Raw genomic sequence first — 72,089 nt, forward strand, 5'->3', positions numbered from 1 at the left:
AAGAAGAATATCAAAACTGTTACTGGGAAAGCCGAGGCTGCAACCGAGGTTATATCAGACCTCCGAGATTACTAAGCCAAAACAGATTCTCCATTCTTGGATCTATATACCGGAAAGAAGGACGTACACCTTTGGATTGACACTTTTGATTTTACCAACTGTTGGCAAGTTTATCACTGCCGTCCATAACAAATAATGCTCCGGAAAAATATATCAATTTCACTTTGGGCATCTATTACATTTCTGGAAACATTGGCTGAAATTCTCCACCTAGACTGCTGTTCAAGCAAATGCTTCCACTTCTGGGAGCAACTAAAGTACACCATGCTGTATTGACACCTTGAAGACTCAATTTAAGTATTAAACTGTTCTAAAATGGTTTAACAATTGAAGGTAGAAACTCCACTCCGAGCACCATAATAATTTAATTTACTTGAAGTAGTTTTGGTGCCCAAGATGTTTCTTTTGATTCGTTGCCTAATTAGGCTGGTAGATGTGTGGATTATCATGTGAATTAGTGCACCTAATTAGTTTTGTTTGAAAGTACCTAGATGTGCATAAATGGATGTGACTAGTTTTGGTACGAGCATCTTCAGTAAAGCTATACGTTTAATCAAATTCAGTATATTTATTATTCCAGGGTTAACCACCAGAGTGAGAACTCAAAGTGAACTACAATTTGAAGGACTATATAGCCCATTTAAAACTATTCTTTATCAGATGTGCTTCCAGATCAGCTACTTTGACCTAAAATTTGAAATGCACTTTGAATTCTCACTTTGGTGGATAACCCTCTATGACTTATATCAAGCATTTGTCAGGATCCTTCTAAATGTGTTCACAACTATTGTCTCGGTGAATTTAAAATGAGTAAAGTCTTTGAAAGCAATGTACATCTGTCGATACTGTGTCATTAATTATATTTTTATTTATTTTACTAGAGATTTGTTTTGGGTGCCCAGGTAAACTGGGCAGAAGACACACATTTAACTAATTTGTTGATGAAGATTAAAGAATGTTCTACATCCTACTAAGACAAGTGAATGTCCACCAACAAACGATGGTTTTGGTTTTTTAAAAAACAATCAAAGACTGATGGAATTTCAGAAAATGCCTTAGCTTGTTGATTGCTAATGCATATATATGTAATATTTATATTCTATTGATGTACAATAAAGAATTTGGTAACTAGTTTCCTATTTTTCTTTTAAAACACTCTTTAAATAAGCAGCTCTTGGGAGGAACCGTAGCACTATAACAATTTCACCTCACTGAATGGTTGTAGTTCCCTGATTCCCCAAACACTGTCCTTCCATTCAGTGTTAAACCATCCTCAATGATGTCCTTGGAGATGGAGAGGTGAGTAGCACTGAGGGAAAAGGGTGCGGGGAAAATGGTTGGTAAAACTTTATTTTATTAGTTTTTGTTATAAATAGGGGGAAGCGGGTATCTAGGGACGGGGCACTAAAGAGTGACAAGGGAGGGGGGGAGAAATTCCAAAGAACTTTCCCACACTGTGTAAAATGACACAGAGCACTCTAATTGGTTGGATTTCAAACCAACCAATCAGAATGCTGTAACAGGTAAATGTAGAGACTTACCTGTCAGTCTCTTCATTAACCTGTCAGAGCACTCTGATTGGTTGACTTAAACCAACCAATCAGAGCAAACTGAACCTAATTGCAGGGTGTGTGAAGGCTTTATATGGATTTAAACAATATGGATAGCTTCCCCTGGTCCTAAAACATGAAATACAAATACATACAATTGGTGGAACACTTTAGGCGGATCTTTGGTAGCTTCTGTACCAGTGTCAGCACTGGTACAGAAGCTACCAAAGATCCGCCTAAAGTGTTCCACCAATTGTATGTATTTGTATTTTGATATTTAGAGTGGTATAAGGGGTTCCTTATTGTATTGTTTCCTTTTCTCACTAAAACATGAAATGTCTAAAGAAAAAATTGGGAAACTGCCAATTCTATCAGAAACACAGACCTATAATTGTGTAGTACCCTCTGACACCACTAGATGTATATGGGTAAATATTGCATTTACAAAACGCTTTATTAAATGGAGCCAAATATTAACAGTCCCCAATGTGTTTCCTTGCTGGCTGCGACTTCCTCAGGGACTCTGTGATGTGTATCCAAAAACGCAATAAAAAACAAGCATTAATAATGCCCTTGTTTTTACAGGTTTTATGGAATACACATTACATATCCCCTGATAGAGTTGCATCCAGTAACGAAACGCGTTGGGCGGACACTTGGTACTGGTGATATTTGTTACATGCTTATATACATCGTTTTAAATTATGTAGAAATAAAGGTGTAATTGCTGTTAACATTTTTGGTGTCCTTGTGGCGAAAGCTATGAAAGTTATGAATATTTTCCTGCCTGTGATAATTACGCTAGCCCATTGTGTTCAGTAATTATATCACAGGCAGAGGGGAGGATTTTTCTGTAATGACTGGGTGTGTCAGACATTGTTGTATTGTTTTTTTTTATTCTTTATTTTTTATTTTGTTGTGCATATGGGTATACATACAGTCCCGCAGTGCCACAATAGCAATAGCGGGCGAATCGAGGCATGCAGTTTCATGACATAGGATCAAATTGCACAGTTTTGTGAGGTAAACAGAATCGTATTAGGCTTGTTATAGTATAGGTAAGGTTAAGTAGTGATGTACGGCTACAAATGGTAGTGTAACTGGCGTATACGTTCTTCAGATTAGGTTAGAGATATCTTACGATAATATGATATTATAGTAAAACAATACGATAAAATTGGTATGTTTCTCAAGTAGAGCCGGTTTCTGGTGAGCTTGTAAGCTGGCATAGGGTTGTAAATAAACCGGTAACCTGTCAGGCAACAAGAGCACCTATCGGTTGTTATGTGTGGTGCGTGTTAGGTAAATATAACTATCAGTGTAAGGCTTCAACAGGCTTAGCTGCTGGTCAAGGTTACTCCCTGCATGAGCAGGTAAGGCTAGAGATGAAATCCGCATTCCTTCATGCTCCAGAGTAGGGGGTCAAGGCCTTGAAATTAAAGGGAGTTAATACCCTTGGTTATGGCTGTGTGCAAAAAGGCAGGGTCAGCCTGTGTCTCAGCAACCGCTGGACCGCAGTGTTTAAGTTTTGTTTGCATTTATTGTGTGCGTCGTCCGCATGTGTTGTGCGCCCTTGGTTCTTTGTTCATGGTATGTTCAGTATTGCATATATTCTCTGTACCTCTATAGGTCATGGGGAAGTCCCCTCTACCTAGCCCTGCGCTTCCTGTATCTGACGGCTATCTTTGTATCCATCCTCTCGGCACTTATCGTATCATATTGAAGTGGTTATTCAGTTCGTGCCATCTGTCGTCTCCGGTCAGCTCGCTCTTTGTGATTGGTAAGGGGGAGGGTAAGGGAACTGGTTAAGGTCAGGTTGTTGTATTGTTTTGATTGGTTTGTGTCCTTTGTGTGCCAGTGTTCCATCTGGTCCAGGGAGTGTGCCTCTGGCCTGAGGAAATGTATAAATTGTGAGTGCTTGCTTCCATTAAACAGTTCTACTTCACCCTCAATTTGGAGTGCCGTCTCTTATTGGCGGAATCTGCTTGTAAGAGCTTGTTCCTGTTCTGCTACCTGAAGGAGTCTACGGTGGTTATGGTGTCTGCTGGAGTGCTTGGAGTCCTCAGGAAGCGCAAGGAGCATCCTTCAACGGAGGTACCCAGTCGGGGTGCCAGGTGATCCGTTACAGTCCTGTACAATTAACTTTCCTTTATTTCACAGAAGTATTCTCTCTACAGTCTGGGATAACTATTCCAAGATTGTGGGGAGAGTTCATATTTTATTCAAGACCCATTTTATAAGGTGATAGAAGGTCTTTGTGTTTCTCCTAGATTTACCTGTTTACCTGTTTCCCTAATTTGTCTTTAGGGATTGTCCTGTGCTTTAAGGGGATATAAACGTTGCATACTGGCTGTCAATAACTGTTATCGTTGGTGACGTAGAAGGTATGGTGTCTTTTGCAAAGGGATCAATAGAAAAGATTTAGAATTGTTATTATTGTACTAAAAAAAGTGTTAATATTTAGTATTATTGATTTCTCTGCTGCATTGCAGCTATTATCATATACACAGTTATATTTATGGTTTTAGACAATATTTGGCATGTATTTGTTCCATTACACAAACAATACCTATATGGAGAGGCTGCAAAATATAGAAGAGGAAAATAAGCAAAGAGAGAAAGTATAAAGTCATAGCGTGGCTAGTGTGGCGGTCTGTTCGCTAAACGCTCTGCTCAGATTTGGATGTGAATTTCAAATTTTAGGCCAGAATTGCCCAACTGAACTTTTACAACTTTTAAATTCACTTTGAATTCCTGATAAATAAGCACTTTATAAAATGAGAAAATTGCTTACAGCACCCCTACAGGTTCGAGCACCCCTGCAGGGGATAAAGAATGCAATACACATGTTTAAATTAACTTTCCCCGGAGAACAGGCCAAAACATGAAATCTGGAATTCTAGACAACCAACTTGATAACTGCTTTGAAAGCCTCTCTTCCCCTACCTTAGATTCAGCTGCTGTCCTGTTCCAGCCCGGTTCTTCTCAGCTCAAGCAGGCCACACGCTCCTCTTCCACTGCGAGCAGGAGGGAAAGGGGAGTGGCTGGCCTGTGGGAGCACGCGATTGGCCTTGGGAGGGAAGACAAGAATCAGACAGGAAATATATTTCCTGTCTTGCGGCTGGTCGCAGCCACAACACAAAGTGTAAGCTCCTTTTACCATGCTACCCTCACCCTGGAATTACTGTTCAAATGAATCTGCTCTTTGATCTCCATAGGAAAGTTAATATGTAAACACTATATAAGTGATAATAATGAAGAAGAAGAAAATTGAAGGTGGAAAATAAAAAGGGAGGTTTAATAAATCTAAGGAACATGACACCCATCTTTTTTTTTTTTAATTCTTTATTTTTGCAGTGCAGATCAAGAATAACATACAAGCGTGAGGTGCCCCAACGGCAATCCTCAAGAAAATGTGTAACATTTAGAACAATGGGGTGAACCTTAACGCATGCACAATTTTATATTTTTAGTCAATACTGTGAAAGCTAGAAGTGGAAGCCAAGTAATGATGTTTCAGTAGATAAGCATAAATATGGCACTTTTTCTGTAGTTTACGAGACAGATAAATAGGTAGGGTAGTGTCCTGAGTTTTATAAAAACATAAGGGAATCTTTGTTTTGTTCACCGGTAGAATGTTATCTAGTGGGCGTTGAAAGGTAACAAACTGGGCAGGTTATACTGGCCGAGATGGAACTTAGAGAAATGAATGAGCGCAATGTAAGTTTGAGGTGCCATATGCATAAACTGCCCGCTTGATAGTGTTAGGCTACCCTCTTGAGTGTGATATGCCGTGGGGCTTTAGTTTGCCACTGTAAGGCATTGCAGCCCCGTCAGATAGTACGGAGGGCTGTCTGGGTCCTGGCAGGATTTAGTGGCTTGCAATTAAGAGACATAGGGGACATGGACTGTGTGTGAGAGCCCGGCCCTACTGGCAGCATTTATATGTCTGGCAGGCCGATGAGAGATGAATGGGTAATAAGAGGTGGAATCAACCCTATTTTAATAGGGAGCATATCGAAGCGTGTCCCTTCGGCGCTGTTGTGCCTTGTCGCTACTCTATGCTTTTGCTGATATGCATGACACCCATCTTTACCCCCACCCCCCTAGATACATGAAGCCATTCACCCAGAGGCACCCCAGATGCGAGGATCACAACATAGTTAAGTAAGGTTACTGTGCTGGAAAGCACCTTCCGAAATGGAAAATTTGGAAGGTCTACAGAGCGAAATCCTCAAACCAATCGAACCATGTGTAGTTAGCGGATGTGATCTTTTTTTTAATAAGTGAAACTGTGGATCGGGCTAAAGAAAGGCATATTGCATTATCCCTTGCTGGACATTTATGGGATAGAGATGGAACCCCATGAAACAGAATGAGACCCCTTATCAGTGCAGCTTCTTCCAGTCTATGGATTATCTACACAATGTATTAAAATAGGAGTCTCATTTCAGGATAAAAGGACAACTAGCTTATGGTTTTGTATCGTTCATTCAGCAACAGAAATGTTTGGCACTATATAAACAGATCAGAAAGTATTTGTGCATTGAAGACTGAAGTTTATTGAGTTTATCCAGACTCTTAATCTGTGAACAGTAAATGCAAGATTAACTGTAAACATGTCCGTGTCTGAAAAATATCAGTGTCTTTGGCTTTGTCTAAGATAGTAACACATTATGGCACATCAAGATTCTGTAAAAATAAATAAATAGTCCTCTGAGTTCTATGACTATTTATGGAGTGAGTATGCACAATAATAATGTGGCGAAACCAACCTCGCCACTGGGCATTGGAGAAGCCTGTTTGCCTGCCTCCTGCCTGCTGACTATGGCCCCTGGGAGATTTGGCCCTTTAAATACAGTATTTGGGCATATTGAATTTTATTATGCTGCTGCTGGCCCTTTAAGAACCATCTGGGGACATACTGTGGAGTTACTGGGTGGCCACCATTTCATGTTATCAGAGGCACATGCAGGTGCGTATTAGCCGCGAGGCCAACAAGGCATTTGCCTTGGGCGGCATTTTCCAGGGGGCAGCAAAAAAAGCCGCCCCCAAATGCCCAAGGCAAATGTCTTGTTACCCTTGCGGCTAACAGACATGCTGGGCTGCCGGCGGGCTGCTGGGCGGTCGGGCGGCGCTGGTGGGCGGCTGGCGAGGGAGCACTTCCTCTGAGCTGTCTGCTCAGCTCCCTCGCGCGCCTCGGAGTGAGGCTGGGAGGCGGAGCCGGAATATGACATCATATTCCGGCTCCCAGCCTCACTCTGAGGCGCGCGAGGGAGCTGAGCAGACAGCTCAGAGGAAGTGCTCCCTCGCCAGCCGCCCGCCCGCCCACCAGTGCCGCTTGCCCAGCAGCTGCTGGACCACCAGGGAGCAAGAGACCCCCCCCAGCATTCCCAGATGTAAGGAGGCTGGGGGGGTGGGGGGGGGTGTTTAAATAAATTTAAAAAAATGTGTTAATGTGGGTGGGTGTGTGTGTCTGTTAGTGTGTGTGTCTGTTAGTGTGTGTGTGTTAGTGTGTGTGTCTGTTAGTGTGTGTCTGTCTGTTAGTGTGTGTCTGTTAGTGTGTGTCTGTTAGTGTGTGTGTGTCTGTTAGTGTGTGTCTGTTAGTGTGTGTGTTTCTGTTAGTGTGTTTGCCTGTGAGTGTGTGTGTGTGTCTGACTGTGTGTGTCTGCTAGTGTGTGTCTGTTAGTGTGTGTGTTTGCCTGTGAGTGTGTGTGTATGTTAGTGAGTGTGTGTCTGCTAGTTTGTGTCTGCTAGTGAGTGAGTGTCTGTTAGTGAGTGTGTTTGTCTGTTACTGAGTGTGAGTGTTTCTGTTAGCGAGTGTGTGTTTCTGTTAGCTAGTGTATGCGTATCTGTCAGTGAATGTGTGTGTGTGTATTTAGAATGCGGGGCGGGGGGAAAGGTTTGGGTGTTGGGGGGGGGGGGGGGGGCGCCTGAGTTTTGTCCTGCCTAGGGCAGCACAAAACCAGGATACACCACTGGGCACAAGGTGAAAACAATGGATGAAGCACATGGTGAGAACAATGGATGGTGGCCATTTTAACTCACAGACACTGTTTGGACTTTTCTACACGGTGCCATCTCGACGGTATTTGGTGCACAAAGACATCGTGCAGTAGTTTTAAACTATACAACAGGGGACACTTTATATAGTAATTATTTTTCATATAGCCTGTATATGTTCTGGGGAATCTGCATTAAACTGTATCTTCCAAACTACTAAACGGATCTGGGTGAATTTGGGATATGTGGTTCACCCAGATCCCCCGATTTTTTTCTGCAACCCCAAGTCACTGTTTAGACAACCTGGGGCCACTTTTTTGCAGCGGTTACTATCAGACTTAGTTCTTACTTTGGCATTTTTTATTGTCTCAGTCTGAAACTAAGACATAGGCATTTAAAACAGGCAATCTCTCTTTTTCTTTTCTCCCCTTTGGCTAATTAGACACTATGTTTAAATGATTAATGTCTCTACCACGGAGACTTTGTTTCACCTTTTACTGAACAGCATATAACATTGTAGCACATAGGAAATTTGACATTGCCACTTTTTCTCTCACTCATCAGACTTACTTATTACAGAGACAATATTTAAGATTTTTCTATTATTCTTTTTTCCTTTCTATACCCTCCCTGTTTTCCCTTATTTCTCTGATTTGGGTCTATTTAGTGCCCTATATATGTATGTATGTGTCCCTAGCTAGGCATTTATTTAGCTTCTTAAATTTTCAATTTAATAAATTTAATAATAATAAATTTAATAAAAGTAAATTTTTAATCACATTTTGGTCACTGGACAGCTTAGATTCTGTTTGTATGTCATTTTGTTCTATGCGTTAACCCCTAATATCCCTGTCCAGATACTTTATATACCGCTTCATCAATCTTTCTTTAACTAGCATTTCTAGGGTTTCAATACCCATTGTTCTTTGAAGCTTTACCTTACTATTATTTATCTAAATAGTGCCATCTCCGAATGACTGATCTTTTAGATAAATTATCAGATCCAAACTTGGGTCTGGAAGAAATTACCAATGTGTTTTCTATTAATCCACTGTCCCAAACCAGCGGTCTTAATAATGATATTAATCAAGCATTCTTTAATATCTAGTAATCGTACCAACAACAGATTCGGTGTTTCTGGGAATTAACTAGTTTAAAACAATACATTGAACAAAAATTGGTGCCTAGGGGATTACGTCCTGAAATACTCTTGCCTGATAAGGTACAAACTGAGGATCAACTAAATGAGTGGAATTCAATCCTACTTGACTGTTCTTTCCGCCTGATGAGATTTCTCATCAATTTGGAAACCTCCAACTTTGAAGATATTAATCAAAAGTTAACTAGTGAAATAAGCCAAATCAAAGAGTTTAAAACTGAGAATCTGTACCCACAAATGGAAACCAAATTACAACAAAATATCGATAATTTTAAACACCATCTGAAGGTGAAAAAACACACTAAATTTCAACGAGACTTCCATGATTTTAAAGAGGGACAGATTTTCAGACGAAAACAAAAAAAAACCGTAGACGTTATAATACCAATCATACCAATTCCTCAGGTGAAACCTCCTGGTCTGACACTGATACTGCCTCTAACAAACAGAGAAGCAGGTCTAGAAATATAAGCATTGACAGAAATAGAGCACCCTCTGCCAAACCAACAGCTCAAAGAAGTATTCTTAAGGAGTCGGATAAGACAGTATCCTTTCTGACTCCGGGACAGGGACAGATGGGGATACAAACAACAGAACCGTACGAGGAATTAAATCCAAATAAGATTATAAATCTTTCAGACTTCACACTACTATCTAGACACATATCCTTACTCAATAAGGGACTTTCATTTGTACCAACACCACAATGTAACACTTTTGAGTGGACAAAAGATATTAATCTATTTGGTAGAAAAATGGCTTTAAATTTGATTCACACCAAGAAAGACACCCAAACTGCAAATGACCTAGGACTGACCCTTGAGGACTTTTATCTGGCACAAAATCTAACAGACCTCTTGGAAGAACAAAATCCCAATAGGCCATTAACCGACTTGAAGCCAGAAAGTTGGTTTACTCCTAATTTACCCCTAAATACACTTTTTCAGCTAGCCCAGGACAGATTAGTAATCTTCTCTGACAGGGTAAATTGATTACTATTTAGACCTTAGCTGTCTGTACTACCCTGGGCTAATTTGTATATTGTTTGATCTCTAGGTCTGTGCAACCGATTTTTTCTGCAACCCCAAGTCACTGTTTAGACAACCTGGGGCCACTTTTTTTGCAGCGGTTACTATCAGACTTAGTTCTTACTTTGGCATTTTTTACTGTCTCAGTCTGAAACTAAGACATAGGCATTTAAAACAGGCAATCTGTCTTTTTCTTTTCTCCCCTTTGGCTAATTAGACACTATGTTTATTTTTTATTTTTTCAACTCTTTATTTAAATGTCGACTGGCACATTGCATCATATTTCTTTTGGCCTACGCAGAGGCCCAATCATTAGAATCATCTTAATAGTTGCAATACAGAAAGGAAGGGTATGTTAGTACATAGAAAATACTTCTCAATTGGCTTGCGCAGAAGCCTTTCAGACATATCTTTGTGTTGTGCCGAGTCCACATGTATTTAGATTTCGTCTCAATTCGTAGGTACATACATTCATTGAAGACTATTGTACAGTGAGACATATACAAGTAAAAAAATATCTATCAAAATAACATATAATAAAATAAGGTAATATATGTACAGTATATGACAAGAACTGTAAAACCAGTAACATTGGGTATGTCATGCTGTATATTGTATCTTCACGACTGTCGGTTATGGGGTTATGCTGGTATGTTATATGTCATATTGTTCCCAGAGTGCCCAAGTTTTTTGGAAGGAGGCAGTGGAATCGCGAACCTGTGCAGTTAGCTTGTCCATCAGGTAATTATCCCTGATTTTGGAGAGGACTAGGGAGATCGGGGGTACTTCTTGTTTTATCCAATATTGTGCTAATGCTCTACGAGCTGCCAGGTTAAGCATATTTAACAGCTTTTGGTCGTGTTTATTTAGCCCCTCCGTTGGCCGTGATAGTAGGCATGCCCACGGGTCAAGTGTTATCCTGCGTTGCATAATGCTCGAGGTTAGGTCTGTAACTTTTCCCCAGTACTCTTTAACCTTGACACAGTGCCACCACATGTGGATGTATGTGCCCTTCTCTCTACAGAGCCTCCAGCAGGTGTCTGTGGGACTTAGTTGCATATGGCATTGTTTAACAGGGGTCGTATACCACCGGAGTAGTATTTTGTAAGATTGCTCCTGGAGGGCCGTGCATACGGAAACTTTTGCATTGGCCTCCCAGATATCCTGCCAGTCCGTCCCGTGTAATGTCTCCCCTAAGTCCGTCTCCCATTTGTCTGTGTATGTCTGATTGCCCCAGGTCCCTGATTCTAGGCATATATGATTGTATAATAGCGAGATTAGTTTGGTTGGCATACGCTCTTGCAAGCAAAATTTCTCATAGAAGGTGAGCGGCTTGGCTATTGCCGTTCTGACTTCTCTGGTCTGTGCGAAGTCCCGTACCTGGAGATATCTGAAGAAGTCACTTGTTTTTAGTGGGGCCAGGGATTGTAGATGTTGGTAAGTAACTAATTGGTTGTTTGAATACAGGTGTGTGTAGCGTTGTAGACCTGTGGCCTCTATGCCCTGAAACTCTCGTGCCCTCAGTCCGGGTGGGAATGCTCTGTTGCGCAAGACCGGAGTCATTGGGGACGGTTAGTCTGTGAGTTTAAGTTTCTTTGCGACTCTGTCCCATAAGCTTAGGGAGTTAAGGATCGCCGGGCATTCTGTCCGTAGGAGTACTCTGTGTTCTCTGGGCACCCATATTAGGAATTGCGGTAGGTCTGCTCCTGTCATGAGGGATTCTATGTCCACCCACCTACGTTGATTAGTCGGGCAGTGCCAGTGAGCTATTTGAGCCAATTGTGCGGCCTTGTAGTAATGGTGCAGGTGTGGCATACCTAAACCTCCCCTCCATTTAGGGTTATACAGAGTTGCCTTGGCTATCCTGGGTCTTTTTCTTTGCCATATGAAGGCGTCTATTGCCTTTTGTGTGTCTGCTAGGTAATTTTTGGTGACCCGGATTGGGAGTGCTTGGAAGAGGAATAGTAGTCTTGGCAGTATATTCATTTTTACTGAGTGTAACCGGCCAAGCCATGTAATCGGTTTGTCTGTCCAGTTGTCTAGGTCTGTCTTAAGTCTGTTGAGCAGCGGTGTATAGTTGTGTTGGTAAAGTGCTTTGTGGTCTGCGGTTAGCCTGACGCCTAGGTATGTGAGTATGGTCGTAGACGTTTTGATGTGGTGCGTACGTCTAATGTATTGTAACTCTTGTTCGGGAATGTGAAATGGTAGTGCTATTGATTTGGTGAGATTGACTTTGTACCCGGATAACTCCCCGTAAATTTGAAGTAGTTTTTCCAGATTCGCCATTGAGGGAATCGGATCTGTCAGTGTGAGGAGGATATCGTTAGACACTATGTTTAAATGATTAATGTCTCTACCACGGAGACTTTGTTTCACCCTTTACTGAACAGCATATAACATTGTAGCACATAGGGAATTTGACATTGCCACTTTTTCTCTCACTCATCAGACTTACTTATAACAGAGACAATATTTAAGATTTTTCTATTATTCTTTTTTCCTTTCTATACCCTCCCTGTTTTCCCTTATTTCTCTGATTTGGGTCATTTAGTGCCCTATATATGTATGTGTCCCTAGCTAGGCATTTATCTAGCTTCTTACATTTTCAATTTAATAAAAGTTAATTTTTGATCACATTTTGGTCACTGGACAGCTTAGTTTCTGTTTGTATGTCATTTTGTTCTATGGGTTAACCCCTAATATCCCTGTCCAGATACTTTATATACCGCTTCATCAATCTTTCTTTAACTACTTTTATAATCCGTTACATTGGTGGCAAGCTGTGGGATGGCGTCCTAGTGCCCATTGTGTTCAGTAATCATATCACAGGCAGAGGGGAGGATTTTGTGTGGGAGTGTCTTTGTGTATTGTACGGTTTGATTGGTTGCATTTCAAAACCCTGTGGGCAGTACTATGTTTGTGGATTGTGAATAAAAGAGGCTGTATGTGCCAGTACAGTCAGTTCTGTTTGACCTGAAAACAAAGTGTCGTCTCGTTATTGGGGGAATTGGATTGTATGCTGATTGCCAGGAGTGTAAGCTGATTGTGTGCTTTTCCTGTTCAGCTGTTTACAGCATTCATATGCCTGAGAGCATTCGTATGCTTCTCCGGTTCGGTGGTTGTGGTGTTTGCTGCAGTGCTTGGAGTCCTCAGGAAGCGCTAGGAGCATCCTTCAAGGGAGGTATCCAGTCGGGGTGCCAGGTGATCCGTTACATTGGTGGTAAGCTGTGGGATGGCGTCCTAGTGCGAGGAGAAGCAGCTCAGAGACACTGGTAACGCTTGGAGTTACAAATTGAGGGCAATGCTAGTATCCGTACAGCGCCCCTGGCTACAGCAGGATGGAATTGGCTAGTTTTCGGACAGCGTTCCTTGATGAGGAGGAGGAGGCGGCCGCGGACTACAGGGATGCAGACAGAAAGGAACTCTGGTATGATGCCCTGGAAGATGCCTAGTGGCGGCGAGGTGAGAGTCTCCCCAGTGATGAGCACCGGCTGCAGAACCGTGTGGCGATGCGGATGTATCTATTGGGAGAGCAGCCCCTGGATGAGTGGGTGACAAGACTAGAGACCCTGGTATGGCGAGAGATCTGGCTAGATAACGCATACCAGGCCCTCTGGTGGCATACCGTTCGACTCACCCCCTGGACGGCCGAGCACGACTTACCAGAGGGGGATGATTTATTATGGGATGCCTTGGAGGACGACATTGATCTTGGCAGCACGGAGGGGTCTAGGTTTTGGGACATCTACGACTACCGGATGGGCATGTATGTCTGGGCTGAGGAATGCGAGGTGAGCAAAGACATGACCCACCTGGTAATAAGGGAGTGGGACCTGGAGCAGGACTACCAACACCTGCTCAGCTTCGTGCAGCCCCAACCTACCCAACAAGCAGAACCAGACCTCCTAGACTGGTCCTGGGAAGACCTGCAGGTGGAGATGGGACGGCGGTCTCTCTACCGGCCCTACAGGGATGCTGGGCAGTCGGCCCAGATCCCCAGTGGCAGTGTGAAGTGCAGGGAGTGGAGAGCATCATCTCCCCTCCCCAGCGGCAGTGTACCTTGCAGGGAGAGGAGAGTAGCGTCCTCCCTCCCCAGCGGCAGGGTGAGCTACAGGGATGCTGGGCGGTCAGCCCAGATCCCCAGTGGCAGATTGACTTGACGGAAATAGAGAGCCGTGTCTCCTTTCCCCAGCGGCAGTGTGAAGTGCAGGGAGTGGAGAGCATCGTCTCCCCTCCCCAGCGGCAGTGTACCTTGCAGGGAGAGGAGAGCAGCATCCTGAGCCGTCCTCCCTCCCAAGCGGCAGGGTGAGCTACAGGGATGCTGGGCGGTCGGCTCAGATCCCCAGTGGCAGTGTGATTTGCAGGGAATAGAGAGCAGTAACTCCTTTCCACAGCGGCAGAGTACATTACAGGGAGGAGAGACCACTGGTTTCACTCCCCAGCGGCAGAGCGCACTATTGGAAGGGGAGACAGTTGGCCCCCCTCTCTACCAGCTGAGAGAGTGTCAGGGAGAGGAGCCTGTTACCCCCTCTCCCCAGTGGCAGGAAGTGTGTAAGGGAGAGGAGTTTGTTACCCCTCTCCCCAGCGGCAGCGTAGTCCACCAAGGGGAGACACTAAGCCCCCTACCAGTGCAGATGGGACCGTGTTCTCTGCGCCCTAGCTTTTGGGAGTGGAGAGCAGCGTCCTCCCTCCCCAGCGGAAGAGTATCCTACAGGGAGCAGAGACAGTTGGTTTCTCACCCTAGTGACAGGAAAACTTATGGAAAGGGGAGACAGTCGGTCTCCCTCTTCAACAGCAGAGAGAGTGTCAGGGAGAGGAGCCTGTTAACCCCTCTTCCCAGAGGCAGTGTCCTATACTAAAAGGGGAGACAGCCTGGCTTCCCCTCCAGCAGCAGCCTCAGGGCCTGAGTGAGGAGCCTACTACGCCGTTCCCTCACCTGGGCTCCAACCAGGCTACTCCCGTGGTAGCGCTGGCACCAGGGCAGAGTACCGCTGGTCTCTGCCCAACCAGCAACCCACCGATCTAGAGTGCTAGTACTTCCCAGAGCTGAGGTGGAGCTCCTGGACCTGGACAAGCGACCCACCAATTTTTGTGGGTGGGCTGCACTACTGACTATGTTTTGTGGGTGGGTTGCTGGACTAACCAAGGCACTGACCGACAGGAGGCCAGATACCTTGTTAGTCTTTTTGGGAAAGGGGAGAAATGTGGCGAAACCAACCTCGCCACTGGGCATTGGAGAAGCCTGTTTGCCCGCCTCCTGCCTGCTGACTATGGCCCCTGGGAGATTTGGCCCTTTAAATACAGTATTTGGGCATATTGTATTTTATTATGCTGCTGCTGGCCCTTTAAGAACCATCTGGGGACATACTGTGGAGTTACTGGGTGGCCACCATTTCATGTATCAGAGGCACATGGTGAGAACAATGGATGAAGCACATGGTGAGAACAATGGATGGCGGCCATTTTAACTCACAGACACTGTTCTACACGGTGCCATCTCGCCGGTATTTGGTGCACAAAGACATCGTGCAGTAGTTTTAAACTACACAACAGGGGATACATTATACAGTAATTATTTTTCATATAGCCTGTATATGTTCTGCGGAATCTGCATTAAACTGTATCTTCCAAACTACTAAACGGATCTGGGTGAATTTTGGATATGTGGTTCACCCAGATCCCCCGGTTCCTTTTTATGGGGTTATTGCATGTTTTGGGGTCCCTGTGATATGTTTTATAATACTCAGGGCCGGCCTTAGGGGTGTGCGAGCTGTGCGGCCGCACAGGGCGCCATGTAGCAGGGGGCGCCGTGCGGCCGCAAAGCCGGCTGGGATTTAAAAAAAAATAATAATAAATTTTTTAAATTTGCAGCGGGGCGGAGCTTACCGTGCGGCGGGGCGGAGCTAAAAGCGCCGGAAAACTGCTGCAGGGGAAGCAGGAAGGAGTCCCTGCTTCCCCACCAAACAGTCACCAGGAGCTGCACTGCCTCCACAATGAACTCCACAGGTAACTGTGGGATTGTCAGGTGAGTGTGACTCTCTGCCTGTGTGTATTACTGTCTGTGTGTGTGTGTGTGTATGACTGTCTGCCTCTGTGTGTCTGTGTGTATGACTGTCTGCCTGTGTGTGTGTATGACTGTCTGCCTGTGTGTGTCTGTGTGTGTGTGTATGACTGTCTGCCTCTGTGTGTGACTGTGTGTGTCTGTGTGTATTACTGTCTGCCTCTGTGTGTGTCTGTGTGTATTACTGTCTGTGTCTGTGTGTATGACTGACTGTCTGCCTGTCTGTGTCTGTGTGTATTACTGACTGTCTGCCTGTGTGTGTCTGTGTGTGTGAGACTGTCTGCCTGTGTGTGTGTGTGTGTGTGTGTGTATATGACTGTCTGCCACTGTGTGTCTGTGTGTATTACTGACTGCCTCTGTGTGTGTGTCTGTGTGTATGACTGTCTGCCTCTGTGTGTATGACTGTCTGCCTCTGTGTGTATGACTGTCTGCCTCTGTGTGTCTGTGTGTATGACTATCTGCATGTGTGTGTGTGTGTGTGTGTATGACTGTCTGCCACTGTGTGTCTGTGTGTATTACTGTCTGCCTCTGTGTGTGTGTGTGTCTGTGTGTATGACTGCTTCTGTGTGTATGACTGCCTCTGTGTGTATGGCTGTCTGCCTCTGTGTGTATGGCTGTCTGCGTGTATGACTGTCTGCCTCTGTGTGTGTCTGTGTGTATGACTGTGTGTGTCTGTGTGTATTACTGTCTGCCTCTGTGTGTGTCTGTGTGTATTACTGTCTGTGTCTGTGTGTATGACTGACTGTCTGCCTGTGTGTGTCTGTGAGACTGTCTGCCTTTGTGTGTCTGTGTGTGTGTGTATGACTATCTGCCTGTGTGTGTGTGTGTGGATGTCTTCCTGTGTGTGTGTATGGCCGTCTGACTCTGTGTGTGTGTGTGTGTGTGTCACATACAACCAATACACGCATATCACACACTGTTAATACACCCATTACAAATATCACACATAGCATACATATCACACACAGTCATCACACCTACTATCACATACACAGACAACACAAACATTACAGCATACATGGATGACGGGGGGGGGGGGGGGGGCGCTGTGAAGATTTTTCGCACAGGGCGTCTAAATGCCTAAGGCCGGCCCTGATAATACTGTATTTCTCTGCCTGTGATAATTATATTACCCATTGTGTTCAGTAATCATATCACAGGCAGAGGGGAGGATTTTGTGTGTGAGTGTCTGTGTGTATTGTACGGATTGATTGGTTGTATTTCAAAACCCTGTGGGCAGTACTATGTTTGTGGATTGTGAATAAAAGAGGCTGTATGTGCCAGTACAGTCAGTTCTGCTTGACCTCACAACGAAGTATCGTCTCGTTATTGGGGGAATTGGATTGTATGCTGATTGCCAGGAGTGTAAGCTGATTGTATGCTTTTCCTGTTCAGCTGTTTACAGCATTCATATGCTTGAGAACATTCGTATGCTTCTCCGGTTCGGTGGTTGTGGTGTCTGCTGCAGTGCTCGGAGTCCTCAGGAAGCGCTAGGAGCATCCTTCAACGGAGGTATCCAGTTGGGGTGCCAGGTGATCCGTTACAAATAATAATATACTATTCCTTCTCATTAGTCTCCAATTGCAGAAAGGTTTGTGAAAAATCCTCAAATTTGAACAAAAAGACGAAAGAACACACCCTATTAACCTTTTCTAAAATGGGTTGACTTCTTACAATGGGGGATACTCCTGCCACCATAACCACTACAGTGTGCTGTAGTGGTTACGGTGCTTGGAGTGTTTCTTAAATGAATGACCCTTGTAAGCAGCCTAGAGAGTAGCCTGAGACCTCAAAGACAATTTTCTGTGATATAATGGGAGGGGTCTGTGAATACTTATGCAACAATATAAAGGTTACTAAATAAATTGTGTTTCTGTGTGTAGAGATCACATGATCTATTAACTGTTTTGATCCATTAAAAACTTTGTTTTTGAAAAAGAATCATGATGAATGGAATGAATGATGTAAATCAAGCAGAGATGGGCGCTAAAAACACACCAGATATTCAGGAACTTGCAACTCCAAACTAAGCAGTGGTAGACGGAAAAAATAGTAGGTTCAATGCTTAGAGTATATCAGCGTTTCCCAACTGGGGTTCCGCCCAAAAAATAGAAAATAAAATGGCCGCGGGCGGCAAGGGAGCAGTGATCTCCTTGCTCAGCTCCCTCGCGCGCACAGCAGTGATACCGGAGCCGGAATATGACGTCACTCCGGCATCACTAAGAGGTGCGCGATGGAGCTGAGCAGGGAGATCAGAGCTCCCTTACCGCCCGCCTCCACCGCTCACCTGTCAGCCAGACCTCCCGACTGCCCGCCAAGCTGCAGCCAGCCCCACTGGACCCCAGGGACTTCATGCCAGCACTCATAAACGTAGGGGGGCTGCGTGGAGTAAAATGTTAAAAAAAAATTGTATGTGCGTCTCTTAGGGAGTTTGTATGTGTTTGTCAGTGAGAGTGAATGTGTGCTGGTCAGTGAGTGTGTGAGTGTATCTGTTTGTCAGTGAGAATGCATCTGTTCTTGTCAATGAGAGTGTATATGTGTTTGTATGTGTGTCTGTAAAAGAGTATGCCTGTCTGTGAAAGAATGTGTATTTGTCAGTGAGAGTGTATGTAGTGTGTGTGTTTGTCAGTGAGAGTGTATGTGTGTCTGTCAAATAGTGTGTGTCAGTGTGTGTGTATGTGCCAGTATGTATCAATGTGTTTATATGTGCCTGTGTGTGTGTATCGGAGTGTGTCCGGGTGTATCTGTGGGTGCAAGTGTGTGTATGTCACTGTGTGTATTTCAGTGTGTGTGTGTGTATTTGTGAGTCAAGATGTGTGTGTCAGTGTGTATCTGAATGTGTGTATCTGTAGTGTATATCTGTGTGCCAGTGTGTGTTTATCTGTGTGTCAGATACATATACACACTGACACAGAGATACACACACACTGGCGCATACAAACACAGATATACACACCTTGACACACACCGGCACATACAAACACAGATACACACACCTTGACACACAGATACATACATAAACACACACACAGATACACACTGTGTGCCAAGGTGTGTGTATCTGTGTGTCAGATTCATACACACGGGCACATACAAACACAAATACACACACCTTGACACACAGATAGATAGATACATACATACATACACACACACACACAGAGATACACGCTGTGTGTTAAGGTGTGTGTATCTATCAGTGTGTGTATCTGTGTGTCAGAGTCATACACCCTGGCACATACAAACACAGACACACACACCTTGATACACAGACACATACAAACACAGATACATACACCTTGACACACAGATACACACACACAGATACACACTGTGTGCCAAGGTATATGTATCGGTGTGCCACTGCCAGTGTTTGTATCTGTGTGTCAGATTCATACACACTGGCACATACAAACACAAATACACACAGCTTGACAGATAGATAGATACATACATACACACACACACACACTGTGTGTCAAGGTGTGTGTATTGGTCAGTGTGTGTATCTGTGTGCCACTATCTGCCAGTGTGTGTATCTGTGTGTCAGAGTCATACACACTGGCACATACAAACACACCTTGATACACACCTTGATACACAGACACAATCAAACACAGATACACACTGTGTGTGTATCTTTGTGTCAGATATACAACTGGCACATACAAGCGCAGATATATACATCCTGACACACACCGGCACATAAAAAAACAACAACAAAAAACGGTGCAATTGTAAGAAACAAATTCCTGGGGGGGAAGAGGGGTGGGTTCTACGATGTTTAGACACTATGTCAAAGGGTTCCATGGGAAAAATTAATTGGGAACACCTGGAGTATAATGTAGTTTAGATAGGCTGCACAGTAATCCAATCCGGGATCTCTCTTCTCTAGTTTAGAGGAATATAGTGGAGGGGGAGGTGGGTGAAGCACCTTAAATGTCCTAAGTTGTAATATATCAAATTACAGGAATTGTAGAAGGCAGAAATCTGATAGTGTACTATGTTTTAAGCACTGGTAAATAAAGAGTAAAGGGTGCACTTACAATTTGTGGAGCTATAATGTAGCTCCTTCTTATGCACTTGAGTGGTATAGTCCCAACATGTGGATCTTACTCCAGAAACAGTTAATTGATACAATATGCAGCAGAGGGGTGCATGAAAAGGGAAGGAAAACACACACAACCATATAGTGTAGTATATTTGGCTATAGAGTACTGGCCAAATGAATTGAGAAGTATACACTCACATTTATTGGAGTCCTAAAGTGCATCCTGAAATAAAACATAGTGGTATGATCCCCACTCTGGGATACGTAGGTGGTTATTTTCCCAGTGACTAAAACATGGGGGGGAGCATTTGACTCTTGGGCTGGTCCTGCTGCTAAAGGTGGACTTCTCGGAAACTGCTATGTTTTACATTACAGAGTTAAACAGACAGGAGCACTGCAGTAAGTCCACTTCAATGAGATTATGAAGATAGTGTTCTTTAGCATGCATCTACTATTGAAGTCAGTGTCACAACTATCAGTTAGTATTTTGTGATTTTCTTTTCTCAGTGTGATTAATATTACAACCCTATTCTTTTTGTAAAGTGCACTGGAAAAAAATTGCAGATCAAAGGCCAGTAAGGTGAACTCTTTCCTTACTTAGGGTCAGATTTGGGGGGAGGGGTTGAGGTGCAAAAGCTTGGGGTAAACTAGACCAAAACTCCACACATGAATCAATTACAACAAAACAGGAAAAAAAAAATCTATTATAAAACATGACACAGCATAACCGCTTTAAGAAAAAAGGATATAGCCAATGGGGCCCCGGTGCGAATATTGATGGAGAAAGGTAAGTGCTGAAGACACATACACACACTCACGAACAGACGCATACACACTAGCTAACGGACACACACATTTACTGACAGAGACACACTCAGCGACATACATACATACTCACTGACAGACAGACACACATACACACTCACAAAACATACACTCTCACTGACAAACACACACTCACTAACAGACACACACAAACACTCAGTAACACACTCACTGACACTCACTAGCAGACACACACTCAATAACACACACGAACACACTCACTGACACTCCGTAGCAGACACACACACTTATTATTTTTCTTTATTTAATCCCCCAGCCTCCCTACCTTTGGGAGTGCTGAGGGGATTCCCTGGGGTCCAGTTGTGTTGCTGGGCGGCTGGTCACCGGGCAGGCTGATGGGCGCGTGAGGGAGCACTCTCCCCTGAGTGCTCCCTGTTCAGCTCCCTCGCGCGCCGTGTACTGATGCCGGTGGCCGGCCGCCCGGTGACACCAGGGCCAGCCTCGGGGGGCCCTGAGGTAGCCGGCTCCTGTGCCCCCCAGGGCCCCCCAGGAGAAGAGGCTGGCCACACTGGGGTGCACACCGGGTCGCAGGGCGGCTGGGCCCGGTCGCAGCTGCGACCCCTGCATGTATGCCACTGGATATAGCCGTGATGCTGTTCCAATGGAACTCCATGTCCGGCTCTGTTAGTCTTTCACCCAGTCTCCATCCTCCAAAAAAAAATCATTGATAACTTCACTTCTTCAGGTATGCATATCAATTAAACTGTTAATAGCCTCCCCCCACCCCGCTTCTGCAACTGTCATCAAAAAACACAAAAACTCTAAGCCCTCAGTGAATACTATTTTAGCAACCTACTTTTCTACCCTACTCTTACCTTTTGTGTCATACCCAACTCCTTCTAGAATGTAAGTTTATTTGAGCAGGGCCCTCAACCCAATCTGTTACTGTGCATCCAACTCGTCTGGTTACAAATACTTATGTTAGTCAATCCATTGTGCAGCGCCGTGGAATTTGTTGGCGCTTTATAAATAATAATGCCAACAAGTAAGCTGCCCTCAGTCTTTCAAATTGTAGTTATCATCTCGAAAGGAAAACAGCAGCAGTGTAACCGAGTGAACTTACAGAAGCCAAACACAGAGAGATGGATGCAGGTCTTCAGGAAGTAAGAAGTCTTTATTAACATACCGATCGGGCCTCAGATGAACTATCGTTCCAAAACAGATCTGAGAGCCAAATACATGGAGTACATTCCTTTTATAGTACTATAATTCCTCCCATTAATAGCTACGCCCACATATACCTTTAACCAATCAATGAGCAGAGTATAGACTTGTTCATCTGGTCAGACCACATGGCTCATCCCAGACAAAGGAGAAAGAAGTGTAATTTCAGTTCCTGCATTCCTGCACATGCTCAGTACATTGATGACAGTATCCTAGCTACGTGTAGCTAACTAACTGGCACAACATACACATATGCCACGTGGAAATCTCGGCCTACTAAATTTACATTTCACTGAAATCCACCACAGCAGGTCAGGAGTATCCTTAGAGTGTGTAACTACAGAAGGGAAAATTATGCGGTCAGATGTCAGTACCTACAGGATCTTGTCACGGAGAATAAGAACTTCTCGTGTGTACTGGATAACTTACTTCTTACCACAGTAGGACCATTTCCATTTTCTAAAACGGAAAGCTCCAGTCTATTTCAGATTGCTGGTGCACTGCAAATCTGGTAAAGGAGTTGGAGATGCACATGTAACTCTTTTTATTGGCGGCGGCAGGGGGGGGGGGGGGAGGAGGGGGAAAGAGGAGTTTTGTTTATCTTTTTGGGATGATGGATACTATACCCATTGTGATTATTCCAGAGTAGTGAGAGATTGAGTGCAGATTTCTGTGTATTCTTAAATCTCAACAAGGTTTGAAGTCCCTACATCTGTAAGGTTCCAGGGTACAAAGTTTTGATACATCGGTTGCTTTGAACCCTTGGAATCTAGGTGACATAGGTTGGAATGTAAGTAACATAGGTTGGCATCCTTTGTTACAATGTAATGCATGCATTCAAGTTCACTTTCACTTTTCTACACCAATGGTAGCACTAGTTGTTTGATTTACTTTTCGAAAGCACTGTTTTATTTACTTTGAAGGGAGTTCAGCTGCAGACCGTCCGCTTTTTTCTCCGTTCTCCCATGTAGGGACAGCACAGAACACCCTCGAAGGTGTCTTCTTTAGGAGCTACAGGGATATCAGCTCTCTTTATTTACAGGCTGTCTTGCTTTATTGGGGTTTTTTTTCTCCCACTATATAGCAATAAGGACAGCTCAGTACACCCTGGAAGGTGTCTTATACAGGAGTCATAGGGTTACCTCCTTAGGCTCTCTATTTAGGAGTAATTAGGTGGAGCTGCTTTTGTAAATCTCTTCTCCGTTCTCCCATATAGGGACAGAACACCCTCGAAGGTGTTTTTCTTAGGAGTTACAGGGATATTTGCTCTCTATATTTACTCTCTTTTGTGACTGGCTGTCTTGCTTCATTGGGGGTCTCTCTCTCCCACTATATAGCAATAAGGACAGCTCAGTGCACCCTGGAAGGTGTCTTATACAGGAGCCATAGGGTTACCTCCTTAGGCTCTCTATTCAGGAGTAAGTAGGTGGAGCTGCTTTTGTAATCTCTGGGGACTTACTTATTACTGCTTCTCTTTAACCCCTTAAGGACACATGACGTGTGACATGTCATGATTGCCTTTTATTCCAGACGTTTGGTCCTTAAGGGGTTAAAGCTGCAATTTACCCCCTTGTTTTTGGTCAGTGGTATTTAGCTTCTATAGTTTGATATATTGTATTTAGTCCTATTTATTACATTCCATTTTAAGTGTCCTCTCTCCTTTTTATTTACTAATAAAGTTAGTGTTATTTATATTGAGCCACTTTTTGTTGTTATTTAATTCCTTATATCATTTGATGTATTTCTAGGTCCAAAACGTACAGTGCTTTCTGGTGTTGTCACTACATATATTATTGTCCTATTAATTGTATTTAAAACCAGCTTAGAATCTCTTTCTTGTTATTGAGACTATTTCTCTTTAATACTTTAACCCGGGTACAAGCCCTCCACTGGTGGATCTGGAACCACCACTCTGACCTTTGGGTGTTCCAACACTCTCACTTCAGTGTGAGTGGTTGACACACTCTTACGCTCTCTTTTTAAATTTTTTGTTACAATGTAATGCATGCAGAGTAGGACATTACATGGAGACTGAACATTAGATTTCTTTGCTTATAGGACCAATGAAATCTATTGATTCAAAGGTGTACCAACTGTGGAGCAGTTCACAAATGCAACTTGCTCAGCCAACAGCCAATCCAAGCCCAGGGGAAAGCTCTATAAACTGCTTCACTTAGCAGCTCACATTTATGCACATAACCTGTGCTGTACAATTCTTCAATTTTTGCAGCCATTGTGAACGTATTTACCTTTTAAACATGACATACGGTATAGCAAACCACAAATAAATAGGCATCTGCACATTTAAAACATGTGTATTTATTTCTTATCTCATCATAGAATTCCACATTTCTTCTTGTTGTCCAAGCTCCCACAAAGAATGTTACAAATTGTACAATAAAAGAACAGGCTGTTTGTTTAAAATCATATCTTGAGAAAACAGATCATGCTTAACAAATAGAAATCTACTACAATAATAAAAAATAAATAAAAGGATGGTTGAATGAGAATTCATATATGGTCCTTAACATTTTGAATGTTGCAAATTGAAGTGCTAAGAAAAGTGATTTAATGGGGAAAAAATGGATAAATACCGGAGCAATACTAACTTTGATCAATCTGGTTTAATTTTAGGAAAAACCATTTTGTGTCACCATCGTCCTGGTACTGTTACTGTGGTGATCATTTTACATGTATACTCACACCATTTTCTATATCATCCCCATTGGTTGGAATGTTTGCTTTAGAACATTTTTAGAATATGGAAATGGCACATTTAAAAGTTACATTACATAAAATAAAAGTTTCTGCCTGTGCAGATATTATTCACATTGACTGAGATTTTTTTAAAGAGAAAACAAAAAGCAAAAAAAGCTTGGCTCAGATCATGTCAGTACAAGTTTTATCCTTATTTACTACAGTTGGCACCATCTAAATTTCAAAAACAAAAAGACAAAAAAAAATTAAAAAAAAGTATTCAGCATATGGAATGTTTGTTATTGTTTAATTACGGAATGGGCATGCATTAAATCTGCAAAACAAGCCCTGCAGCAGAGATATTATCTCCTCCACCTGCAGTCTGGAAGACCTCCGTACAGACCAAGACAGGTGCCAAGCATATTTCATAATGGTCTTCTTCCCAGCAAGACACTGGCCGTTTTTCACTAAAAGGTATCCTTTGGCTTCCCACTTCACGACTGACTGAGAAAGAATCATCCATGATAAGTTTAGCTTTCCGGATGTCAATCTGAGACGAGCCGCATACATGGCGGTTGGCAGTTAAAGAAGCTTTTGCAGTGGCAGACATTGTGTTTTTCCACATGGAACCCTTGGCTACCATCATGGCTTGAAATGCCAAGGTGTGAACATGCAATCGAGTTAGGGGACGCTGGCCCTCTTTTAGTTTCTGGGATCTAAGAAGTTGATACAGCTCACGCATTTGGTCAAGAATGGAGGCCACTCGAGGGTAAGGATCTGAAAGGACTGTAATGTTTCCACCTTTGATAAGACTAAGCAGGTTAGGAAGCTCTTGTTCATTCATGCCCAGGGAATCAGAATATGGGATGACATATTCAAGCAGATCCTTCATTAGACTCTGCTCAACAAACGAGGCCATCTCAAAGTGGGAGCCTACATTTTGGTCCATAGATAGTAGGAGTTCTTGAAGAGCCTTCAGTCTCGACTCTCTCTGACCTGCTCAACAAATAAAAAATATATATATTTAAATATGGTACATACATGCAATGGATATGCAAATATAACAAGAGGATGGCGTTTAGAAACAAACAAAAAAAAAATACTTGCCTGGTCACACAGTACAAGTATTTGAACAGGACAGGGCTATACATGTAAAGGCTTGTGAAAAAGTTATTTTAAGTCTACTCTTTTTAGATGTTAAAATTTAGTTAGCTGCCCAAACACTGTAGATGTATCCTTTAGTACCTTTACAAGATGAAGTGTTTGTTTATGTTAAGTTCTTCACTATTGAAAACACATGGTATTTAAAGAGAACACTATAGTCACCAGAACAACTACAACTTAATGTAGTTGTTCTGGTGAGTATAATCATTGCCTCCAGGCATTTACATGTAAACACTGCCTTTTCAGAGAAAAGAGTGTTTACATTGCCCCTAGGGACACCTCCAAGTGGGCACTCCTTAGATGGCCACTGGGACGGCTTCCTGGCTCAGGGCTGCACAGTAAGCAGCCCTGCCATTCAGCGTCCCCACGCTCTGCATGGAGATGCTGAATTTTCCTTAGAGATGCATTGATTCAATGCATCTCTATAAGGAGGTCCTGATTGGCCAAAACGTCATTTGGCCCCGTCCCTGTGCCGATTTTAGCCAATCCAATGCTTTCCCTGTGGAAATGCATTGGATTGGATAAAAAACAGCCAATGTGATGATGTCACAAAGGGGGCGGATCCAACGCAGGTGGACCTCCCACGCGGCGCTGGAAATAAGGTGAGTTTTAAACTTTTATAGGGGGGGGCAAGCCACCTAAATGGTTGGGTCAAACACTATAGGGTCAGGAACACGTTTGTGTTACTGACCCTATAGTGATCCTTTAAACAACTGAATAAAATAAAATTAAAAACACAACTAAATAAAAAAATAAAAATTCTTAACCTCACCTGGCTTGAAAGGAAAGCTGTCCATCATTTGCAGTCCACCAACGACAAGCAAGTCTGGCTCAAAGCTCTCCAACTGGGCCTTAAATTCTTCGAGGGAGTCAATCATTGGGTTATGGGTATCACTGTGCACTATGTATCTGTATAAAAAGCAATAATGTTTAATGTAATTAATAAAGTCAAGTCATCACAAAGAAATAATTGTATACATGTATTCAATGTATGTTCAAGGCTTCAACAAACTTGGAAACAATGTTTCTCTTTGGGAAGGATTGTGCATCTCTGTAACACAATGTTTCTGTCCCACTTTTCTGGGAGCTAAGATCTTAAAGCGGCACTGTCATGCCGAACTTACCTTTCCTCAATCTCTTCCTCTTCTCCCCCTCTCTCAGGATCTGTTCTTCTTTTCTTCCTGTCTTCTTTAGTTTTCTTTAAAATCATAAGACAAAGTAGGGACTCTTTGTCTTATGGAGGATTCCTCCGCTTGACCAGCTCTGACCAGCGGAGGAGCAAAGTGTGCTTCATTTCCGCTGGTCAGAGCAATTTTCCCATGATCCCTAACGTTCCTCCCTGTTCCCACAATGCTTCCTGTCAGTACTGCCGAACGTCCTGTCACTTAGACAGAATGCCGGCAAAACTGCCGAATTGCATCCTAACAGAATGAGAACAGTTTCTCCATTGGTGTTATGATGCAATTCGGTACTTTGATCGTATCGGAATTTCATTCTAATGAATGAAACTCCGATCCTATTCATTGCCGCGGCTACATCTTGCAGCCGCTTAGTAGATAACTCCCTAATTCCCACGGTATCAGGGAGCTATCTACTAAAAGGCTGAAAGACCTGAATTGGTCTTTCAGCCAAATTTACTAATACTAAGTAAAGATTACTTAGTATTAGTAAATAATATGCCCCTACTCGCTATACCGCGAGTAGGGGCATGTCTAGTAAGCAGTGAGCAGCCTGTGGCTGCTCACTGTAAAAAAAAACAAAAAACTAATAAACACTCCTCACCCCCCTCACCCCGCGCGGGGGTTAAAGATGGGGGGGACCTAGTGTCCTCCCCCTGGCCCCCACCCCTGCGCGGTGGGTGGGGGCCCTAATAAAACAATAAGGGGGGGGACCTACTGTCCTCCCCCCCGGCCCCCACCCCTGAGCGGTGGGTGGGGGCCCTAATAAAACAATATGGGGGGGGACCTACTGTCCTCCCCCCCGGCCCCCACCCCTGAGTGGTGGGTGGGGGCCCTAATAAAACAATTAGGGGGGGGACCTATTGTCCTCCCCCCGGCCCCCACCCCTGAGTGGTGGCCCTAATAAAACAATATGGGGGGGGGACCTACTGTCCTCCCCCCGGCCCCCACCTCTGCGCGGTGGGTGGGGGCCCTAATAAAACAATATGGGGGGGGGACCTATTGTCCTCCCCCCCGGCCCCCACCCCTGCGTGGTGGGTGGGGGCCCTAAATGAACACCCCCCCCCATCAAGGTGACTAGGGGTCCCAAGCCCCATGTCACCCACCCCCCACCCAAAACATTCTATCCCCTACCTACCCCCCTCACCCTAAAAATAGTGAGGGGGGAATAAAATAACTAACCTGTAAAAAAAAAAATTAAACTTACCATTTGACGTCTTCTTTTTTCTAAATTCTTCTTTCTTCAGCCCCCCAAAAGGCCAAATAAAAATCCATCATACCCGTCGCACTTAAAAAAAACGAAAAAAAAAACAAAAAACGAGCGCAAACAAAAATTAATCCATCTTCACCCATGGAGGGCACGCCGCGTACTGAGCTCCGCAGGGCGGGTCAAGGCTTTTTTTTTTTTTACAGTGAGCAATTTCACTGCAATTTCTTAAAGACAAGGCAATGCTATTATAAATGTACACTTTAAAAAAAAAGTTAGAAATGCATAATGATTATTTTTTGTTATTATAGGAATATCTAGTAAACTCAGTTTATAAATAGATATTTGTCCTCCTGTAGAACTAATTATTATTATTATTATTATTAACTAATGAACAGATATATTGAGATTGATGATAGACAGCGTATAAGGCACCTGTTAGCTCTGCGTGACACGTGATTTCCCCACTTCGCTCCTGTTGGGTACTCCATAATCAGGTGTATATCAGCATCATTTATGGGGTCACCAGCAACTGGAAGCATAGAAAAAGAAATGAAACCGTCAAATAGACACCCACCAGAGGCATTTAAATCCTGCAATGTAAATATTGCTGTTCATTAAGATAAAATTGGTCTGGGTGCCCATAGTGCACCTAATCTAATAACCCTTTCCTTTTTTCTTTTTTTTTTTTGTCATTCTTTATTTGTATTCGACATGGGTGGTGTGAATACGGTCAACCAAGGTTACAAATACGTTATGGTACAGATTACAAATTGTATACATAGGTAAATAGAAATCGCGTTTGTGTCAAACCACCTAGTACTATTGGTCACCCGTGCCTGTAGGGTCTACTGATCAGGAGGTCCTAGCTATCGGTGGTTCCCCTGTTCGTTTGTTTGCCTTGAGGACTGCTCCCCACTATTTGCTCAGTGACCCTTGGTGGGGTCTGTTCGGGTGTTGTTTCTTAATGGATTCGTGTGGTGAGTGACTTGAGTACCCTGAGAGATCGTCTTATATCACATCGTTTGTGAGTCGAATTTTTGGTTCGTGTCGAACCGTATACAGGAGATAGAAAAGAGAACAGAATGAGAGGTGGGGGTGGGAGGAGGGGGGGGTATGGGGGAGGGGACTTAGGTTGTGTTGGCCATGTTGAGGTGGTTTATGGGAGATTGGCCAGGTTGGAGTTTTCCCACGGTTCCCATACCTTCTGAAAGGTTTTTAAGGTGCCTCGTAATCTAGCCGTTAAATTGTCCATCAAGTGGACTTCCTTGATCCGCCTTATGACCCCGGCCCTGGAAGGTATGGTTGGTTTGAGCCAGCCGGAGGCCACCGATCTCCTGGCTGCTAGAGTGATTTTGTGGACTAATGTTTGCTCGTGTCTAGGCCAGCCGTCTATGGTTCTGCTTAATAGGAAGAGCCACGGATCCAGGTCCGGAGCTCTAGAGAGGACCTGGGAGACTAGGTCTTGAATCTGCTTCCAGAATGTGCCTATTTGCGGGCATTCCCACCACATGTGGATGTACGTTCCCCTCTGGCCGCATCCCCTCCAGCAGGTGTCTGTTGGGTTTTTTTGCATTTGATTCAGCTTAACTGGTGTGGTGTACCAGCGCAACATTGTTTTTATAGATTGTTCCTGGAGGGTAACACACACTGATGAGGAATGGTTAGCCTCCCATATCTCTTGCCATTCCACACCTTCCAGGGTTTCGCCCAGGTCACGTTCCCATTGATCTGTGTAGGTTAATTTACCCCAGTCCCTGGCTTCGGAACAGAGGTGGGCATACAGGAGCGTAATCATGCCTTTGGGTATAGTTTCTTGGAGGCAAATGCGCTCAAAGAAGGTCTTTTTTTTTCGGGCCGCTGTGTGTATGGTTGGTGTTTTTGCGAAATCTTTGATTTGGAGGTACCTAAAGAAATCGGCTGGGGTAAGGTGGCCTCGCAGTCTCAATGTGTCAAAGGGGATAATTTCCGTCCCCTCATATAATTGGCAAATGCGTTGTAGGCCTATCTTCTCTAGATTCCTGAAATCTCTAGCTGTCATTCCGGGGATGAAGGCCTTATTGCGTAAGAATGGAGTAAGGGGCGAGGGGTCGGACGCTAAGTGGAATTTTAATTTGAAGGTGTCCCACACCCTCAGAGAGTTTGATATGGTCGGGCATGTGATCCTAATAGGTGGCCTATGTTCCCTGGGGACCCACATTAATAGCTGCGGTAGATCAACACCCGTCATTAAGGATTCTATGTCTGCCCATTTTCTTTCGCCGGGGGGGGGGAGTGCCACATCGCTATTTGTGCTAATTGAGTAGCTAAATAATAGTAGTAGATGTTCGGTAGGCCCAGACCCCCTCTCGTCTTAGATCGGTACAGGATAAATCTAGAGACTCTATGTCTTTTGTTTTGCCAAACAAAGGTTTCTATCGCCCTTTGTAGGGGCTGTAGGGAGGATCTGGAGACGCGGATGGGCAGCGCCTGAAACAGGAACAGAATTCTTGGCAAGATATTCATTTTAACAGCGTGTATTCTCCCTATCCTTTCCTTTTTTTAATGAAGTATATGTAAAAAAAAAAAATACATAAATAAATAAAATAGAAAAACTCATCCCTACCTTTAGTAAATGACAGGATCCTTCAGCAATATACACTCACCTTGGGTCAGCCAGTGTTTGATAACCTCCATATAGTCTCTATGGTTTTCCCAGCTTCACCCCCAACACAGAAGCAAGGAAGACCATAGAGACTGTCATTTTTAAAACACCGTCTGACCCAAAGTGCGTGTATATGGCTGAATGATCCTGTCATATATTAAAAGGTAGGGATGAGTTTCATTTTTTACATATACTTCATAAAAAAAAAAAAAAAAAGATCTATTTCTCCTCAATACTTGATGAAATTACTATTCTATAAAAAAAATATTTTGGAGGTGATCGTTGTCCTTTACGTGATATCTGTTCTGATACTACATTACTCTGCTCTCTTTAGCTGCTTAAAGGGACACTACAGACACCCAAACCACATACGCTCATTGAAGTGGTTTGGGTGCAGTGTCCCTATTGCCCTTAGTGCTGCAATGTAAAACATCCAGAGAAACTGCAATGTTTACATTGCAGCACTAAGTCTGCCTTCAGTGGCTGTCTACCAGACAGCCACAAGAGGCGATTTCTGCATCCAAATGGACCTGGATTGGTCTGCATGAGGACAGTCAGCGTCAGATGTTTTACTTCAGGAAACCATTAATTCAATGTTTTCCTATGTGGAGGTCTAATGCGCGTGTGGCATTTGTCACGCATGTCCATTAGTGACCGCTCGTTGTGTGACAGAAGAGGAGGCGGACCGTGACTCAGCGCCGAGGGATATAGGCACTGGGATAAAGTAAGTAAAGGGTTTTTAACCCTTATTGTCCACTACAGGGGGTGCAAGGGAGGGGGAAGACAGAGAGAGCTATAAAACAAAGTTGTATTCCTGCCACTTATAATATCCCTTTAATAGTCAGCATGTAAATATAAAGGAAGGGCTATACATATAGGACTTTCTTGGAATATATACAGATTTTCTAGTACTTTTTCCAGCATAATGTATAGATTAAATTTTGGGGAGTTTATTTTCTATAATGTAGTGAGTACTATGACAAGTACACTTTAGACATAACCCACATTTTTAAAATAGTGAGAAGTAAAATATATATAAATGGTTTTCAATAAGAGATGTCCAATTAAATAAAATATCTGTTTCCTGTAGTTTGATTATAAATGGCATTTGTTCATCTCCTTTCACTGATGAAAAAAATTAAATATATATACAAATGTTTGTGAACTATACAAAGTCCAAAAAATAAATAAAAAATAGCCTTTATCATTTCCGCTGATCTTATAATTAACCAATGCTATGTCGGTTTTCATTGCATCCATTCTAAATATTTCAGCATACGTATTGCGCTAAAATCACTGTATGCTAATGTGTTACTGCAATTCAGTGTTTAGCAAATTAACTTCTACGCGATTGTTTTTATTTTAATTGAAAGTTTTATGGAATGTGATTTTAGCAATAAATGTTAAAAAGATTAGTCTAAGCTCACATCTCCAAACAGTCCCAGATCCGACGGGCTTCTGTTCAATCATCCAGGGTTAGTTTCCTGGGGTCCTACACTACAACTCCTGTTGTGATGCATGCCCTCAGGGCACGCTGACCATGCAGAGTGCTTCAGCCGAGCTCTGTGCTGGCCAGGGAAGCAGTCAATCTAGCATGCATGCATGTTAGGCTGACACCTCCAGTCTTTGGGCAGCATTGCCCCCTTTCTGGATTGGACTACCCATTATGAGCATTGCAAGTGATGCCAGTGGAGTTTCTCTTGAGGCACACCCACCCCCTCTCCTAGTTTCATGCCTCCCAATATTCTGAGTTATGCAAGCACAATATCTACCACACCTGCTCTAATGGTTATGGCATTAGTAGTCTATGAGCACTGCCTCCCATTTATGTTTTAATCCATTTAACTAAAAAATAGGGGTCACTTAGGTGTCTATAAACCGCCATCTTCTCTTGTCTTATTGCTAAGCGAAATTTAAATTTCTGCATTAGCAAAATATACTTCATCCAGGTTAGTTATGGTCCTTAGAATACCCCTATAAGATTCTGTACAATGACTCTATAGATATTTCCAATGTTTACACGAAACATGTCAAACTCAAAGGCTAACATGGGCCAAATAAACAAGGTTTAAGTTCAGTGGGCCGCAAAAAAACTAATTTCAGTTTTCATAGAAACGTAGGTTTATTTTGAAAAGTACAGAATAAGAAAAGTGTGGCAAAAAGCTGCACGGCCAGTCAGCATCTCCATGCAGACCCAATCTAATACACTGCCCCCCACCCCATTCTATTACATTGCCCACAAATCCAAAACATTGCCCCCCTTCCCTCCACTTTAAATACACAGCTCCCCTCTATTCCCCAAATACATACACTGCCCTCCCACCAATTTAACACACAGCCCCCCCCTCCTTCCACTCTAATACACTGCCCACTCAACCCAATCTAATACACTGCTATTCCTCCCCAGTTTAAAACACTGCCCCCCTGCAACCACTTGAATACACAGCCCGCCTTCCTCCCCCAAATTAATACACGGCCCTCCCCCCATTTAACTCACTGCCTCCCCCTCCCACCACTAATATACTGACCCAATCCCTGCCAAAATGTATACACTGCCCGCCCTCCCTCCCCCAAAGCAGGCCAGATGCAACTTTGGCATGGTGAACAGGAGGGAACGGCGTGGGAGGGAAGACAAGAATCAGACAGGAAATATATTTCCTGGCTTGCGCTGGTTGCACCCACAACACAAAGTGGCCCCAGGGCAGATGGGCCGCAAATATATCCATTGTGGGCCACAAGTTTGACATGCTTGGTTTACACTGGTGTAGGAGTCACCTCCTCTGTCCTTGATTTAAGAAACTACTTGTACATTTTACTACTTTTAATTATTTTTTGCTCTTCATTTTTTATTGCTTTCCAAGGGGACAGGCAATTTGACTCATGCAGCGAAATTTACTGGAAAAAATATATACTGAAAAGGAACAGTTTCTCGCAGCCACCAGACTGGAAGAAGATCATATCCAGTATTTGAGATAACAAATCTCCTGTAGCAAAAAAGTTTAAACAAAATACAGTCATGTGCTGCGAGCCTCGAGACACAAGCAAGCAACTTTAAACATGACCAAAAATAACAAAACACCAACAGAGCTCTCCAAAATTTAAGTCAATTCTTTATTTATTTTTAAATAGGATAAATATTCTCCATTCAAAATAAATTTAAATAGTAAAGGTTTCATAGTCAACAGAGAGAAAAAAAAAAGACAAAATCACGAGATCATTTGCTGCCTTGCATATTATGGAGTAATGACTGCTATATTTAGCAAAACAAGGATGTGACGGTAGTCACCATCACTGGGAGCAGAAGGACACTTTACAATGGTTCCTAAATGGCTTCTATGTCCAAGTCACCCTGTGCCCATTTATAATGTGTGTGTATCCTGTTAATTGTTTTGTGAGCTCTCCTGTCCTGCTGAGGCTTATTACCAATAAAGTGGATATAGCGCCCTCTGTTGGTAGCAACAGCAATATGCACTATCTGAATAGCGGGGGTGAAACACAAAGACAAAAATGACAAACTGGTTTCTCCTTCTAGGCAAGGAAATCAAATGATTTGAGAAAGAGCAAACTTTAGAGGACATTTTCCACCAAAAAACAGATCTGTTATGCTATATCTCTGGTTTGTTAGATCTCTTGTCCTTTATAAATGTTTGCTATGTATATAACATTTGTTTACTACACTTGTGCATTTCTCATGTCCAATCTTCTTTTCCAAAGCATTTAAGGCACTTTGAAGGTTACCCATGTAAACTTGCAACTGCTCACCTGTAATACGTTCAGATAGCACACTAATTTCCTCTGGACTGAGCCGTCCACCCAATAAAACATCACATCCTTCCGCAGCTACACGGTTAGCCATGACAGGTGCATTTCCTCCAAGAGCCCAACGCATTTCGGAGAGCCTCTTGGAAGAATCCACCAGCCTCTTAAACAGGGTCGCATTAGACACATACCTCCTGGAAGAGAAGAAAATATTTAGTATTTACAACAAAAATCTAAATAAAACAACTAAACATACTAATTAAAACAACAGGTAAAGCACAGGAAACACACACAATTCTATAATTATTCACAAAATACCACCACCAGCCGAGATCATGGAAGTTTCACATGGAGTCTCTTCTTTTGACATCTCAGTCTCTCCTCGGTTCTTGTAAACGCAGGATTAAACTAATGCCAACCACCCCCAGACAAAAACAGAACAAAACTACCCTATTGTAGAGGAAGACGTGCCTTTTAAGCTCCTTTTACCAATGAAAAAAACCTTTATGCCCTTTTAGAGATATTGCCAGACAAGAGGATGTCACATTATAAAATGTATGGAAATGCTCCTGTTTGTGTCATTGCCTAGTTAAACACAGCTTTCTACTTTAAAAACCAAACAAGATTAACACCAGTCAAAAGAGCACAATAGGCCAGTTTCCCAGTTATAATAATAAGCAACACGTAAATATATATATATTTTATTTGCAATGTACTACTACTAACTGCAATACCTGGATTTTCTCAAACAAAGTTCTCCAGTGGACTGCATGATCCACTTTACTTTTAGAAATAATTCAGTTGATCACTTACTCTGAAGCTGCACCCGGTGGAAAAAAGTAAGCAAAGCTCTCTGCCAGTTGATGCTCTGTCTCAATGAAGTTGTGGTGAACTGGATTGTTACTGGGTTCAATTGCAGCTTCCTTCAACAATGCGACTCCATCGACTAGAATATCCAGGCAGCCTCCGAACCCTGGCCGAACACATATACAGACATAATGAAGTTGGGTTGTAAATATTACTTGAAAAACAGAAATGTAGACATGAAGGAACCCACTATGTAAACTCATTCCAGTAAAAGAAATATAAAACAATAAATTTGGTTAGTGGCTTTACCTTACCCCTTCTGCCAACATTTTTCACATTGTCATGCTAAACCAAAACTTACACAGGAGAAGAATATATATATATATATATATATATATATATATATATACATATACATATACATATATACACACACACACACACACACACACACACACACACACACAGGGCTGCCATCAGAAATTTTAGGGCCCCTGACACAGCTCAAGATCTGGGCCCCCGGGGCCAGCCCCGAGTCCGCCCACAAGGATGAAGTGTGTGTGTGTGTGTGTGTGTGTGTGTGTATAGTGGATGTAGAATGTGTGTCATGGATGCAATGTGTATAGTGGATGCGGTATGTGTGTCATGGATGCAGTGTGTATAGTGGATGTAGAATGTGTATAGTGGATGCGGTATGTGTGTCATGGATGCAGTGTGTATAGTGGATGCAGTATGTGTGTCATGGATGCAGTGTGTATAGTGGATGCAGATTGTACGTTTTGTGTAATGTATTATGTTTGTATGCATGCATTAGATGCAGAGTGTGTAGTGAATGTAGGTGTGTGTATAGTGAATGCAGAGTGTGTGTTTTTGTAGTGGATGTAGTGTGTATAGTGAATGTAGTGTGTATAGGGAATGTAATGTGTATAGTGAATGTAGTGTGTTTGTAGTGAGTGCAAAGTGTGTTTAGTGAATGTAGTGTGTGTGTGTGTAGTGCCGTGCGTGTTTAGTAAATTTAGTGTGTAGTGAGTTAAATGCGTGTATAGTGTGTGTGTAGTGCAAAGTGTGTTTAGTGAATGTAGTGTGTGTGTAGTGCAAAGTGTATTTAGTGAATGTAGTGTGTGTAGTGCAGTGTGTTTAGTGAATGTAGTGTTTGTAGTGAGTGCAGAAAGTGTATAGTGAATGTAGTGTATGTGTAGTGCAGAGTGTGTTTAGTGAATGTAGTGCAGAGTGTGTTTAGTGAATGTAGTGCAGAGTGTGTTTAGTGAATGTAGTGTGTGTGTAGTGCAGAGTGTGTTTAGTAAATGTAGTGTGTGTGTAGTGCAGAGTGTGTTTAGTAAATGTAGTGTGTGTAGTGCAGAGTGTGTTTAGTGAATGTAGTGTGTGTGTAGTGCAGAGTGTGTTTAGTAAATGTAGTGTTTGTAGTGAGTGCAGAGTGTGTTTAGTGAATGTAGTGTATGTGTAGTGCAGAGTGTGTTTAGTAAATGTAGTGTTTGTAGTGAGTGCAGAGTGTGTTTAGTGAATGTAGTGTATGTGTAGTGCAGAGTGTGTTTAGTGAATGTAGTGTATGTGTAGTGCAGAGTGTGTTTAGTGAATGTAGTGCAGAGTGTGTTTAGTGAATGTAGTGAGTGTGTGTAGTGCAGAGTGTGCTTGTAAGGATTCAGTGTGTGTGTAAAATAGGGGGGAGGGGAGTATTATTCTTTTATTTATTTGTGTATATTTCAATTTTATTCCCCCCTCCCTGGTTCTTACTGTGATCCAGTGGCATGGTGGAGGAAGCCAGCCGCGGTACATTAAATAGGGGGCCCAGCAGCACACATTGTCTTCCTTTCCAGCTCCTCTCTGACTAACTCTCACGAAACAGGCCTGCGTGCTGTGCGGAGCGTTGCCATAGTAACCCGTGGCAACGCTCTGGCGGCCGCAGGGTGCAGGAAAGTTAGACAGAGTGTGCTGCTGGGCCCCCTCTTCATTGTACAGGTAGCAGGGGGCCCTCTGTGCACATATATATAGCGAAAATACCTACTTTGCAAAGTGTGCTTTGGCTGTTCCTACACTGAACTGGATTGTGGTGTTAACAACGGTTAAATCTTTAATATAAAATGTCAAAGAAAAATGAGCGTTTCATAAAAAAAAAAAAAAAAAAAACAACACAAGTTATAGGTGATTTGAATTTTCTTATTTGCTGTAATTTCCAGAGAAGCTTTGCAGGGCGAGAGGTTAATTATAATAGAAAACAGATACCCATTTGCTCAGAAATTGCTTATATACGGTAATTCTTTGTAATGCTGCAGATCATTTGCTATAACCAGCAGTGTGAGTTTTACAACAGGTTTTTCTATCTTTGAAGCCAACAGAGGTTTGTTTGTGTTATAGGAGAAGAATTGTCAACTGTGACCTAGTTGTCCTAATTTAAGATGTCAGATAGTGATCCTGAGGTACAGAACTTAACCCCTTAAGGACCCATGACATGTGTGACATGTCATGATTCCCTTTTATTCCAGAAGTTTGGTCCTTAAGGGGTTAAAAAAAAGCAAACTATTTATTGGATTAACAAAGCACTAATTTTATGAGCATCCATTATTTCCTGGGGTTGCAACATAGCATTTCTGAATGAACCTTCATGGGTCCATCATGGGTAGAGGGACACTGTAGTATTTGGAATGCTTGTATTCCTAACACTATAGTGTTAAAGTGTTTCAAAAGTAGTGTGAAAAGGGTCACCTTTTATTATATATTCAGATTTGTGTGTCTTCACAGCTATGTTCCATTAACTAAGAATATATTGCTAATAGTCTCTGAGCAGCTTCGGCCCATGCAGCCCACCGGGCATTTGCCCAATGACCAGTCCGAGCCTGGCTCAAACCATGCATTATTTGAAGGTCTGAAACAGTCTGAGAATGAATTGAGATTCCCTACGCTTGCTCATGATGTCATCAAGATTTGTGAACACGCAGTCGCTCTTGATTACTTTCATGTTTTTTTGTCAGGCTAGCTGTGCTTCCGACCAAAGGGATCTTCATAATGGCTGCATCTTTAGAGCACAGGTAAGCCAAAATATATAAGTATATTTAACATTTCAGTGTATGTATACATTTCAAAATAATACAAAGAGAAGCTAAAAATGTTTTATCTAAAATAAACCAAAAAAATTACATTAAGCACAAAAACCTTTACCGCTTGTTGTAATGTTAACGGTGCCAACATGTCTCCTGGTTCTGTGTTAAACCATTTAAATCAGGTCTGTCACTTGTCAGTCTTTCATCTTGAAATACTGATACTAACTACGTTGAGTTTAACCCCTTAAGGACACATGACGTGTGTGACACGTCATGATTCCCTTTTATTCCAGAAGTTTGGTCCTTAAGGGGTTAAAGAGAGAAGATGGCGGCAGGGACAGCTTCAGATAAGTACAGTTACCTTCCCTTGCATCCTGTGGCCACCAGATCATTTACAGGGATTTTTTTAAAAAAAGTGATGGTTCCAATCTAAAGGAACACTATACGGTCAGAAACACAAACATGTGTTCCTGACCCTATAGGTTTTAAACCACCATTTAGGTGGCTTGCCCCCACCTTACCCCACTTAGCAGGGGTTAAAACATACCTTAATTCCAGTGCCGCACTGATCCGCCTCCTTGCGGGCACCATCAGAATTGTTGACATCCCATAGGGAAAGCATTGGATTGGCTGAAATCGACAAGAAGGCGGAATGGGGGCTGGGCCAAACACCGTTATGGCCAATCAGCACCTCCTCATAAAGCTGCATTGAATCAATGCATCTCTATGAGGAAAATTCAATGGGAGACGCTGAACGGAAGTGCTGCCTATTGTGCAGCACTGCCCCAGGAAGCACCAACAGTGGCTGATGAGTGGCCACTAGAGGCGTGCCTAGGGGGCAATGTAAACACTGCATTTTCTTGGTGCTTTTTCCCGCTTTGTGGACTGCAGGTATCTGCGCCGCCAGGCTGCCGCTTTTGATTCTCTTGGTGTGTGCCCGTAGTGGCTGCGTCTTTTCGCCGGTCGGATCCACGAGGCCACCAGGGTTTCTGCACAGCGGAAAGTAGCTCCTCTACTGTGCAGTATTCCCAAGAAAGATTTGCATAGCCAGTCAAAAGTCTCCCGTGTTGATGGGGACAGCTTTGTCTGGGCGCTCTGCTCTCGAGTTCCTTTACGGGTGGCCATCTTGGTAGTGCTGTTTAGGTCCGTTGCTCCTGGCCATCGTGTGTCCGCCTTTCGCCCCTGCCGGTGCGTCCAACGGGGACCGGGATATCCCCCACTGGTCTAGAGGGGGGGTAGAATGAAGATGGGTCTCTGGAGGGCCTCGGTGCCAAGGAGAGCGGCCGCCTCTCCCCTGCCCCTGTAGGCCGTGCCTGGAGTTTTGCGCTCTCGGCCCCAACTGGCCCCGGGGTTGTGTCCGTCGAGTCAGCGGGGCACCCCCGACGTGGGTGATGCACCCGTGTCAAACTTGGGGCCATATTGCCCCCGCATTTTGCCCGCGCAGCCGGAGCTCGTGGCAGACACGTCTGCTCCGTTCGACGTCCAGACTCCGCCCCCATTTTTATTTATTTTTACTATAAGGAATTTAAATTTACTAAGTTTGCGGTCTCCTGTTTTAATTTATTTATGCAAAGCACTATAATCACTGCTTACATCAAGACACTGCAAAGTGCACACAATGCAATTTTATATTCTGCTCAAAAATATTTATGGACACAGGCTGGTGGAAACTGGGTCAAGTATTATCATAATTATTTTGTCGGATGCTCCACTACCCCAATTGCCAAGGTAATAAATGACACTCGTCCTGAAACTACAAATGTGAATCAGGACCAGGGGCGGACTGACCGGTCGGGCACTTCGGACATGGTCCGAGGGCCCGGCCGGGAGGGGGGCCCGCCATCAGGGGGCCCGGCCGCCCCTTTAAATGCTGCAGCCGCCTGAGCGCTCTCTTAAGAGCGCTCAGGCGGCTGCAGCTTCTCACCTCCCCTCCCCGTAGCGTGGCCGAGCTGCTCTGCATCCGCGGTGCCGGCCGGAGTTATAGGAAGGTGCACACACACTGAGTGTGCACCTTCCTGTCAGTCCGGCCGGGTACAGGAAACAGAAACTCCTGTTCCGCGCGGAACAGGAGTTTCTGTTTCCTGTACCCGGCCGGACTGACAGGAAGGTGCACACTCAGTGTGTGTGCACCTTCCTATCAATCCGGTCGGCACCGCGGACGCAGAGCCTCTCGGCCACGCTACGGGGAGGGGGTAAAAAGAGGGAGGGAGGGAGAGAGGGGGGGGGGGGAGTAAAAAGAGAGAGGGGGGGGGGGAGTTAAAAGAGAGAGGGAGGGGGGGTTAAAAGAGAGAGGGAGGGGGGGGGTTAAAAGAGAGAGGGGGGGTTAAAAGAGAGAGGGAGGGGGGTTTAAAAGAGAGAGGGAGGGGGGTTTAAAAGAGAGAGGGGGGGGGGTTTAAAAGAGAGAGGGAGGGGGGTTTAAAAGAGAGGGAGGGGGGTTTAAAAGAGAGAGGGAGGAGGGGTTAAAAGAGAGAGGGAGGGGGTTAAAAGAGAGAGGGAGGGGGGGTTAAAAGAGAGAGGGAGGGGGGGTTAAAAGAGAGAGGGAGGGGGGGTTAAAAGAGAGAGGGAGGGGGGGTTAAAAGAGAGAGGGAGGGGGGGTAAAAAGAGAGAGGGAGGGGGGTAAAAAGAGAGAGGGAGGTTTAAAAGAGAGAGGGAGGGGGGGTTAAAAGAGAGAGGAGGGGTTAAAAGAGAGAGGGAGGGGAGGTTAAAAGAGAGAGGGGAGGTTAAAAGAGAGAGGGGGGTTAAAAGAGAGAGGGGGGTTAAAAGAGAGAGGGAGGGGGGGTAAAAAGAGAGAGGGAGGGGGTAAAAAGAGAGAGGGAGGGGGGGTAAAAAGAGAGAGGGAGGGGGTAAAAAGAGAGAGGGAGGGGGTAAAAAGAGAGAGGGAGGGGGTAAAAAGAGAGAGGGAGGGGGTAAGAAGAGAGAGGGAGGGGGTAAGAAGAGAGGGGGGTAAGAAGAGGGAGGGGGGTAAGAAGAGGGAGGGGGGTAAGAAGAGAGAGAGGGGGTAAGAAGTGAGGGGGGAGTAAGAAGAGGGGGAGGGGGAGTAAAAGAGGAAGAGGGGGTAAGAAGGGAGGGGGGAGTAAGAAGAGGGGGAGGGGGAGTAAAAGAGGAAGGGGGGAGTAAGAAGAGGGGGAGGGGAGAGTAAGAAGAGGGGGGAGGGAGTAAGAAGAGGGGAGATTAAGAAGAGAGGGGGGAGTAAAGGGGGTAAGAAGAGGGGAGGGGGGAGTAAAAAGAGGAAGGGGGAGTAAGAAGAGGGGGAGCGGGGTAAGAAGAGGGGGGAGGGGGTAAGAAGAGGGGGGAGTAAGAAGAGGGAGGAGTAAGAAGAGGTGGGAGTAAGAAGAGGGGGAGGGGGAGTAAGAAGATGGGGAGAGTAAGAAGGGGGAGTAAGGAGAGGGGGGAGTAAGAAGAGGGGAGAGTAAGAAGAGGGGAGAGTAAGAATGGGGGTAAGAAGAGGGGGAGGGGGGTAAGAAGAGGGGGAGGGGGGAGTAAGAGGAGGGCAATTGCGGGCAGCCGGCAGGGGAGGGAGGAAGAGAGGACCCGGGAACTCAGCCTGCAGCTCCTCTGGGTCCTTCTTGCGCGAGCACAGATCGTTGCCGCGGTTACCACGGCAACGTTACGGCTCTTGCAAGAGTAAACTCTAGCCCTGGAGCTACGGGCTAGAGTTCACTCTCAACACTGTGACCATCAGGTATTCCTGGTGGTCGCAGTGGTGAGAGTGAACTTTAGCCCCATAAAAACACTGCCCCCACACCATACACATTCACACACTGCCCCCCATACACACACACTGCCCCCACACACACCATACACATTTACACACATTGCCTCACACACACACACATACACTGCCCACCCATACACACACAGCCCCCCATACTAACATTGCCACACACATACACAGCCCTCTCGTACACACATTGCCCCACACACCCTACACATTCACACACTACACCCCCTCACACACACTGAACCTTTCACACAGACTGCACCCCTTACACATTGCACCACTGCTCCTATACCCTACTACAGCCTCATATCCCAGCAGACCCCAGGTAAGTTGTCAAACTGCTCTTAAACGGTTTGACTACTTACTCTGGGAGGGGGGCCCGGCCCTCCTGGCACCATAACGACTACACAGAGTAGTAGTGGTTATTGTGCATGGATTATTTCTTTAAATAATCTACGAGTGCCCCAGTAGCCAGCAAGCCAGCCAACCCACAGGCTGGCCAGTAGACAGCCAGCCAGCCTACAGGCCACCAGTTAGGCTTAAAGCCAGCAACCCCACAGCCTGCCAACCGCAGCCAGCAAGCCACAGCCTGCCAGCCAGCAAGCCACAGCCTGCCAGCCGCAGCCAGCAAGCCCACAGCCTGCCAGCAAGCCCACAGCCTGCCAGCCGCAGCCAGCAAGCCCACAGCCTGCCGGCAGTAGCCAGTAAGCCCACAGCCTGCCAGCAAGCCCACAGCCTGCCAGCCGCAGCCAGTAAGCCCACAGCCTTCCAGCAAGCCCACAGCCTGCCAGCCGCAGCCAGCAAGCCCACAGCCTGCCGGCAGTAGCCAGCAAGCCCACAGCCTGCCAGCAAGCCCACAGCCTGCCAGCCGCAGCCAGTAAGCCCACAGCCTTCCAGCAAGCCCACAGACTGCCAGCCAGCAACAGTAATTAAGGTAAGAGGAGCCAACTTGGCCTAGGTATCAGCTATGTTGTGTTGCTATATTGTGAATAGGAACCAGAGTGTTGGAGAGACCCCCCTCCAGGCCCCATAAGACTCCATTGTAGTCTCTAATGGGACCTGGAGGAAATTCTTTCTAACACACTCTCTAAAGGACACTGAGATAGCCTCTGCTAGAATGCTCCCCCCCCTCCATGGCCCATTAGCCCTCAATTGTAGTCTCTACTGGGGCCTGGAGGCGACTGTTTCCAGCAGGGACACTGAGATGGCCTCTGTTAGAAAGACCCCCTTTCAAGCCTGTTAGACTCCATTGTAGTCTCTAATAGGGCCTGGAGGGGATTCTTTCTAACACACTCTCTAAAGGACACTGAGATAGCCTCTGCTAGAAAGACCCCCCTCCATGGCCCATTAGCCCTCAATTGTAGTCTCTACTGGAGGGATTATTGCACTTTTGTTCCTTGTGTCTAAAGATTGTGTAGGGTGTGGCTGGAGGCGGTGCATGGAGGCGGGACATGGGTGGCGCTTGCTGCGGAGTATGGGTGGGGCCTGTAAGGGGGCCCTTGATTTATTTTGCCCGGGGGCCCTGAGGGTTCTCAGTCCGCCCCTGATCAGGACCCACTAAATTTGCAAAGACCCAATATAGACAAGTACATTTTCAGACCTGTACCTATTAGTGTCATTAAGAAACACCTTAATAATAAAAAAATGAAAAACTTAAAAATGAAAAACTAATCTGGACCTGATCAAATCCCAGCAATGCTGTTGAAGCTCAGTGCGCCAACGATTGTTAAACCTGTCACAACCCTAATTAACGAATCCTTGGTGTCTGGGTACATACCCAAACTTTGGAAGACTGTGAGAGTAGTGCCTATCCATAAAAGTGGTGACACTGCTTTGGTTTCCAACTATCTCCCAATATCATTGCTCCCAGTATTGTCAAAAATCTTCGAAAAATGCGTTCATATGCAACTATGTGATTATTACCAACAATCTAACTATCTGACCCCTGATCAATCGGGTTTTCGCCAGAATCACTTCACTACAACTGCCCTCTTAAAAGTTTGCAATGACATCCAAACTGGCAAGGAAAAAAAGAGACCTAACTGAATTTATTTTCCTTGATTTTGCAAAGGCCTTTGACACAGTAGACCCTGACCATCTACTGCACAAATTCAAAAACTCAGGTATTGGTGATCGTCCGCTAAACTGGTTTCAATCATATGTATCGGATCGCTCGCAGTATGTGTCCATTTCTGACAGCGACTCCCTCCCTCTCCTAGTCACGTGTGGTGTTCCCTAACGTTCCATTCTCGGCCCCCTACTATTCACATTATTTATAAATGATCTGCCCAATGTTTGCAAATCCTCAAATGTACACATGTACGCAGACGACACAGTAATCTATGCGAGAAAATCCAATTTACCGCAGCTTGAGGCTGTGCTCCAAGACCAGTTTACAGAGGTAGAAAAGTGGATCGCAAAAAACAAACTCTTCCTAAACACTGACAAAAACGGTCACAATGATCTTTGGAACAGTACCTAAATTACACAATTCCCACCTATCCATCAAAACAAATTCAAATAGCACACTGACAGCAGTCCACTATTTCAAATACTTGTGTATGTTGTTAGACCACAATCTATCTTTTGGCCTCCACGTAGAAAAAACTTGCATCAAAGCTTTATCCAAAACTAGATGCCCTGTACAGAAACAAATACTGCCTAATCCTTACAGTAAAGGAAAATATTGTTTAGCAAATGCTGATGCCAATCATCGATTATGGAGATGTAGTATATGCACCTGCAAAGCAAACCCACCTTAATAAACTTAATACATTGTATAACTCGTTCTACCGATTTGTGCTACAATGTAATTACATGACCCACCATTGTGAAATGCTAAACCAAACTGGCTGTCGCTGGAATCCAGACGCACCCTTCATCTTTCCAGCCTTGTGTTTAAGAGCTTTTCTGGGAAGCTCCCACAGAGCAGAATGCTCTCCCCGGCTGTTCCCACCTCCTATGACCTCCGATCCAGTACCAGCACTTTATTTAGTCTACCTCAATACAAAAAAAAAGTGTCTTTATCCTCCTTTTCCTACAGAGCACCGCAAGTATGGAACGACCTCCCGCACACTTTCAATCTACCCCAGGCCTAAAATCCTTTAAGAGATCCCTCTCTACAGATCTCAAAACAGAATGCACCTGTCATGGTTGATTATATATGTCCTACCTGTTCTATGTTAAATTTTGTATATATTGTGTATTAATATTGTTTTTGTATTTTATGTACCCTATTGTAACAATGCAATGTTTTGTGGATCCAGGACATACTTGAAAACAAGAGAAATCTCAATGTATCTTTCCTTGTAAAATATTTTATAAATAAACATAAAACATAGCTTTTTTTTCTTTTTGGTACTGTATGCAGTGTGTTGGGTTTTTGCTGGCTAGTGTGGTGCTCCGTCCCCCTCCTACCCAGACCCCAAGCCTGGACCGGTCTCCTTATGCTGCTTGCCAACGACAGGGCTAAAGGCCAAAATAAATAAATAAATAAATCACAGTCCACACAAAAAAAATGCTTTCCCAGCGCCCAGAGCTATATATCCTGGGCATCTGGTGCTACAAATCCCACATCCCTGTGACACCCATTCTGTTTTAGATGAACAAGTAGAGAAGCACAGTCCTAGAGGAGACATGTCTAAATCAGACCTCCAGCAACATTGGCCAGGGCATAATTTCAGGAGATCTAAAGGAGACCGCAGGAGGAAATGTCATGATGACTCAGCCACGGATTTATCAAAAACTGTGCACAAAAAATTCATGCAGAGTTGGGAGTACTTGAAGCTGACCTTTTAGGTAAAAAAAAAAAACACAAAAAAAACATACACAGGTGGCAAGAGAAAATTTCAAACACAGAAAATAAATTGAGAAGCAAGTGGAAGATTTTTCTTTTTTTTTGACAGTCATTCTCCCTCCACCAGGACTGATTTTTTATTATGCAGGAGTCCTGTATGACAATTATATTGTGCCTCTTTGAAGCGGTTCTGTCTTGGGCTGCCTAAGTCACATGTCCGTGGGGTGTTTAACTCCTGGCACTCATTTGAAGAGAAAAAAAAAAAGAAAAAAAAAAAAAAAACGTGCAGTTTTTCAAGAAAAAAATAAAAAATGACAAAAAAACCTGCACATCCACAATACCAGCACCATAATCACTTCTAAAAGCAGAATAGGTCATGGTGGTTTGAGAAATCCACCCCCCCTTTTATTAATACATCCTTTACTTTTTATTTTCCCCTTTGTCAATTTGTATTATATTGAGACTGCAAGAGATATACAGAAAATAGAAACAGAGTTAATGCAGTTAATTATGGAACAAAATTACAGTTACATGCACAGTGAAATAAATCCCTCCGTGTCAGTCTCATTTTTAATTACGTAGATTAAACACATAGGATCAACGGTCAAATTCACCCAGTGTAGACCCACCTATAGATCCGGGGCACCACTACCAGCTTCAGAAATGGGTGAGTCCCAAATTAGGGCGCTAGTGCAGACTGGTTACGCAGGAATCTGCTTAACAGAGAACGGGCTCAGAGCCCTCACGTTGCACATCCAGATGCCATGAGGCTCAGGCCCGCCCCAACATTCTTTACTTTTAATGTGCATGTTGTTATAATTATTGGTTATTATTTATATAGTGCCAGCTTATTCTGCAACGCTTTACAATGAGAGGGGAATTTACCAAATGAGACAATAACAAAATGTAACAGGAACAATAGGTAGTTGAGGACCCTGCTCAAACGAGCTTACAGTCTAGAGGAGGTGGGGTATAAAAACACAATAGGAAGGGAATTGAGGGAGACAGCAAATAGACATGCTGGGAAATTAGCAGAGCTGTAGGTGAGAGTGGAGTGTGGCCCTGTAGGAGAGAGCGAGAGGAAGGTTTGACAGATAGAAGTTACTCTTGGAGGCCATAAGCAATCCTGAAAAGATGGGTTTTGAGGGACTTTTTAAAGGATGAAGACTAGGGGAGAGTCTGACAGGGGTAGGCAGGCTGTTCCAAAGGTTTGCAGTAAGGGTGCGAGCAGCAGACAGGAGAAGGTCACCAGTAGAGCGGAGAGACCTAGAGGGGGCATACCTATGAATCAGTGAAGAAATGTAAGAGGGGCTAGAGTTGGTTAGGGCTTTATAGGTAAGGGTTAGTATTTTAAATTGACACCTGTAGGGTACAGGAAGCCAGTGTAAGGACTGAAAGAGGGGTGAGGTGTGAGAGGAGCAACAGGAGACAAAGATCAGCCTGGCAGCAGCATTCATCACAGATTGTAGGGGGGCAGTATGGCTTCTGGGGAGACCAATTAGGAGGGAATTGCATGTGAATAACAAAGATAACGTAATATACAATGGAAAGTCTGCAATGAATTGACAGGTCATATTAGGTTATGTGTACATAGAAATCAGCACTTTTCTGTTTTTAAAATAAAATAAAAAGCATGAGAAAAGCCACAGGGCAGGTCATGTTAAACAGAGTACTAAGTCAGCAGGCTATATGCACGGGGTGGAATCACTACAGAGTTAACTGTACAGTAAATAAGTGTAGAGAATATCAAACAGCTTAGTTACAAGCAACATTGGTGGGAAAGCAAACCAAAATTATTAAACACATGCCAACAGCAATAGTATTGTAAGCTGAAAACAGGTAAGTGTCAACGGTGGACATTGTCTCTTGTGATGAGAAGTGGAGACACACAACACCAGGCAAACCAGTTCAGTTATTTATCTTCTTTTAACCTATGCCCTCTGGATATACAGCACAGTTGAGCATGACACGGACCTGCCCATGGATTGCTAGCTCAAGCATAGCAAAGATGCCAAATTTTGAGGAGTGTGAGACTCAGCTCAAAGGTGACTGTAATGGTGTATTTTGCAAGTACCGCACCCGGCATGTATATGGTAGAGATTGGTACAAAATCAGTTCCCAGCACGCCTACGCAGACAATATCTTCATGTTCTCTGCTCCCTCTCAGGGCAGATGTCCTTCTTGCGGGTGACCACACTCTGCATAGGAGGTGTGCTTTGCCAAGTGATTGGAGGCAAGGTAGGTGCCAATAGAACCTCCACAGAAGTACTCAGACGACAGGTGAGTTTAGACCAAAAGTCAACAGTCTATCTAATTTGTCAAGGATAGAGGGTTTCAGGTCTCGAGGAACAGATTTGCACATGGCCTCTGCCATTGTGTGAGAGACAGAAGAGTGGTAAACTGCTGATAAAATCGCCACCGCAACACAGGTAAGAAGCACCGGAATATCCCTTACTGGCGGGGTGGGGGGCTGAGTGTAAAGGAAACCTCACGAGTTGTGGTGTGCAGTAGGTAGAGGGATTGGCCGCCTCCTTTCCACCGACTGGGAGTAGACCTCTTGTAGGGTGCAAGTCTGCCCCCGAAAGGAGCCACCAATCTCGATTGAAGTCACTGAGAAAACAACCACTGAGTTCCTCCCACCATTGGGATGCGTCAGCTGCTGAATTTCAGACCGTAAGGCTGCAAATAAATTGAGCATAAGGAGTTTCTCAGGGCAGCTCTCAAAACATGCGACCGGCCAGTGCAGCTGCAGGCTCCGCCCCCGCAAAAACCCTTCAATACTGGTTTGATAATTGTATTGATGCAATGTTTTGTGGTCCCAGCACATACTTGAAAATTAGAGAAATCTCAATGTATCTTTCCTGGTAGAATATTTTATAAATAAATACTAAACACCCTATATAATGTAATTCTGATGTGAACTCCTCTCAAACCTAAACCTGATTTACCCTAACCACTTCTAACATTATCTTTAATCCTGACCCCATTTACATAGCTGCACACACTCACAATATTCACAGATTCAAACACAGTACAAGCAGAAATACACACACTATATATATATATATATATATATATATATATATATAAATACATACATATGAATTTGCAAGTATCAATATATGCGTAAGATTAAAAAAATAGAAAAAAAATTGGTGTAATACATTCATTGACCTTACTTTATTGATATCTTGTATGGTAGGGTGGAGTAGGGGGCACCTTAGAATTTTGTGCCTACAGGCAACGGACATGTAAATCCAGTCCTGCAGTCTGGCCTACCAAGAGTACTGCTACCGCCATGTAACCGCTCTACTGTCATATATGCATTAGACAAGCCTGAGGCTGATCGGTGACCTTCCTTATTCAACTATTGGTAAAAGAGGCTGAAAGGAATTCTCTCACCATTGTACTCCCACATACAAGATTACAAAATAAGAGTCTCATGGAAGATTCTTCACCATCCTCCATAGATCTTATGCAAAGTAATGCTACGAGAATCAACATGTAACCGTGTGAGAAGATAAGTTTCCTCATCAACCATTGTCAATGTCAAACTCAAAGTGCGATATTCAGAAATTAATTTTAAAATCCAGTTTTCCTTTTTAACATTTGTAGGAAGTTTTTACACTAACAATATTGTTATAATTGGCATTAATATAGCGACACCCTATGCTGCAGCGCTTTACAATTTTATAAAGTGGGAATATAAACACAAGTGAGACAAAACCACTACAGATTTATTTTGACAGGAACAATGGGTTGAAGAGAACCCCGCTTGAAGATCTTACAATATAGAGGCTTGCACATCAATCACTAATGCACTGAATCTGTGACTTGCAAGACAGCACTGAGCATTGAGCAATAATACTAAGCTGAACTCTACCCAGCTCTTGCCTTGTTTTCCCTTTGAAATGTGTGTCCCTTAGTCATGCTGTAACTATGAATCAGCAGAAAGCAAGGTTACAGTTTTAAGCAGGTCACAATGATACAGTATATTGTATTTTACCAACAAACCGTTTTCAAAACCTAAAATATAATTTGTAGGGAATCACATCACATGTTCAAACAGCTACTGGATGCATACTTGCAAAAACAGAATATTCAAGGGTATAATCTTTCAATGTAGAGTAATAGCTGCTTGATTCAAGGATAAATCTGACTGCCATTCTGGGGTCAAGAAGGAATTTTTTCCTAGCTTGTTGCAAAATTGGAAGTGCTTCAAACTGGGTTTTTTTGCCTTCTTTTGGATCAACAACAAAAAACAAATGTGAGGAAGGCTGAACTTGATGGACACAAGTCTCTTTTCAGCTATGTAACTATGTAACATCTCTGAAAATGGAATAAAAAACACTGAAAATCATCAACAACCGCTGTCAAGTTTTATTTCCATGCAATGTTTTTTAATAAATGTATATATAAATTATTTAGCAAGTGACATCATAATCCAGTTCAGTCTGAGCACAGACCGTAAAAACAATACAAAGGATGACAGACATTGTTCCTGGTTCTCCACTTGCAAATTAAGTTTGTTGGTGAAAAGGGAAGCATTAATAGCAATGATTGCCAGGGAATCAAGATAGACGTGTCCGGTTCTATGACAGAGTTGTATTTTCCAGATCTCAGAAAACATTTTTGATAAAAGGGGATAAATAAACATGCTTTGAAAAATCCTAGGAAGCAACGATTCCCCTTTAAAGGAGTTAAGAATAAAACAGTAATCATAGTATCCCACATGGGCCCTGCTGCCGAAGCTGGGCTGGTCTCCAGCATGTATCTCCACCTCTTTGGGAGAGATCATTGAGATTTCAGCCAATCCGATGCCTTTTATAGCATGAGGATAGTGAGCATGTGCGGCAAAATCCCACCCTGTCTCAATCAGATGTTCTCTATAAGATCATTTGATAGAAATAGTGAAGCTTTACTCCACTGTTTTGCAGAAGCTCCTCTAGTGCCTGTCATATTGACAACCACTGGATATAGGTTAATCCTGCAATGAAAACATGCTTTCCTATGGGGAGGTCTAATGCGTGTGCAGCTATTACCGTGCATGCGCATTAGGTCTCCCCTGCCGGCTGAGGGGTCATCACCGCTGTATTCAGATAAGTGGCTGAAGGGGTTTTAACCCCTTCAGCCCGCTTGAGGAGGGCTTAGGAGCCTATAGTACCAGGAAAACTGGCACTATAGGATCCCTTAACCCCTTAAGGACACATGACGTGTGTGACACGTCATGATTCCCTTTTATTCCAGAAGTTTGGTCCTTAAGGGGTTAAAGAGCTACAGAGAGACATGTCCAACCATCTTAGATGCCAGGCCCCGCCCCCAAAGATACTCCATTTTAACTCACCCCAGTAAACCTTACTGAAACTTTTACTGGGGTAAAGTATAAGGCTGAGGCAAGTATAAACAAAAAAAACAAAAAAACATTTCTGCACTAGTCCAAGCACCACCATGAAGTAGACGTGTTGCCTTTTGCAACTATGAAAACAAAATGCAAACACCTCACAGATGCTGCTTTAACCCCTTAAGGACACATGACGTGTGTGACACGTCATGATTCCCTTTTATTCCAGAAGTTTGGTCCTTAAGGGGTTAAAGGCAGTGCAGGGTCTCAGGTCCCTTAACCCTGCAGTGGTAATTATTGACGTTTTTTTTTTTTATAAGTGGGACTTCCAGGTGGTTAGGTGACTTTTGGTCGCCTGACTGACGTCCTCACGCTATGCATGAGGACATCCAGGGTCACCTGAAACCCCATAGGAAAGTATTATACAATTCTTTCCCATGGGGAAGTCCTAATGTGAGCGCGGCAAGTATATTAGGTCCCCCCGCCTGCTGATATTCGCTGGGGAGTGGAGGCAGAGCCTGAACCTGTCCCTCGGCGCTGAAATCGGGTAAGTGACAGGATTTCTAACCCCTTCTGCACAACAGGGTGGGGCCACGAGGGAAGGGAGCACTATAGAGAGCCATATTGCCAGGAAAACAACTTTGTTTTCCTGGCACTATATTTCCATTTAATCCCAACAACATTATGAGGGTGATTGCTCCAACTCAAAAAACAAACAAACAAAAAATGATCAATCTACCTAATTTTTTTGCATTAGTGTCAGTAAATTGGGTATATTACAGTCTGACAAGGTTTAGTTTCACATAGTTTCCAACTGATAAAGTCATGGCAAACAGGTTGAACATACATTAGCTTTCCCTGGGGAGATAAAAAGAATATAAAAACCTGGATCTTTTTTAAAGTGACATTTATTGTGGCCCAATCAGAATGTACCATGTAAACAACTTATTCCTCACCAAGCTGTAGAGCCTTGCACAGGGTTCTTTACAGAGATTGTCATATGATTTTCTAATTTTAGGCCCCAAAGGACAATACGGAAAGATTATCCAAGCAAAGCAAGTTCTGAATTCAGCTATTTAGCCTAAAATCTTAAATTAATTTTGATTTTTTACAGCAAGGCAGGAGGCTTTATATTTGCTATACCTTCTTTAAGGAAACAATTAGCACAAATTATGTGGAGTATATTGCTACTTGTTTGGTTGGCTTGAGAGTTGCTATGGGACTCATGGGCTCGGGGTACCAGGATATCCTATCTTCATGCATTGTGAGCCTGGGTTGGCTAGCGTCTGGAGAGAGATGCTTGAATTCCTTTACTGCCCCTGTGGTGGCCGTCCTGAATTTCCTATCCTCCTTGTTCTCCCAGGGGAAGTCATATTGGACTATAAACTTTTTTCGGTCTGCCATTTCGGTAGCATATGTCCTCTTTCAGGGCTCTTGTGTGGGCAGGGATCTCACAGTCTGTCACTTCGTGGTATCAGGCGTTTGCGACCTTGCTTTTTGCGATAATCTTCATTCTGGGATGTCTCCGTGTTTCTTCCATTTTTTTGAGAACTGACCAGATAACGAGGATTTGTCTCTACACCAACTCTCGGCGAAGTTGGTCCTTCTCATTTGCCTTCTGTCCTTTTGTCATGTTTTGGATAATTGAGCTCATGACGTGTCTCTTTCTCTCAGACACGTAGGATGAAGTCTAACTTACCGTTCATTTCGTACTTATATTTTCTAGATAGACCACATCTTTGTGTAGCTCGCTATCTCCACCCCACACTCCTGTATTGTTTGTTCCTTTCCCTTGTTTTTCTTTAGTGCTGGGGGTGGTTTGCATTGCATATCATACTATGTCTCTTTTGATTGTGTTTGGTTTCTCATGTTTGTCTCTTTATGCATGCTGTGTTGCATTGCTTGAATGATGTTTTTATAGTTAAGTTTACATAGTTGTTGTTGATCTGCGTGATTACAATTTACTTTCACAAAGTTCTCTCTTTTTTTTTTCCAGTTTAATCCGGATCTCTTCGATTCATGTTGGTGTTTGCCTTGGATGTGTTAAATCTTTACTCCACCCTTTAGGAATATCTTGCTCTCCTGTGCGACATCATCAAAGAAGGAGAAAGTGGGAGGGTCCTGCTGAGTATATTATATGCCTGTCTTTGTGCTAATTGGTTGTTTCTTTTAAAGGGACACTGTAGGCACCCAGACCACTTCTGCCCATTGGAGTGGTCTGGGTGCCAACTCCCACTATCCTTAACCCTGCAAGTGTAATTATTGCAGGTTTTTTTTATAAACTGCTATAATTACCTTGCAGGGTTAAGTCCTCCCCTAGTGGCTGCCTACTAGACAGCCACTAGAGGGCACTTCCTGCTCCACAGCACAGGTTTTCTAGAGTGTCGCTGGACGTCCTCACGCTGTGTGAGGACCTCCAGCGTTGCTCAATTCCCATAGGAAAGCAATTTGAATGCTTTCCTATGGAGAGCTCCAATGCACGTGCGCGGGATCAGTCTCGCCCACCGGCTGATGTAAGGAGTGTCCCTTTAAAGTTCTGTTCAATGTTTCTTTGCTGCTGGAGGTTTCAGTAAAGGTAGAGCAAATATTCGCCTCCTGTCTCAGTCTTTTGGCAGAGGGTCCATTGGCCATAGTAGCTAGGAGACAATGGGGGTAGCTTTGTGGCTGGTGGGCCATAAACAAGCAACAATGGTGGCAGTGCCAGCCATGGTGGGCTAGTGTCTCAGACTGGGGTGCTAGAGGAACTCTCCAGGGTACTTGTTGTCATGGTTTTAGCCGGGGATGGCCCAACCAATTTTGTCCCTTCAAAGCCCCCCTTTAATCCGTTTGGTGGCCTTGTTTAGATATGTCTAAGAGACATTCTAGGCACCAAGCCCACTTTATCTCTATGAAGTGGTCTGGGTGCCATGCCCCTGCAATTTTAACCCTGCAATCTCAGAATTGTAATGTTTAAAGCGCAAGTTTTAAATGCCTCTAGCAGTAGTCACACTCACAGCCACTATAGGTACTTCCACCAAAATAGCCGTGTAAAACTTGGCTGTTTCTATCAGACGATCTCAGAGAGACCAATTGCACTGTTTGGAAATGCATGCGCACAAGTCTCCAGAATCTTTTCTATAAGAAAGCATTAGATTGGCTGAGATCCAAAGAAGGTTGAGCTTTGGCACAGAGAACAGAATGCCGCGGGATGTACCATCAGTAAACACACCTTTTAAATCCTCACAGCAGGGGCTGGTCACCTGTACGTAGAGGAATACATGTTTGCACAGGTTCACAGTGGGTGGTGAAGGGCAGATAAGGGAAAATCTATCAAATATACTGTGTGGAGAAGGGGAGACCTAAAAGGGCTGACACAAGGGAGGGTGGGGCAGATATTAGGACTATGTGCTAAAGAGCCGCACAAACACAGTCCTACAGCATAGGCTTCGCCTTGGAGGCGCTATCGCAGTGCTGGTTGCAAGAGAAAAAGCTTATGTCTGTCGCCAGCGCTCTGCACGTGGACAACAGACTTTTCTTTTTTTGCACCGAACTCACGTTAATCAGGTCACGAGTCAGAGGTGTAACTACATCCCGGCACAAATTTCGCATTATAGGTAGCATTTCGAGATGAAACCATGCACATACAGACTGCTTGCACCATAACCACTTCTAAAAGCAGAAGTAGACATGGAGGTTAGAGTAACCCTTTCATGACAGGTGGCATTTACAATTTGGAACAGTATACAGTATACTAACAGGTTCCACGAAGGGGTTAAATGTAATAATAGATCATCGTACCGCCCTCTAAATTATTTAAATATTCACAAGCAATTTGCCCAGTTTTTAACCTGTAGTACGGGGACTGGTTTAGTGAATAATTCCACGTGTAGAAATACAATTGCCCAAAAAACACTTGTTTGTACAAAATTCTCCATTTATCTTTCACTTTATATAGCACAATACTCCATTTCTGTGATCATTTTCCACAACCTCCTTTTATTAGCTTCTGCTAGCTTTTGTCCCAACCCCCTATTACCTCCTTTAAATTATAAATTCACCTGTCTAAGCAAGTTGTGTAGTAAATGTGTTACAAATCATTGATTATAAAACAGCAGATAGGATTCTTAAATCTCTTTGGAAACAGTAAGTCTACATTTACTATAATCTTTTTATAAAGTGCCCTGAATAAGCTATATAACAGAAGTATAAAATACATTAATACAATTATAAAAATATACAAAATCAGGTGTTACTAAAATCTAAAATAAATGTGATTTACCAATTGCAATGCGGGGAGGTCTGTCCGAGGCTAGTCCAACTTTTTGCTCAGCCTGAAGTAGTGATGATAGCACTGTGTCCAATCGATTCTGAAGGTTGTTGTCATCCACTGGCCGATACCAGTAGGCAATCAACAGGGCAAGCAAGGACAGCAGTGGTACCAAGTAGAGTTTTGGAGCAGCCATGAGTAACGCCAAGCAATAACAGTTTCTTCTTATCACCAATATAACCTTACCCACTGCACCTTCACCTTCAAAGCTACTTTAATTTGGTAGCTAGAAATTGCTTTGGCTCGCTTCCTGGTCCAGTTTAAAATGTAACCCTAAAATATGATCAATGGAAAACCCTTAAAAATTAACCATCCCACTAAGTGTATATCAAGGTTTCTGTCTTTTCCACTGATTTACCCACTATGCCTAAGATATCAGAGTCTTAGGGCAGCCTGGGTCAACTCACAGGACAAATAATGGAATGTCAGGTAGTAATGCAGCTTCAATGTAAACGTTCCATATCCAGGACATCCACAAACAGAATGTTCCAGGAGGGGTGTGTGTGTGTGCTCAGTGTCGGCTCCCCTTTCTGCAGTTACATCAATCCCAGTTATTACTCATCTGAAAGCCATAGAAAGCAGCAGGATGATTCCTGGTCAGAGAGAAGGCAGCCACCTTTCCTAGCACTGTATGAGATCCATGTACCCAGCTGCAGAACTCCCCTACTCCGGCCTCTTCCTCTCATAGGGGAGGGGTTATACACACACACGGAAGAAGCTCTTTCTCCTATTGAAAAAAAAAAATGAGCATCATTTTCACAGAGCTCCAGCAGCCTCCCCTCCCACCCCGAGAGCTAGTGCACAGACTCACATGTTATGTGGCATTATTACTGGGCACAATACAGCTTGGATTGTTACCTGCGGTAAAACGATATAAGTGTCACGCTTGTACTTATCGCTTTATGGCAGGGCATAAGTAACATTCCTTCACACCGGGACTCATAACTGTCCCTTTAATTGCATTCTACGGGGTCGGTTTAGAAAAGACATGTGGGAGTAGAACAGTTGCTTCAGAATCTCTTGGAAACAGACAACCACGGAATTTACATTTTTACTAAATACATTAAAGGGGCACTCCAGGCACCCAGACCACTTCTGCCCATTGGAGTGGTCTGGGTGCCAACTCCCACTACCCTTAACCCTGCAAGTGTAATTATTGCAGTTTTCAAATATTTACCTTTAAGGGTTAAGTCCTCCTCTAGTGGCTGTCTTCATAGAACCCAAAAAGTGTGCTATAACGTCGCTGTACGTCCTCACGCTGTGTGAGGACCTCCAGCGTCGCTGAAATCCCCGTAGGAAAGCATTATTTAATGCTTTCCTATGGGGAGGTCTAATGCGCAATAGGTCTCCCTCGCCAGATGACGTCGGCGGGGGAGGAGCGTGGGTGAACCCTGACCCAGCGTAGAGGGACATCAGCGCTGGATACAGGTAAGTCACTGAAGGGGTTTTAACCCCTTCAGCAACTTGGGATGGGAGGGAGAGGGGACCTGCAGTGCCAGGAAAACGGTTTGTTTTCCTGGCACTGGAGAGTCCCTTTAAATAGCAGGTGAAAAGGAAGATCAGTGGTCTACACAGGTTTATACTCATAGAATCTATTCTAAACCATGAAATATAGGGATCTGGCTCAGATTAAATTATTAGTGTGCCTTTAAATTGGCACTTCAAATGTTTGCACAGGTTTTGTTTTGCTAAAACTTTAAAGGACCACTATAGTGCCATGAAAACATACTTGTTTTCCTGGCAATATAGTGCCCTGAGGGTGCCCCCACCCTCAGGGGCCCCCTTCCACTGGGCTGGATGGAGAGGAAGGGGTTAAACTTACCTCTTTCTCCAGCGCCGGGCGGGGAGCTCTCCTACTCCTCCCCTCCCCTTCGGCTGAATGCGCGTGCGCGGCAAGAGCCACGCGCGCATTCAGCCAGTCCATAGGAAAGCATTCTCAATGCTTTCCTATGGACGCTGGTGTCTTCTCACTGTGATTTTCACAGTGAGAAGCGTGGAAGCCCTCTAGCGGCTGTCAATGAGACAGCCACCAGAGGCTGGATTAACCCATTTATAAACATAGCAGTTTCTCTGAAACTGATATGTTTATAGAAAAAGGGTTAATCCTAGCTGGACCAAGCACCCAGACCACTTCATTAAGCTGAAGTGGTCTGGGTGCCTATAGTGGTCCTTTAAGTAATTTCCATGTTTTACTTATAATGGATGTCTAGCTATACAGGCACAGTCAAGCATGGCATGTAAACACTCCAAGCACCAAAACAACTTCAAGCATGCTCTGGCACCCCTCATTTGGATGTAGTCAAACTATTCTAGAATGGTTTGACTTCTTACCTGGGGTCCTCTGACCACCGCTCCCTGCCTCCACTACAGTGGGGATCAGTTGCCAGTGAACTCCAGATAAGAAGTCACCCCATTAAATTGTTACACTCAGGAGAGCTTACAGGTGCTCCTAATCAGAGCTTCCAGCTTTTATTTCCACATTCACAAAGGTGGGGAGTTGCGACTGGCAGATCCCAAGTGCAGGGCCAGCGCTACCTCTAGGCAAACTAAGCAGCCGCCTACGGCGCACCGGCCTTGTGGGGGGTGGGTTTGGTAGGGTTTTGGTGGTTGGTTTCTTTAACCCCGCAGTGCCTGTGGCACTATTGACAAAAGGCCCATGTATGATATTTTTGTGCACAATAGCTGACCATGTGTGAGCACGCATAACATAGGGTGACATCAAGAAACCTCCGTGGAGGTAAGTATAATTTTTAATTACCTCTGCAGCATTACTCATCTTAGTGATCACTTCGATAGCATTTACTTGGGCGATATAACAAGGAATGGATCTGTCATTAACAGCAAAGTTAATATTCTGCTTTAAATAATCCAGGCATTGTTATCGTGGCTTTTATACACTGACAGTAGTGCAAAAATATTAATGCTAAATGTAAACACACTAATCCAAGATTAAAGATTGATCCGCCCAGAGACTCTCTGTTGTCACAAAGCAAACTTTATATTGTATGTCATATGAGGACAGACAGCAATATTATGAGGCAAATCTGAAATTATGAATTCGGATTCTCTTCAACATTAAATTGTTTTTTTTTTTTTTTAAAGACTGAGTATAGTAATTGTAATGTTACATTAGCACCACATTCATAAGACAGCTGTGCAGTTAAAAAAAACAATGTCATGACTACTTATGTATCTCCCTATAACACTCCACCAAATGATAACAGACCAGATATATTTAAGCCAAAGGGTGTGTGCCACAGCTTTATTGATAATTATTCCCTCATATTTAAATATAACCTGTCATGACAAGGTTACTTTGCCTGAATTCCCACATAGGCAATGTATAATATATTCAGTTTATATTTTTACCTTCTCTCCAGGGGTGGGCTGACAACTCATGAGGCCCCTGGGCAATGAAAATCATGGGGTCCCCTTGTACCCAGCAACTTGCAAGCTACACAAATCTACATCACGCCCACATACACTCACCGCCCACATGTACCTACTTGTGTTACAGAAAGGGTTGTAATTTGGGAGTGTAGAGGCTTTAGAGGGGAACAAGAGCTGTAGTGTGTGGGACTGGGGGTTAGGGTGCCTACGTGTCCATCGCCCGGGACAGTCCCGCATTTTGTGGGGGAACAGGAGCTGTAATGGGGTGGTATTGGATGTAGTGGGGGAAGAAAGAACATATTTAAGGTCCCCAGCCCCCCATGCGTGTGTCTTTCAAGGGACACTTCAAGCACCATCACCACTAGAGCACACCGTAGTGGTAATAGTGCCAGGAGTGCCCTGGCAACCCCACCCCATAGTCTAAATAGTCAAATTCTTTTATAATGGCCTGACTTTGAAAACATTGCTTCTTCCATCTTCACTGCTCAAGTCAGAGAGCTGTTTGCTCTGCAGGGCAGAGCTAGCCCATAAGCTACTGATTGCTCTCAGCCAACAAACTATGCCCTGCGCAGCCAGCCTTAGCTCACACAGAGAACGGAAGTTCTCTGTGTGATGTACTGGAGCTGGGGAGGAGCCATTCCGGATCCCAGGTAAGAAGTCAATTAATTCTAAATCAATTTGAGAACATGTAATGGGTGGCATCAGGGCAACTCATGGCACCATAATCACTACAGTGCACTGTAGTGTTTAGGGTGCTTAGAGTGTTCCTTTAACTACCCCACAAGTTGCTGCCTGCCTTCTTCAGGCAGCTCACCAAGCGTTAACTTGTATGGCATGTTATTTTTAATTTCCTGCGCATTATGTTTGTAACGGATCACCTGGCACCCCGACTGGGTACCTCCGTTAATGGATGCTCCTAGTGCTTCCTGAGGACTCCAAGCACTCTGGCAGACACCACAATCACCGAACCGATGCAGCATATGAACCTTCTCAAGCATAGGAATGCTGTAGACCGTTGAATAGGACCCATACGAATAGGCTTGTACTCCTAGCAGTCAACTGGAACAGCACTCAATAAATCCTTCCCCCAATAATGAGACGACACATCACTTTGAGGGTAAAACAGGAACTCTGGACTGGCTCATCCAGCCTGGCTTTTATTTCCAACTCACACATACAGGCCACACCCAGGGGGAGGCATAAAAGAACCAATGACATGGATGTTACCTCCCACACATCCCCTCCCCTTAGTGTGACACATAATCCCATTATGCATACAGTGTAAAATATACTTTTACACAACTTTCATAACTTTAAAACCATACATCACATTCACATAAACATACATATCCACAATCAATCCATTCATGGGAACAACATATTAAAAAATGGCATGAATCCGACCAGGGGTTCAAAAGTTACTAAAAGTATCTTTTGTTCCTTTCTGGCTGGCAGAAAAACATCCCCACAATGCACCCTGGTTTCCTCCCTTCTGCCCTGGAGTTAATTGGAGAAGTAATCCAATTACCCAGGACTAAAGGCAGACTCCATTAACCACATGGTTGCAAAACAACATAAAACACTTTAAAATACATAAAGTCACATTTACACATAACACACAGACATTTCACCTATCCCCAGATAGCTGGGATCTGCACGCACAAAACTACCGAATAGCGCGCAGATCCTACTCACACAGTACAATTGCCATGGAGCTAAAGTCTTTCCCATAGTCTTTCATTATATGAATAGGCTCCATGGTATGGCTATCTGGGGTATCACATTCCCATAAAGTCTGGTCCATAGTCCAAAGGCAAGAGGCGGGCAATCAGCCCCCTCCAAGGACACGTGGCGAGGTCGGTTTCGCCACAATGTTGTTTTATTTCCTGTGCACAAAAACACAAGCAAACAGTAAACACGAATGTATTCTGCGAGAACTCCCCAGTAATTTAGAGAGCGTCAACTCTCAGTCATGTCTACTGCACAAATAAGAATGTGATCCCTGGTCCCAAGAGTAAATATAGAAGGCTCAGCGATCTGCCATCTCTTTCCCACAGGTGTGGAGAGAAATCTGCACCTAGATAGGCGGCACCCTGTGGCGGAACCAACCTCGCCACTGAGAACTGGAGAAGCCTGGTTGCTAGCCTCCTGCCCAGTGATTATGGTCCCTGGGAGATATTGCCCTTTAAGGGACTGAATCGGGGCTTATGGACTGCTACCATAATGTACTGACCCTTTAAGAACTACTTTTGGGCAGGTGGATTGTATTATACTGTCCCTAGCTCTTTAAATACTTTGGGGACAGATTGGTACTTTTGTATATGGCACTTTGGACACATTCGAAGCTGTCGAAGTTACCGAAGTTACCGAAGTTGTCGAAGTCGTCGAAGTGGCCGGTATCGGACAAAGGACCACGTGGCGGCGGCCATTTTAACTTCGAACACTGCCGACCCTTAACATCAACTCCACTTCGACACTTCGACTAAAGTCGAAGTACAGGCACACTTCGAATGGGACTTAGCCGTTTTTATGCCAGGAATTGACCGACCGCACAGCCCAAATCTATGGAACTGTTTTGGGCAAGAAAATGTGCTTGCGGTCGGTCATAAAAGGACTTCCGTGTAACTTTTGATCCACTGGAGGGATTTGCCTGAATTTTGGAAGTGTTTATGTTTAAAGTATGCTGAGTCGGAATATGTGATTTGTATGTGAATGTGATGTATGGTTTTGAAGTTATAGATATTGTGTAAAAGTTATGTTTTAAACTGTATAATAAGTGGATTATCTCTCAGGCTAAGGGGAGGGGATGTGTGGGTTGTACCATATCTCGGATTGGTTATTTTATGCCTCCCCCTGGGTGTGGCCTGTATGTGTGAAATGGAAATAAAAGCCAGGCTGGATGAGCCAGTCCAGAGTTCCTGTTTTACCCTCAAAGTGATGTGTCGTCTCATTATTGGGGGGAAGGATTTATTGCATGCTGTTCCAGTTGACTGCTAGGAGTACAAGCCTATTCGTATGGTTCCTATTCGATGGTCTACAGCATTCATATGCTTGGGAGAATTTAAAAGGTTTCTCGGATTCAGTGTTCGTGTGTCTCCAGTCGGGAGAATGGTGTTTGCAGTAGCTGCCTGTGCATCTGGAAAGGGGATTATCGCCTAAACTGGGTTTTATCCTCTTGTAAGTGAAACGGTACGTTACACACCCTATGGACGATAACCGTAAACTAGTAAGGAGCTAACAAATTCCTTTTCTCCATCCTCTCGCTTTTGGGACAATTGGTGATATACATTGTTGAGCTAGCAGGCCTCCAACTAGCCATTTTGACAGCTCTAAAAATTGTGACTTTCATAAAAGTCGTCTGCCAGGAGGATTTCCCGTAACTCGCTTTGAATAAGGTCTCAAGGTGGGTGGGAGCACTTCGCATAGAGAAGCATTAGATATACTATGAGAAACATTCTATTGAGGGACACGGCCCCAATACTTCGATAAATGGGGATTGAGCAGAGCAGTACGATTAGATGATCTCGGCATTGGGTAAATAATTTAGAATCTTTTTTTTTATTGAAACAGTAGGGGAGCCCTAAATCTACACCATGATAGGAACACTCCAAGATGAGAAATACAAATATTTAGTTTAAATTTTTTCTTTTAATCAGTTTTCGGCTGGCATCTATGTATTCCTTGCTTGCGATGATGTGGAACAATGTTCTGTTAACACGTGTATGTGTACATATTACAGTCTGTGGAGGAGCTAAGGTCAGATTTCAATCTCCAGGAGAAAAACTGAATATGTGGCATTGCTGCGAGGGAATTTTTTTGCTAAACAAAAACTGCACAGCACAGCCTAAAAAAAAAAAAAAGAATTTTTATTAGTTTGTGTATATGTTGAGCTAGCATAGATCATGTCCTTAGGGTTTATATTATCTATGTTTAGTAAATATATAATTGTATTTAAATGATTATATATTGAAAGAAAAAATCAACATGTATGCAAAACTTACGCACAATATATCAAAGAATCATATCAAATGTTGCAGATGAAAAAATGCCTCCATGCATAAAATGAAGTTAGGTTTGAAACTTGCCAGATGTACGATCATTTAATATGTGGAATGTGGCTGTAATATGTGACACAGTCTGTTTGCTCTTATCTCACATAGGTGTTTTGGCAGAAGCACCTGGGCTAAGTTGCCTCATCTCATCCTGTGGTCAGTTTCAAATACCTCCAGAAACATTATACATTATAGCCTGGCAGCCAGGGCCAGATTAACAGCCCAGTGGGCCTGGTGCTGACAATTATGATGGACCTAATTACAGAATCTTATCAACCAAAAACACTAAAACAAGTGTCATGTATCTAATGGTGATGGTGCTGGAGGGAAAGAAAACAGCAGCTATAAGAAAACACATACCCTATGCCAATCCATAACCCCTAACAGCAGTATCCATTGAAGCAGGAAGTCAAAGGGCGGTGATGTAGTGTGTGTTTGTATAGTGGATGTAGTGTTTGTGTGTACTAGATGAAATGTGTTTAGTGGATGCAGTGTCTGTAGTGTGTGTATTAGACGCAGTGTCTGTGTATAGTGAATGCAGAGTGTTTCAATTTGTGGTGGATGTAGTGTGTGTACTGTGAATACAGGATGTTTGTGTAGTGGATGCTGTGTGTACAGTTAATGCAGAGTGTATGTTAGTGTAGTGAATGCAGAGTGTGTGTCAGTATAGTGAATGCAGAGTGTGTGCATAGTTTAGTGAATGCAGAGTGTGTGTGTTAGTGTGTAATGAATGCAGAATGTGTGTTAGTGTGTAGTGAATGCAGAGTTTGTCAGTGTAATGAATGTAGTGTGTGTGTTAGTGTGTAGTGAATGCAGAGTGTGTGTATATGTGTAGTAAATGCTGAGTGTGTTAATGTGTAGTGAATGCAGAGTGTGTGTTAATGTGTAGCGGATGCAGAGTGTGTGTTAGTGTAGTGAATGCAGAGTGTGTTAATGTGTAGCGAACGCAGAGTGTGCGTCAGTGTAGTGGATGCATTAGTGTGTTAGTGAATGCAGAGTGTGTGTTAATGTGTAGTGAATGTAGAGAGTGTGTTAATGTGCAGTGAATGCAGTGTGTTAATGTGTAGTGAATGCAGAGTGTGTCAATGTAGTGAATGCAGAGTGTGTCAGTGTAGTGAATGCAGAGTGTGTTAATGTGTAGTGAATGCAGAGTGTGTGTCAGTGTAGTGAATGCAGAGTGTGTTAATGTGTAGTGAATGCAGAGAGTGTGTTAGTGTGTAGTGAAGGCAGAGTGTGTGTTAGTGTGTAGTGAATGCAGAGTGTGTGTTAGTGAAGTGAATGCAGAGTGTATTGTACTAGTGTATGCAGTGTGTGTTGTGTTAGTGTATGCAGTGTGTGTGTTGTGTTAGTGAATGCAGAGTGTGTGTTGTGTTAGTGAATGCAGAGTGTGTGCATAGTTTAGTGAATGCAGAGTGTGTGCATAGTTTAGTGAATGCAGAGTGTGTGTTAGTGTGTAATGAATGCAGAGTGTGTGTTAGTGTGTAGTGAATGCAGTGTGTGTGTTAGTGTGTAGTGAATGCAGAGTGTGTGTAAATGTGTAGTAAATACTGAGTGTTAATGTGTAGTGAATGCAGAGTGTGTGTTAATGTGTAGCGGATGCAGAGTGTGTGTTAATGTGTAGCGGATGCAGAGTGTGTGTTAGTGTAGTGAATGCAGAGTGTGTTAATGTGTAGTGAACGCAGAGTGTGCGTCAGTGTAGTGGATGCAGTTAGTGTGTTAGTGAATGCTGAGTGTGTGTTAATGTGTAGTGAATGCAGAGTGTGTGTCAGTGTAGTGAATGTAGAGAGTGTGTTAATGTGTAGTGAATGCAGAGTGTGTCAATGTAGTGAATGCAGAGTGTGTCATTGTAATGCATGCAGAGTGTGTTAATGTGTAGTGAATGCAGAGTGTGTGTTAATGTGTAGCGGATGCAGAGTGTGTGTTAGTGTAGTGAATGCAGAGTGTGTTAATGTGTAGTGAACGCAGAGTGTGCGTCAGTGTAGTGGATGCAGTTAGTGTGTTAGTGAATGCTGAGTGTGTGTTAATGTGTAGTGAATGCAGAGTGTGTGTCAGTGTAGTGAATGTAGAGAGTGTGTTAATGTGTAGTGAATGCAGAGTGTGTCAATGTAGTGAATGCAGAGTGTGTCATTGTAATGCATGCAGCGTGTGTTAATGTGTAGTGAATGCAGAGAGTGTGTTAATGTGTAGTGAATGCAGAGAGTGTGTTAATGTGTAGTGAATGCAGAGAGTGTGTTAGTGTGTAGTGAATGCAGAGTGTATTGTACTAGTGTATGCAGTGTGTGTTGTGTTAGTGTATGCAGTGTGTGTATTGTGTTAGTGTATGCAGTGTGTGTATTGTGTTAGTGTATGCAGTGTGTGTGTTGTGTTAGTGTATGTAGTGTGTGTGTGTGTGTGTTGTGTTAGTGTATGAATTGTGTGTGTAGTTAGTGAATGCAGTGTGTGTTGTGTTAGTGTATGCAGTGCATGTGTTGTGTTAGTGAATGCAGTGTGTGTGTTGTATTAGTGTATGCAGTGTGTGTTGTATTGGTGTATGCAGTGTGTGTGTTGTATTAGTGTATGCAGTGTGTGTGTGTTGTATTATTGTATGCAGTGTGTGTTTTGTATTATTGTATGCAGTGTGTGTTTTGTATTATTGTATGCAGTGTGTGTTTTGTATTAGTGTATGCAGTGTGTGTGTGTTGTATTGGTGTGCAGTGTGTGTGCTGTATTGGTGTATGCAGTGTGAAACACCCACACTTACAATTGGGCCGCAAAAGCAAGAAGCTAAAGCCAGATAAGCCCAAGATGGGCATGAACATTGGGGATCTCCTGAGACGAGCGCATGGCGCGAGCGGACCCAAGATGGCCGCCGACTATGATGATTCCTCAGGAGAATCGCTTCTGGACAGGGAGTCACCTCTCACGCCACATCCCCATCACACCCAGGCAGTACCTCAGAGTGCTGACACCCAGCCTGTGACCACGGCCACCCTGAAGGAACTACTGTGCTGGCCGGCCTCCAGAAAACGCTAGAGGCCGACATGGCCCTGCCCCCCTGCGCTCTGACCTCTCTGGCCTTGTGATCGCGTGCCCCTCGGAAACTACAGATCAAGCAGGGCAATGTCACCCACGAAGTCTGAGATCTGGATGAGGCAGCCGCCCTGCTAGCAACCCTGGGCCACCCGCAGGACTCACTGACCAGGCCTAGCACAAGAGGATCACATACATGGGATCTGGCAAGGGTCACCCCCTTTGTTCTGGCAAACAGACGTGCCACAGCCGCAACCTGAACAAACTGTCTATGTTATAATTGCTTGCTTTATTAGTTGATGCCTGTTTATGTTTAACATGATTTTGACGTAAACACAACCCAACCACCACTGACTAGGGTCACTACGGCGCGATAACCGAGATCTCATGATCTCTCCCCCCGCCTCTGCACCCTCAGACGATCCCTAAACCACTTAAGCTACACCCAGAGGCATAAAATTCATAAGACCCAGATTACTACCCAGGTGACGATGACACACCAACCTCGCTATAAGCGTTCTGGAATTCCACGCAACCTCCAGCCTCCACACTATTTTATTTATCATTTCCTGATACCGACCTCCGCACACACATCCCGTAGCCCAAGCTCCTCAGAACCAATCACAAGATCTGGCAACACACGACTTACGGAGCATAATGATGCCCATACTGAGGCCACCACTCAGCCGGCATAGGAGACGCAGGCCCAAACGCTCCCATAACCCTGACAGTCTATTCCATTCAGTGCACGCTAGTGCCTAATCTACTTTATTAAGCATAACCTCGTTGAACCCACCTTGACAACTAATGCCACGTAAATCACCTAGGTTACTACGCAGTTGTAAAATATTAGCCCCGGGTTCATCAGCCCAGTTTAAGCCTTTTCGTCTAACATACACGTGCCTACCACAACGGCTGATTTACACAACATTGTAATGTTTTTACGTAAATGCCCTGTTTGTCCCAAAAAACTAAAATGTGCACCTCAATCTTGTCACGTTAATGTATGCGTTGATATGCCTGTCCAGGCCTGTTTGTACACCCTATTGCATGAAAAAATAAAGAATTAAAAAAAAATAACATTAAAACCAGCTGCATAATATCGTGTAGGTCCCCCTCATGCTGCCAAAACAGCTCTGATATGTCAAGGCATGGACTCCACAAAACCTGTGAATGTGTACTGTGCAGGGGCGGGCTGGGACGGGGGAAATTGCCCCCAGGCCGCCCTAAATCCAGGGCCTTATGTATCCAGCAAAAAAAAAGGAAAAATCTGAATCCCCTGCTTCTGGCTCTGGACTTGGAGTTTTTAAACTCACCTCTCTCCCTGCAGCCTGCAGCCAGTGGAGTCGGCCGGCCTCTCCTGATGATGTCAGGAGGAGGGTGTGTGACTTTCACTGCTCTTCTCCCAGGACCGCTAGGGAGTCTGGGAGAAGAGCAGAGGAAGTCGTCCCCTCCTCCTGACATCATCAGGAGAGGCCAGCCGACTCCACTGAGTGCTGGCTGCTGCTCCTGTCTCATGTTCACCCCTCTCTGACCTAAGGTAAGACTCAGGAAGGGGGGGAATACACTTTAGTTTTTTTAATCCCCTTCTTCAGCCCCTGTCCCTCTGCCTCAGCCTCTGCCCCTTCCTCAGCCCCTGCCCCTTCCTCAGCCCCTGTCCCTCTGCCTCAGCCTCTTCCTCAGCCCCTGCCCCTTCCTCAGCCCCTGTCCCTCTGCCCCTTCCTCAGCCCCTGTCCCCCTGCCTCAGCCCCTGTCCCCCTGCCTCAGCCCCTGTCCCCCTGCCTCTCTTCCCCTGTCCCTTTTCTAAGCCCCTTCCCTTTGCAAAGCCCTGTTCCTTTCCTCCGCCCCTCCCCCCCCTTTTAGCTCCTGTCCCACCCTCTCAACACCTTTCCCCCCCCTCAGCTCCTGCCCCCCCCCCCCCCCTCTCGGCTCATGTCCTCCCCTTTCAGCTCTTGTCCCCCCTCTCAGCTCCTGTCCCCCTTCCTCAGCCCCATGCCCCCCCACGACAGCCCCTTAACATCCCCACTACAGCTCCTCTCCCCAATTGCAACCCATATCACCCACACCACCCCTTTCCCAAATTGTAGTCATCAACCTACTTCAGCCCCTATCCCCCACTACATTTCATAACCCCCCAATTACAGCTCATACCACCCACTACAGCCCCTAGCCCCCTACTACAGCCGTTCCCCTTACTCAGACCCTGTCTACTGGCTTTAAAAGTGTAAAGTTTGTGTGTGTGTGTGTGTGTGTGTGTGTGTATATGAGTATGTCTGTCTATGTGTGTGCGTCAGTATGTCTGTCTATGTGTGTGCAAGTATGTCTCTCTGTGTGTGCCAGTTGTCTGTGTGTGTGTCAGCCAGTATGCCTGTGTGTGTGTGTCAGTATGTCTGAGTCAGTATGCGTGTGTGTGCCTGCCTGTCAGTGAGTGTGTCTGCATAAATCCATGGCAGCGTAAGGGTTTCAGACCCAGTAAATTTTGCCGCCTAACAAGTGGGGGCTCCGTCTGAGTGAGAGGGTTGTAATGCCTAACGGTGAGTACAAAGTTATTTACTTTTTCTGTCTTTCTTTGTCTACTCACGTGAGCTTCACCGTTTTCTCTCTTGAACCTGTATTAGGTTGAGAGAGAGATTTGTCTGTTGGACAGAGTCTTTTAGTGAGAGCTTGATAACGGGTTTGGCCATTTGCCTTTGTACCAGATTCAATATAGACTCAAGAGTTCTTGAGATTTGGATAAGATAGAGCTAGCTCTGAAGTAGAGAGTCACCAGTAGGGTGATGTCTGTTATTTAGGGTCACCATAGGGGGTGATGCCTGTTATTAAGGTCACCCTAGGGGGTTATGCCGGCTATTTAGGGTCACCATAAAGGGTTATGCGGATTATATAGGGTCACCCTGAGGGGTGATGCCTGTTATTTAGAGTCACTATTAGGGTGATGTCTGGTTAGGTCAGTTAGTCAGGGAGACTCTCAGTAAGTCTGTATATGGATTTATTGTCTGTTTAGCTATTTAGAGGGGATTAATAAATTTGGTACACTTTGTCCCCTTATTGGATTCAGTGGAGAAGGAATCTCTTATGGTAAACGTGTTAATCCTGCTTTCCTCGGCCTCTTATTATTATTTTTAGAGCTTAAGATTTATGACTTGCAGTGCACATCTTACCGAATGGGTTCTGTTGCAAATGTTACAGGAATGTATGATTTGTGTGCTTGTTTTTAATGAATTTAATTAGCCCAATAATTTTTACACCAGGACTAGGAATACATGTTTGCTGTGAAACGATTTGTAATCTGAACGAGTGGTTACATTTTAATTCTTTATTTTATTGTGCATGAAAGAAATACAAAGAGTCAAGCAATGCCACAACAGCTATTGCCAGCTTTTAAGTCAACATGTAAAGACGTGTTTGGCATATCAGAACATTGCACTTTTTATATATTATTATGTAGTTTCATCGAGGATTAGATCAATATGTCAGTTGTAAGAGAAGGCAGACCATATACTGTTTCAGGTTATCATACTGACTTATGTAAAAATTGAATGATCACAAGCTTATCTAAGATCGAAACCAAGTAAAACAAAAATGAGAAATACAATAGAACTAGACATGAGTTATACAGGCCAGGTAACTGCTGTTTGCAAACAACGTAAAGGCATATTTGAGACAGGAGTCCACCAAATCGAACCGGGTCTGTAAAGTCCACTGTGTTAGTGTCAGCCCTGCAAAGTGCCAACGGACAGCCTCTGTCTTCCAGCCCCCTCATCCAATGCCCAGTCTGTGGGGAGATCGTTGGTCTCTCAGCAGTAGGTATATGTCATGCAGATGTACCCCTTTGTGAAGAGTGTGAGGCTGTGCTGTTGTAGAGTGATAGCTGGTGTCCCTGCTGTCTTGTGGGGCCGAGTATTGCAGGTGCAACCTTGGTCGCTTGCTGGGGTGTGGATAGGCTGCTGTTTCTACAGACTCACTTGCCGATGCATTGCGGGTCCCTCCCGTGTGGGAGCGCAGGCTCTTCCCGGCATTCGCAGTGGGACGCTCTGTAGTTGCGTGCTTAGGAGCAGCTTGCCTTGTCTTGTGCCGGGCGGTGATTGCTGTCAGGCGCCGCCATGTGTGTGCCCTCGCCCGCCGGAGAGAGCATCTTCTTCGACGCCATCTTTGTTTGGCGCGTGTTGGATTGCTGGGCGGGTAGTCCGGACGGGAGCGGCGTGAGGGTGCCGAAGGTGGGTCTGATACCCGAGCAGTAGAAGTGCTTAGTCGGTCCTCAAGCTTTTCCCAGAAAGCAGCAAAAGTGGCGTTTAGCCGCGCCAGAATATCGGTCTCTTGTGTGGGGCCCAATGTCCTGCTTGTAGTCTCCGCCATATTGGTTTTAGCTTGAGTCTGTTGGGGCTGCTGCCTCGGCTTCTGGGGTGGATCGCCTGGGACCGGGATGACCCCCGCCGGTCCATAGGGGGGGGGTAAGGGCCCACTTTCTCGCTTGTTGCTGTTGGAGGCTCTAGGGGAGCGGCCGTCTCCCCCGCGCCGACCATGCTGGTAGGCCTTGAGGTGTACCTCGATGGATTCCTCGAGTTGTGCCACAAAAGTGATATCGGTGGGTAGCCCCCGGTTTCGCCCTGCCATTAGTCGCTCTTGTGAGATATTTAGGGTATGTTGTGGGCTTGTAACCAGGGGATTTAGTCCAGAGGAGCAGGAGCAGCTCTTTTCTGCGTCCTCTCGGCTCTGCGGTCAGGCCCCGCCCCCGAGTGGTTACATTTTAAATGAGCCTGGTACAATTCTTATGAGACCAGGATTTATATTGGAAAATAAACAAAAACACATCTAGGGATAGATTCATAAGTCCTGAAGCCCATGGAGTAGCAAAGCTAGGTGGAATGGGCCTTGACAGAGCTAGGAAGCAGGCATATAGAAAAGGGGTTGTTTGATTGGAAGATTTCAAGTAAGGGGTGTGTCCTAAGGAATCTTCATATAAATAACGGACATTTGAAGTTGGGATCCAGTTTAAATTTTAATTCTTACCTTCTTGTAGCTGTTCCACCCACCCGCCCTATTGGATTGGAATTGTCAATGGATTGTTTGTTTTACTCTTCCGTTTGGTCATGGCGGCGGGGGATGGATAGGATAATTGGGGGGTTGGTCGGCTTTGGTAGGTGGGATAGTTCAGGAGGAATACTTATGTTTGGATTTGGTTTGGTAGGTTTGAGCTCGTCGGTAACTCCGAACCTGGGGGTGTCGGGGTGTCTTGGTATGCCCCTACACAGTTGGAAATGGATGCCCTTGGTGGCCGTGATAACAGTTTATGTTATTTATATTAATGCTATATGGTTTTATGGATGTATTACTGTTAATTTTTGTTTGGGTCATGGTCTGGGGGTATAGTCATGTTAAATGGTTGATGGGGTGATGTCATATTAAATGTTTGTTGACAATGACCTTATTAAATTAATTTACATATTAACAAAGCCGCGGAATAATTTTGCCAAAACATTATTGTGTCTGTGTTTCTTTAAAGCGGCATTGTCATGCCGAACTTACCTTTCCTCAATCTCTTCCTCTTCTCCCCCTCTCTCGGGATCTGTTATTCTTTTCTTCCTGTCTTCTTTAGTTTTCTTTAAAATCATAAGACAAAGTAGGGACTCTGTCTTATGGAGGATTCCTCCGCTTGACCAGCTCTGACCAGCGGAGGAGCAAAGTGTGCTTCATTTCCGCTGGTCAGACCAATTTTCCCATGATCCCTAGCTTTCCTCCCAGTTCCCACAATGCTTCCTGTCAGTATTGCCGAACGTCCTGTCACTTAGACAGAACGCCGGCAAAACTGCCGAATTGCATCCTAACAGAATGAGCACTGTTTCTCCATTGGTGTTAGGATGCAATTCGGTACTTTGTTCGGATCGGAATTTCATTCTAATGAATGAAACCCCGATCCTATTCATTGCTGTGGCTGCATCTTGCAGCCGCTTAGTAGATAACTCCCTAATTCCCACGGTATCAGGGAGCTATCTACTAAAAGGCTGAAAGACCTGAATTGGTCTTTCAGCCAAATTTACTA

General features: G+C 44.1%; 1 protein-coding gene across 1 annotated transcript; it reads right to left on the reverse strand.

Annotated features, from left to right (window-relative positions):
• Positions 1-24,221: 24,221 nt before the first annotated feature.
• LOC134587323 (ADP-dependent glucokinase-like) lies at positions 24,222-56,298 on the reverse strand. Its single transcript, XM_063443618.1, has 6 exons — positions 55,551-56,298; positions 35,385-35,544; positions 34,575-34,765; positions 28,604-28,700; positions 26,556-26,692; positions 24,222-25,615 (listed from the first exon to the last, which is right to left on the reverse strand). Exons 1-6 carry the CDS (start codon positions 55,732-55,734, stop codon positions 24,948-24,950), a joined length of 1,437 nt encoding a protein of 478 aa, XP_063299688.1. The 5' UTR covers positions 55,735-56,298; the 3' UTR covers positions 24,222-24,947.
• Between the last annotated feature and the right edge of the window lie 15,791 nt (positions 56,299-72,089).

This window comes from Pelobates fuscus, chromosome 2, assembly GCF_036172605.1.
Source record: "Pelobates fuscus isolate aPelFus1 chromosome 2, aPelFus1.pri, whole genome shotgun sequence".
NCBI lineage: Eukaryota > Metazoa > Chordata > Amphibia > Anura > Pelobatidae > Pelobates > Pelobates fuscus.

What these genes read in the sequence shown, in the direction of transcription:
- LOC134587323 (XM_063443618.1), bottom strand. Translation starts at nt 55,734, where the DNA reads ATGGCTGCTCCAAAACTCTACTTGGTACCACTGCTGTCCTTGCTTGCC. An exon ending in CCACCGGGTGCAGCTTCAGA is followed by an intron (nt 34,766 to 35,384) that starts GTAAGTGATCAA and finishes CTTCTCTTCCAG; the next exon opens with GAGGTATGTGTCTAATGCGA. An exon ending in GCTATCTGAACGTATTACAG is followed by an intron (nt 28,701 to 34,574) that starts GTGAGCAGTTGC and finishes CTATGCTTCCAG; the next exon opens with TTGCTGGTGACCCCATAAAT.